Source organism: the organism of the source record quoted next, unplaced genomic scaffold, assembly GCF_019419815.1.
Source record: "Pyrus x bretschneideri cultivar Hongxiangsu unplaced genomic scaffold, Pyrus_bretschneideri_v1 Contig19, whole genome shotgun sequence".
Classification (NCBI taxonomy): Eukaryota; Viridiplantae; Streptophyta; class Magnoliopsida; order Rosales; family Rosaceae; genus Pyrus; species Pyrus x bretschneideri.
Window position 1 is genome coordinate 1,488,827 of NW_025999490.1, and position 72,089 is coordinate 1,560,915.

General features: G+C 36.7%; 4 protein-coding genes and 2 long non-coding RNA genes across 6 annotated transcripts; 4 read left to right on the forward strand and 2 right to left on the reverse strand.

Annotated features, from left to right (window-relative positions):
* Nucleotides 1-979: 979 nt before the first annotated feature.
* Nucleotides 980-1,585, reverse strand: LOC125476359. The gene is made up of 2 exons (XR_007257648.1): nucleotides 1,342-1,585; nucleotides 980-1,263 (listed from the first exon to the last, which is right to left on the reverse strand). It is a non-coding gene; the product is annotated as an uncharacterized LOC125476359 (long non-coding RNA).
* A 2,583-nt stretch (nucleotides 1,586-4,168) lies between these two features.
* LOC103942749 (subtilisin-like protease SBT2.2) lies at nucleotides 4,169-10,519 on the forward strand. Its single transcript, XM_009352956.3, is given in 11 exon segments — nucleotides 4,169-4,820; nucleotides 5,386-5,545; nucleotides 5,745-6,142; nucleotides 6,866-6,961; nucleotides 7,628-7,700; nucleotides 7,865-8,147; nucleotides 8,567-8,755; nucleotides 8,758-8,891; nucleotides 8,975-9,245; nucleotides 9,402-9,683; nucleotides 9,923-10,519. Coding segments are annotated over 11 exon segments (2,538 nt in total). The 5' UTR covers nucleotides 4,169-4,599; the 3' UTR covers nucleotides 10,354-10,519.
* Nucleotides 10,520-13,029: 2,510 nt separating this feature from the next.
* LOC125476439 (protein PELPK1-like) lies at nucleotides 13,030-13,581 on the forward strand. The gene has a single exon (XM_048582614.1). The coding sequence runs from the start codon at nucleotides 13,030-13,032 to the stop codon at nucleotides 13,579-13,581; it is 552 nt and encodes a 183-aa protein (XP_048438571.1).
* Nucleotides 13,582-20,731: 7,150 nt separating this feature from the next.
* LOC125476412 lies at nucleotides 20,732-21,268 on the forward strand. The gene is made up of 2 exons (XR_007257730.1): nucleotides 20,732-20,943; nucleotides 21,039-21,268. It is a non-coding gene; the product is annotated as an uncharacterized LOC125476412 (long non-coding RNA).
* Nucleotides 21,269-46,556: 25,288 nt separating this feature from the next.
* Nucleotides 46,557-46,988, reverse strand: LOC125476440 (uncharacterized mitochondrial protein AtMg00810-like). The gene has a single exon (XM_048582615.1). It carries the CDS (start codon nucleotides 46,986-46,988, stop codon nucleotides 46,557-46,559), a length of 432 nt encoding a protein of 143 aa, XP_048438572.1.
* A 22,226-nt stretch (nucleotides 46,989-69,214) lies between these two features.
* On the forward strand, nucleotides 69,215-71,056 carry LOC125476441. The gene has a single exon (XM_048582616.1). It carries the CDS (start codon nucleotides 69,215-69,217, stop codon nucleotides 71,054-71,056), a length of 1,842 nt encoding a protein of 613 aa, XP_048438573.1.
* The last annotated feature ends 1,033 nt before the right edge of the window (nucleotides 71,057-72,089 follow it).

Here is a 72,089-nt window from a genome sequence, read left to right on the forward strand (position 1 = left end):
GCTGTGCTGTGAGAATAAGCGGCTGTAAAATAAAGCAGCAGAGTGTTTGGTAAACTTTTTTGTAAAAGTGTTTTTGAAAAAAAAAACAGTATTATAGTGTTTGGTAAACTTTTATGTAAAACATATGTGAAAAAAAGCCGATTTTTCAAAGCTGGGTTTTGCAGCTTCTTGCTTTTGGCTTTTTTTCACCCAAAACTGTGAAAAAAAGCTGAAGCTGAATGTTTACCAAACAAAAAAACAGCTCCCAGCTTTTTTCGATACCAGCTTTTTTCAGAATCACCTCAGTACCAAACCAGGTCTTAGTCTCGACTGCACACATTTTCCTACTGAGTGAACGGTTGAGATTTAGTTAAATCTCAGAGACCTTTTTTTTTTTTTTTTTTTTTTTTTTTTTTTTTTCCTTTCATGTGCAGGAGAGCAAAGCCCGGTTGTGTATGTGTTGTCCAAAATTCGGGTTGGTAAGGTTGGTCCAACTCAGGTTTACCCTTGTATTGCATTACGTAGATACTGTTGGAAAAAAATTAGAGTCCACTTACTATATTAAATCACATATAAAATCAAGAAATACTTCATGCAATTATATATCATAATAATACATGTATATAAGTAATCAATGTTAAATGAACATGACATAATGGTAGCACAGTGCTTATGGTTGATCAGCGCATGTCTCCTAATATACAAGGATCACGTCCTTGTAATAGTAGCACTTCAAATCACAAGATTCCATGAACCACAATTATGTTGAAAACTCTCTCATATGGACTCTATGAGACTCTAATATTTAATGCACTCTATGTATAATTGTATAAAGAATGAAAGTTATTTTAATATTTATAGGGGGCTTCCTTATTTATAGAATTTATGATACCTCTTTAGAAAACATGTGATTCTTCATGAAGAATCAAAAGTTGCAACACTTCATTTAAGTAGACATATCTTTCTACCAAAAGGCTCCACTTCTAATTTCCATTCAATTAATAAATTTAATATTATTATATTATTATTAAATTTCAACATATACAAGCACAATATATGTACGTAGAATGGATACAAGTGATATGCGTACGAAGCAATATGCAACGCCACGTTACACTAAAATGGTGTGGTTTGTATACGATGCAGGCTTAATTGCAGAAGCAAAACCGAACCACGATGTAAGTTTGTGATGCAGGCTCTAGCTGTTAAGGCTCCTTCACAGCATTCTTTGGCCGATTATCAACAACAGACGGTACACTTTCGGAAGCAATTACTGTCGTGCATCTATAGTTCATCACAAGTAAGATAACATGTATTCGTTGTTTATGTTACGTAATCAACATTCTCAGAAATGAAACTCACGGAAAGCCATAAGAACGATTTTTTGAAGGGTGGGTATAGGATCTTTGAAACTTAACGTGAACTTGGAAATGATTCTGTGGTCTATGACCCCATCAACTTCATCAAGGCTGTTCGATACTTCACCTGCAATTGAAGTTCACAAAGACATGCAAACTTTGTTAAGCATTATGTAGAAAAGAGAACAGAGAAATTGTAGAAGAAGAAGGAAACAGAGAAAACTTTGAGAGAGAAAGAGAATGATTTTCTCGATAGATTCTCTGATTGCAAAGATATAGTTGCTATATAGATGGATATTCACCTAACTGCCTTATTCAAATCTTACACTAGCAACAATCCTAACTGCCTTATCTGTTTGGCTAATGACATATGTCATGATCCACACCCTCCATATCCCTATACTCTAACAAACATATCTACAAGCGTCGAAGCATGCATTAAAACAAGAAAAGATCGTGTTGTAAGGCCTAGCGAGGGTTAGGAGTGGAGACGTATATATGATATCAAGAACATTATGGCTTTCGTTGGTGACTAGTGGGAAGTCACCCCCATTAGGCACCTGCCAGCCCAAGTGATGGTCTTCTCCATACCTTCAGAAGGGCAGAAGCGAAATATCACTAGGAAAGACAACTGTTTCAGTAATATCAGTTAATTATTTACCAGTCCCTTACGTCTCATGAACGATTTTTAACTGTGAAGTTTTGGTTTCTTATCAAAAAACAAAAAGGTTGTTTACCGAAAGAAACTAGTGACATATGCCTACTGTCTTCTGATGAACGAAATGATAACGTATGAAGATTAACGATAAACAGAATGGCGACTTATTGGTCTGAGGAGAGACCATTTCCTCTCAGGCTAAACCATTGACATATACGTGGGACCTCAGCCCATTTGGTATTGTTGGGCTTTGGGAAAATGAATAATGAGAGTCCAAGATCAGTCCAACGGACTAAACCAAAAGCTCAAGATGAAAAAATAAAGTTAGCTTAGCCTTTTTTAGAAGAAAGACTTATATGAAATGAGTTCACATATTATCATGATATTTTGCTATACTAAAACAATGTTATGTGTAAGTTTCACGACACGAATCAGTCAAAGACCAACTGCAACGGTAGACAATTTCTTTCTTCTTTTGTTTTTTTTGCTTTTCCCTTTGATATTGCCACATGGAGGAGGCCATCAATTTGGACCCAAAAAAGAGTGACCAAATGATTGTAAGAATCAGGTTCCTTTTAGCTCCCAACGACTATTAATTAAATCATACTTCCTAAAGTGCACAATGGATGCATTGCATCGTCATACTATAGTATGGCTACCATATGGGATTTGGATTATAAATATATATGTAAAAGATTCAAAAATTGAACTGGTTACAAATTTTATAATAAAATTGAAAACGAGAGAAACTCATAAATAAAATCCACTAAATTTTCAATGAAAAATAGAACTGACTACAAATACTTCATTGTCGATTTAGTATACCCTCACTGTTACACTCATACAATGTAACACATTTTATTTGTGTTATTAAACTATGACATCACTTTCAATAATGTACCCAAAATATCTAAGTCATCTGATTCCAGACAATAGAAGGTGCACCGAAATTCGCCCTTTTTGTGGTATTCACATGCGCACTCATCAATGGTGTACTCAATACACCACCGTCTCACAAGACCCCCACCCACGAGACAAACAGAACACCCAAAAGGGCCAACAAAACCTTCTTTCTTCTCTCTCTCTCTCTCTCTCTCTCTATTTCTTCTGCAGAGGATACCATGGGTGACCTTAAAAAATTAGAACGTTTGTGAAACTTGGCAATCTCCAAAAGAAAACAAGGGGACCAAGACAAGAAAGAATGTTGATCTGGAGACAATTTTAGTATGCTGAGAACACTAATTCGTAAATTAAGTGTTATAATATAAATGGTTAAATTTTATTTTTCTTTTCAAATATCTAACCACTTGCATTATGACATTTAGTGTATCGATTTGTGTTTCTGACATAGTGAAAAATCTCTCGTTGACTTGAACGAACATCAAACCAACACCATTCCCTTCTTGTTTACAAGGCAATGAACTACTGTAATTACTTTCCCAAGCAGATAGCCAGAAAATGTGGAGCTTGACTCACATTTCCCTTTGGTGGAATGGTTGATTGTGTGCTTGGAAGGAATTGAGTTCCTTGGACGATCACAACTCATTACTCATACTTGTTTTTAGAAAAGCTAATTTTGCAGCTGATGTTCTTGCTAGTTTCAGACGTACACAAAATTTTGATTGTATTTGGTTGTTTGTTAATCACTATCGTGCAAGACATCTATTGCTTGTGGATTATGTTAGCAATGGTTGTCCTAGCCACTTTGTGCTTTAATTAATTTCTTTTCCAAAACAAACAAAAAATTTATATTGTATTGAAAAAAGTTAAAATTTCAGTCTAAATTAATCGGAAAAAGAATGAGCAATCAAAATCATTATAAGCACATGTAATGTTTCTTAATTCATCAATGTACGACTTTGATTTCACATTCTTATACATTTCTTACGTGTGATAAATTTTAAATCTGACGTGTGAACAGTTTTAATTGAATAACAAAAAAAACACATGTGAAAAGTAATAAAGAATAGTATCAACAATGCTAAACTGTTAGAATGTGACTCGGTTAAAAAATGATACAAGAAGAAATTATGTACAAAGTAACCATACAGAACAAACAAAACAAAACGTTCATATTTCTCGGAGTCCAAAGATTCAAAGACCGTAGCTTTTTTTTCCCCTTTGCATAAACAAACGGCCAAATGCACAGAATCCAAGAAAGTGTACACAGATTCTCGGTGCTCCAGCCTCCAGCTATTCATTACTCTCCCTCTCTCTCTCTCTCTCTCTCTCTCTCTGTGTCCGTCTCTTCTCTCGTCTTCTGTGTACTCTCTAATTTCTTGCACACACACAGAGAAGCCAAAGTGTACCAAAAAAGAACCTTTTTCAGCGAAAAGCAGTCAGCTTTCTCGGCCAGATCACTTCTTATCTCTACCCTTCACACCAATTGTCACATTGCAGAAAAAGGGTCTCTGGTTTTCTGCTTCTTCTTCCCTCTGCAGCTCTGCTTCTTTCCACATTCTGCAAATGCTCCATGAAATAAGCTTGCTTTGAGAAATAGAGGACATGGGTTGCTAAGCACTTGCCCAAAAGCCGATTTTGGTCATCTGGGGAAGTGCTTTTTTTCTTCTAGGATTATGCTCTTGTTGCTGCTTTAGGTCTAAAATGGGAAGCTTCCATGGGGTGCTTTTGATGGGGGTGCTTTTTCTGGGGATGCTTATGACTTCTTTTTGTCAAGACGAGGATTCTGATAACTTCGCGGCTGTGTATATCGTTACTCTCAGAGAAGCTCCGGCCGTTCACTATGATGCAGAGTTGAGAAGGAGCAGCAAAAATGGTGTTAGACCTGGCGGTGCTTCTGAGAGGTTGAACATTCACAAACCAAGGTAACCATTTTGACCCTTCATTTACCAAGATTTTCTTACTCTCTAAAACTAGTTTGCTATTTCACCTTGAATTGGCTTTTCAATTGTGATTTAGTACTGCTTAAAGTTGTGAATTTTTGTTTTCTGATGGCTAATTATGCACCTTTGAAATCAAGATGAATGCTCAAATCAAATGTGGAGAAACCAATTTGCTTGGATGTTTTTTGCTCATGGGGTCCTATGTTGTTGTTCCTTTTTCCATATATCATCTGTACGAATTGTTTCCTATAAAGGTGTGGAACTTGCACATACAATGTTGTCCATTTCCCCCTTTATCTTGCTAAAGAATTGAGTAAATTTTCCTGTATGGGGCAGTAATTAAGTTGTTCACCATGTCAAAAAAGTTATTTATTCATTCTTAATGAGTATCCCACATTCCTATGATGTTTTGTGCTTTCTTTTTCTTTCCCCTCCAAACTTATCCCTGATTGTTCCGTTTTATCTTACATTAGTTGATATTTTCTGGTAGCTTGTATTGGTAGGACCTTGAGCATGATTGATGATGATTTTAATGTCTTCCTTTTAGGTTTAGAAATATTTCGAGAAGGGATGGTAGGTATAGCTCTTATATCGCTCGAGCTCATGATTCATTATTGAGGAGGGTGTTGAGAGGGGAGAAATATCTGAAGCTATACAGCTACCACTACTTGATAAACGGATTTGCTGTGTTTGTTACCCAAGATCAGGTATGGATTCTTCATTTTTATATAAAAATCCATACAAGGATGCGAAATATGTTTAGATAATTATATTTGTTAATTTTGATTGTCAAATACATTTGAGTAAATTGGAACATTGTGTGTCCTGTATTGTTGCATCTTGTGTCCTCTTGAAATTATTTATTTGATCAAGTACCTAATGTGGTGGCATTTCTGAATTTTGGAGGTTGATAAGCTTTCAAGGAGGAGAGAAGTAGCAAATGTGGTTTTGGACTTTTCTGTTAGAACTGCAACCACCCATACCCCTCAGTTCTTGGGTTTACCACAAGGAGCATGGGCTCAAGGAGGAGGATATGAATCAGCTGGAGAAGGGGTTGTTATTGGGTTTATCGATACTGGCATTGATCCAACTCACATTAGTTTTGATGACCATGCATCTGAACGTCCATATCCAGTTCCGGCCCATTTCTGTGGCATCTGTGAGGTTACTCCGGATTTCCCATCTGGGTCCTGCAATAGGAAGCTTATTGCAGCCCGCCATTTTGCATCATCCGCTATAACCAGAGGTGTTTTCAATTCATCTCAGGACTATGCTTCTCCATTTGACGGTGATGGTCATGGCACGTGAGTTTCTAACTTGCCCCAGAGAAACTGCTCTATTGTTTCTTTTGCATCTGTGTTATTTTCTCTCAAATTGAAGTTTGTTACATTAGTGCTTTCATATAAAGAGTCAAAGACATAGGGAAAAAAAAAATGCTACATTGGAAAATTTGTAGTCTTGTCTTATATGAGATTCACTTAACCCCGAGCCCATCTCATAGTTTCAAATGTCTGTTTTCTGTTTACCCATCTATGACCATCTATAATCTATGTTAGGGCACTAAGCCATACGATAACTTTTTTTTTTTAAACTCTTCCCTTGTATATTTTTCTCTTTTATTTTTCTTTATGTTATTTGAGGTCCTGCATGCTTTGCACCGATATTCATTTTGGAGGTTATATGTGTGTGTGCAACTGTAATAGCTTTCTGTGTTTTCATTGCAATGAAATATATTTTAGTTCTTAATTAATCATAGTTCACACATGCACCTAAATTACGCAATTTATTTCGACATTAAAGAAATTTTTTAAAAGACTACTAACCCATCTACTTGATGTAAACATGACATGGTCGTATGACCTCTCAAATTGCATTCTGAGAAAATCCTATTTAGCTCTTTCAATGATATTTAAAGCACAATAAAGTATCTTTTTAAATTCTATGAAAAGATGATGTAGTTATGTCTGCTTTCTTGTTCTTAACATCCATTTTAAAAGGCAGTTGAAGGATCTCATTTTAATTTACAGGCACACCGCTTCCATTGCTGCAGGAAACCATGGAATTCCAGTGGTTGTAGCTGGTCATAGTTTTGGAAATGCAAGTGGGATGGCTCCTCATGCACAGTAACAACTCTAGATCCTAGTATCACTTTGTCTATTGATATCGTGCTTAAACTACTGTTATAAAAAGGAGTTCTATTGAACGGCAATTTTCGTTGAACTTGTGACAAACAAAATTAACCTAGATCTGAGAATCTTTTAATCACCAAGTACATTCTTGAACCGTATACAAACTTCACTGTGATGTTACACCAGCTAATGATAGGAATTTAAGAGGGACATTAAACAGCTAATTCCATACTACAATTTGTTGTTTGGGATTTCTTGGGGATAGAAGATTCACTATTTCTCAATAGATTTCATACAGCTCATTTCAGCCGAGATATAAGGCAGATTCTCAGTAGACTCCTTCCTGACATGGTACTCAGATTTCCTATTCTCCTCTAAAACGTCATCTTTTATCTTCAGCGGACCTCTTCCACTGAGACTCGGAAACAACTTTTTATAATTTACAACTAAAACGAAACTCTGTCTATTAATTTGTGCGCTTTGCAGTAACAAACATCCTACATCTTGTTCTTTCCTCATTGAGAACTTAAGAAATCTTTATAAAAAAAGAACCTAAGAAATCAATATTTGATGCCCAAGAGAATTCATTTCTTTCCAGTGCATAAACAATTGGGAATGTTTTATGTTCTTATGTTGTAACTACATGTCTATCCATTCCAGCATCGCTGTTTACAAGGCATTGTACAAAGGTTTTGGAGGCTTTGCGGCTGATGTTGTTGCTGCCATAGATCAGGTACATGCCAATTTAGTCTATTTCTAGGAAGTGAAACTATTTTATGCTGATAAGTCTCCATTGGGGTTTCAAACTTATAAGAAATCAGTTATCTATATTTCTTGTTCTATATAGATTCTTTGCCATTTTAGCATCTATAATTATAATGTATTTATGCATTCCAGGCTGCTCAGGATGGGGTTGACATAATAAGCTTATCAATCACTCCCAACCGGCGTCCTCCCGGAGTTGCAACATTTTTCAATCCGATAGACATGGCATTACTATCAGCTGTAAAGGCTGGTATATTTGTTGTCCAAGCAGCAGGAAATACCGGACCATCACCAAAGAGCATGTCTTCCTTTAGTCCATGGATATTCACTGTTGGCTCTGCCTCTCATGACAGAAACTACAGCAATTCTATAATGCTTGGCAACAATGTCACCATTACTGGAGTTGGACTTGCATGTAAATTTTTCTCCTAAATTTTATTGCTCCTTCGCTTTAATTTTGTCACACAGGATAATCTTAACAACTATTCCTGTCTTGATTCTTTACGCTTTAGGTTAAATATTAACTTTGAAGTTATGCAGTTACAAACTGTATCACCAATTTTTAGTGAAACAAGGAGCACTATAGTTTATAAGCTACCCAAATCCACAATTGATCTTATATGGACTGCTACTTTGATATCCAGTATGGTAGTCCAGTAACCTTCACTAGAGAATTGTGAAAAGAGATCTACACTCATTTGTGATAAAGAGGGATTTTAAAATTTAAAGTTATCTATGTTCACACGGTTTCTACATTGCCCAACCTTGAGTTCCTTTTTCCATTGGTGATACATTTTACATACTTATTTCTGATTACTTATGTTTCTGTTACAGCGGGAACAGATACAATGTACACAATGATCTCTGCCACACATGCTTTGAACAATGGCACAACAGTGTCAGATGATATGTATGTGGGTGAATGCCAAGACCCGAGCAACTTTAATCAGGATTTGATCCGGGGAAACCTCTTGATCTGTAGCTACTCAATTCGATTTGTGCTAGGAATCTTCACCATCAATAAATCTTAGAAACAGCCAAAAACCTAAGTGCAGTTGGTGTTGTGTTCACCATGGATGCTTTTGTAATCGGTTTTCAGCTTAACCCAACTCCAATGAAAATACCTGGCATCATAATTCCGTCCCCAGAAGATTCCAAGGTGTGCAAATTTCTGAATACGGTTCCAGATTCAAAATCTCTCTCTCTCATATTTTAACGAGGACTCTATGATATATTTGGCAGGTTCTAATGAAATACTACAATCTTTCCTTGGAGAGAGATATTGTGACAAAGAGAATTACCAAATTCGGGGCACTTGCAGCCATTTGTGGAGGTTTGGAAGCAAACTACAGTAGTTCTGCGCCAAGGATCATGTATTATTCTGCTAGAGGTCCAGATCCGGAAGACAATTTTCTTGATGATGCAGACATAATGAAACCCAACTTGGTAGCTCCTGGAAATTCTATATGGGCTGCTTGGAGTTCTGTTGGGCAAGACTCGATTGAATTTCAAGGTGAGAACTTTGACATAGTAATATAATTCAAACTATAACTACTTTGTTTACTGAGAAAAAAAAAAAAAAAAAAAACTACTCAAAAGTATTTTGATTGATAGATGACAGTTTTTACTTCAACATTATTATGTAACTACCGTTGTATTGATCCTTCAGGCGAGAACTTCGCAATTATGTCTGGGACAAGCATGGCTGCTCCTCATATTGCTGGGCTTGCTGCACTAGTTAGGCAGAAGTTCCCCAACTTCAGTCCTTCAGCCATTGCATCTGCACTTTCCACAACAGCTTCTCTATATGACAAGAATGGTGGGGCCATAATGGCTCAGCGTGCTTATGCATTTCCAGATCAAAATCAGTCTCCAGCAACGCCCTTTGATATGGGCAGTGGTTTTGTGAATGCCACAGCAGCGCTGAATCCAGGATTGATTTTTGATGCCAGTAAGTTACTCTGTTTCTTCTCGTAAACAACGTTAACTCCCTTCCTGATCCATATGCTTAGAACTTTGCTGTTTTTTTGGAAAATGAAAATCTATATCTCATAATAACAATCATCTTATTGAAACTATGATGTTAATAAAAGCAAAGACTAGCGGGTGTATCATTCCTCAAGTGATTATGTTTGTGTTTGATGTAGTATATTTTGTCTGAAAACCAAAATCCATATCTTCTTGTTGTAGGTTATGACAGTTATATGTCATTTCTTTGTGGCATTAATGGATCGGCTCCTGTGGTCTTGAATTACACCGGTGAGAGCTGTTGGGCTTATAATTCTACCATCAGTGGAGGTGACCTGAACTTGCCATCAATAACAATAGCAAAACTAAACCAGTCTAGGACGGTGCTGAGAACAGTGAGGAACATTGCTGAAAATGAAACTTATACCGTTGGCTGGAGTGCTCCTTTCGGAGTTTCATTAAGGGTGTCTCCACTTAATTTTTCGATTGCCAGTGGGGAGACACAGATCTTAAGTGTATTCGTTAATGCTACGGGTAACAGCACGACTGCTAGCTATGGGAGTGTCGGACTACTTGGAAATCTAGGCCATGTTATCAACATTCCTTTGTCAGTCATTATCAAAATCACATATAATACTACTGCTAACGGTTAAAAATCTACGGTGGTGTGCTGTATCTTATTTGGTTGGTTTTGGTTTCTTGCTTGCAAGATGTGGTTAACCATTCATTCATTATATTGTAAATGAAAGGTCATGTAAGTCTTGTAACATCTCTTGTGCAGATACAGTGAAAAATTCTACGTAAGTGTTACTCCATCTCTCTCTCTCTCTCTTTCTAATATGCAGCATATCAGTTGATAACAAAGGTTTTAGTTGGATTGGGTTGTGATTAATCATTGAAAATTTGATTAGAGCCAATGGAAGTCGTATTTTTTATGAAAGATGATAGAAATGAACTGTAACTGGCGATGGCAGCTGCGGCGTGTGCCGAAAAGCTGACTTAACATGCATGTTCCAAAGGTTTATCTTTATCTCTTTATTCTTCTCTGGAACTCTGCGGATGAGGTTTCTTGGACACTACTGCTCCCCAGCCTCTAATAGTCTCTTTTTCATTCACGAAAGGGCAAGGCCGGCCTTCGGGTAGCCGACCGAAGTAGCGCCCGCCTAAGGCCCCACTTTGGAGGAGCATCAAAATTATATATATAATATATATATATATATACATATATATATGTATTTAAAATTAAAATTCAATAAAAATATCAAAAAATAAAAACATGGTCAATTGAAAAAGAATTGGTTGAGAAATTAGATTATGTAAACTTAATTTGGTACATAAGCTAAAAGCGCGAAAATTATAATATTTAACTAATGTTTGTATATTTTTCTTCTTTTGATATAAATTTTAATAATATTTGATGTAGAAATATACTTTTTCATGTATTTAGTGGTTGTTTTTACACATCAATGTACAAAAGATTGAGGGTCAAAGAAGTCTAATGCCCCACTTCGAACGTTTGCCTAGGGCTCTCAAATTCTTAGGACCGGCCCTGCGAAATGGATAAACTTACCCTCTTTAAGGTGATTTGGTACCTAGATGTTCAAGTATTCGGAAATCAATATCAAATTATTAATATGAGACTTTTTATGTTTTCTGTCTTGATAGATGCATCATATGTTTGGAATAAAAAAGTTGCAATAAATCCTAATTCATAAACGAATTTGAAGAAAGTTGAGGTTTCACTGCAATCAATTACTTATAAGCACATGTAAGGTTCTTTCTTTTTTCGAATTGGGATTGATATTCTCAACATACACCCTAACTTGCGGTAAATTTTCAAGCTTAACACTTGGACAACACAAAATGGATGACAATGAGCATATGTGGTCATTGAGTTTCACATGCAGGACAACCTATTCTGATACCAAGAAGCATGGGCGGATCCACTCTTGGACCCAGGCGGTTTGGGGACCACCTAAACATCCAAAAAAGCGCCTATGAGAACCTTCGAGGACCACTCAACGATTTGGATATTTGGTGACAGAGAGAAACCATCATGGCTCTGATGTTCTTGAACCTTGGTTACAATGAAGAAAAAAGACTTTTCTCTCCATTTCTCACATAACAAACTCTTTTGTTTTTAATTGTTGTCCAATCACGTTGTGTCACCCTAGCATTTTAATTAGCAAAGGAATTGTGTACTATTTTTTTTTGAACAAACAATAGTACCTACAAAAAGGATGGTGTCTTACTCAACTAATATTTTTATACCATATGTTTGACACTGTTATTATTATTTTTAATTTCATATAAATTCATACAACCTTGAAAAGTATATTCGTAAAGTGCTATGAACTCATAGTTGTTTGCACTTTCATCTCATACCATTACATTCACTAAAGTGCTAAAGCAAAAATGTTGATATTTTTGTATGTTATATGTTTAATAATAAACATAATTAAAATAATAAACCTCAAATTCTCAATAAAAATATATTATTTTGTAGGTGTAATTTAAATAGGAACTTACTTGTACAATATAATAAGTTTACTTAAATCCGTCTAGTCCACCTAGGCCTTTGTCTCCAGGTGCATAGGCGCCCCCTAACGTCCCTTAATTAGGACCACCCAAAGTTATAATCCTAGATCTGCCATTGCCAAGAAGAAAGTTGAGATTCACTATAAAATCAATTAGACATGTGGAGAATAGCTCAACTACTTATAAGCACGTGCAATGTTCCCTCATTTTCCAATGTGGATTTGATGCTCTCAACGGAATTAACTTTGTGTAAATCTCAAACGAATTAGATCTGCAACATTCAACACAATCCTTATTAATTAACAAAGAGGTCCTAGTTCCGATCGATATGTATTGTATTCTTGCAATGTGTGCCCATTAATTTACCACTGGAAATCTGATCCTTCGATAGTCTTGAGCAACATCGGAGTTTTAACGGCATTTCTCAAATATGGTCTCGAGTGCTCGACACATGCAGCTGCGCATGCATGAAAACCTTTCTTTTCTTGGCACGTACTTTGTAATTCACAGTGTCCTACCTACGTATAAGTCAAAGTACCATAAATGGCTTTAAGTGTTCGAATGAGATTAGGCAGAAACGGCACTCCTTTCAATCTTCTGCTGGCCGCTGCCGATTACCGAAAAAATCCTGCCCCTTTTTGCCCCCTCTTTCTAATGGTTATTGGTTCAGCTGGTTGCTAGGGCACGACCATCAAGAGCCATGCATGCGCATATAGCTCTGTCTCTCTCTATAAATACCAAAGCTTTGAACTTGAGCTCTTTATATCTCTTCACTCACGCCTTCCCCAACAATGAGTTTCAAGATGGGATTGATTCAGTGTTGCATGTTTCTGAGTCTGATCGTTATGGCAGCCAATCTTGTTGAATCACGCCAGCAGCCAGCAGAGATACCTAAACGGGCTGAGGAGGAGCAAAGTAATGGAAGAACCCTAGGAGGAAGTGGGAATCATCAAAGTGAAGGAAAGGTGACGAAGGCCAAGATTGATGAATTGGGTGAGATGAAGAATTTGCCACCACTTCCAAACATTCCCTTTGCACCCCAACTCCCAATTCCACAGTTCCCACCAAACCAAATTCCTGGCTTTCCAATTCCACAATTCCCATTTCCACCTCAAATTCCTGGTATTCCAATTCCACAATTCCCATTTCCACCTCAAATTCCTGGTGTTCCAATTCCACAATTCCCATTTCCATCCCAAATTCCTGGTGTTCCGATTCCACAATTCCCATTTCCACCCCCATTTCAGATTCCTAATGCCCCTCCATTCTCATCTATTCCCAATTTCCCACTCCCTCCTTTCAATATTCCTAATATCCCCTTCTTTTCACCTCCTCCTGCTTAAGTTAATTAGTAATTTGTGTATGTTGGTTAATTAGTAATTGCTTTGTGTTACTTTGCAAGTTCTATCAACTAATGTGTGTATGTTTTGTTGCAACTAAAGTAGTTGAGTTGGGGTAATTAGCCGGTATATGCTACTTTTTGCATAATGCGAATTTCAAATTTATAGTGAAATGTATTTTCCCTATCCAACTTTAGCCTGCAACATTTGTATTGCTCTAATTGCAATTTTTAAAACATTCAGATTAATTACTACTAAATAGTTAGGCTAGTAATTAATTTATTAATTAAGCCTCAATTTTTACCCTCATCATTCAATGAGTGTAAAAAATTGAAAAACGGATAGCTAAAAAGGAGTCGTATAAATTGTTGCTCAAGATATCATCTGAGCTACATCCCCTTTTACATGTCTTCCCGCTTTGCGAGGGTCGGGAGAACGGTCTCCCCACTTTGCGAGGGTCAGGAAACGTTTATTGAACGTAGTTTTACTCTTGCTTTACAAATAGGTTGTTTTCACAATTTGAACCTGTGACATTAATTTGGTCACAAAAAAGCAACATTTCCATTGTGTTAAGGCTTGACTCACTCAAGAAATCATCCCTTTTAGTAAAATTAAAACAGCTAAACGTCTTTGACTGAGTTGTACAAGAGCTTTGCAAGCCTAAGAAGGTTAGAGAGTACAAATTAATTAGTTTCATGAAATGAAATCTTACTAAACCTTACATAGAGCACTACAAGTACAAACAGACTAATCAATTCCACAACCAAAGTTATAACTACTTAGTTTTGAATCTTTAGAAACAGCGAAAAACCAAAGTGCAAATGTGCAATCATATCATGACAAAGAGAGTAAATACCAAATTTGGGGCACTTGCAACCGTTTGTGGAAGTTTGAAGGCCAATTACGGTACTTCTGCGCCAAAGATGTGCCTCATTAGAAAAAGATGCTTAGGGGACAAGTAAAGATGTGCCTCATTAAAAATTTAGGATCTCCTTAATTAGATGAAGTCATTAGTTAGAAATTTGTCTCGCAACTGGTTGTATATGTATTTTCTTTTGTCAATCTCTCTCTTATCGCATGATTTAATCGACTAAGCTTGACGAACTATAGAACCTTTTTTTTGTCAAATTAAAAATTTTCATTAATTAAAGAAACTATTACATGAAATAGAAACCCCAAAGAGAAAAACAACACAAATGCCCAAAAAAGAGCAAAAACCCACAACAATAAAAACCCTCGATCCTAAAGACTGCTGCCTCCACGAAAGGAGCTACGCTACAATCGCCGATCTATCACGACCACCAAGAGGAAGAACCCATGAACAAGTTGGATGAACGAAAAATGAGGATGAGCAAGCCACCTGCGTAAAAAGTGCTCTCATAATCCTATCAAATAGTGCTAAAAGCATTTTAACAACCATCCAACACCAAAGTACGCTGTCGATGGGAGACACGCAATGGGCCGAGTAGCAAATTAAGGTCGGTAGTGGAGGACTGACGATGTAGAGAAGCAATGGAGGAAGAAAGGAGCATAAGGCCCAGATCTAAGAGAAGCTCAGAAAAGTTGAGATAAGCTCAAGTAAATAACCATCATGTATCTTACTATCAACAGCATTGCATTAGACGTTTATATATGTTACAGTTATTTGTTGAATCAAATTCAATATTAATTACGAGGAATCACTGATAAACATTCAATGCTGCTCTCTGATCTGTGAAGACTCGCCGTATGTTTTATCATTCTTTCAAAAAGAGTTTCCATGTAAAAGTATATTGTGTACTCATACCATGCCATGTAGCTTCTGGTTTATTTGTTAACATTTTATTGTTTGACGTGTGCCATATCATATCAATCTGTTCATCACGTGCAAAGACTCATAAGTAATTGTTGGGGTACTGAGGCAACCCAATGAATTCCCATTTCACTTGCCAGAAGGTTTGAAGGGCTCTAAGGCCAGTCCAACCGAAGGCTAATAAGAGGGTTCGTTTTAGCCCTCTGGTCCTCCAAGATATTAATATTTTAATAAACAGTACATGGCCATATTTGCCTCCATCTCCAACTGAGGGTCATAGGACTTGTTTTAGCCCTGTCACAAAAAACCGTCTCCAACCGAGGGCCAAAAGGCCATAAGGCCAAACATAATTTATTTTTTAAAAACTACAATTTAAATGGTGTAGGAAAGGTGAAAATTTTGTGAGGAATGGTAAATGAATGGTTTAGGTATTTATAGGAAAATATTGGAATTTTTAAGAATTTAAAAAAAAAAATGGCCCCAAAAAAAAATAAAAAATTTGAATCCAACGGTAATTGGCGTCAGCTAGCTGTTGAATTCAAAATTTTCTTTAAGCAATCCTGTCAGATATAATCGATAGGAATTAAATATACTCCTTTCGGTTATATCCGACAGGATTGCTCTGATTTTCTAGCCAGCCCTTTGGCCCTTTCAGATTTTGTGGGGCCCACGAGCCCTCTAGCCTAGCCCTTGGTTGGAGACGGTTTTCGGGCTATTTTCGGCCCTCTGGCCCTTTCGACCCTTCGGTTGGAGATGTCCTAACCGAGGGTTGGCCAGAAAGCTCGTTTTAGCCCACTAGCCCTCCAAGATATTAATATTTTAATGAATAGTACATGGCCATATTTGCCTCCATCTCCAACTGAGGGCCAAAGGGCTTGTTTTAGTAATGTCAAAAAAAAATCGTTTTTAATCGAGAGCCAAACATAGTTTATTATATAAAAACTACAAGTTAAATTCAAATCCAACGGCTAAGTTTTAGTTGTTAAATGTTTTTTTTTTATGTTGTATAATTTTTATGTTGTTTAATGTTATTTAATGTTACTGAAAAAATTGAAGGAAAAATTATAGGAAGAGGTAATGTGAAGAATTATAAGGTGAAGAATTGAAAAAAATTAAGAAAATATAATGTGAAGAATTGAAATAGAATGAAGTGAGATAGTATGGAATGGTGAAAATTATGTGAGAAATGGTGTAGAAATGGCTTAGGTATTTATAGGAAAAAAAAAATTTTAAATTTCATAAAAAAAAAATTTGGCCCAAATTTTTTTTTGAATCCAACAGTAACTAGCCGTTATATTTCAAATTTTGCCCACCATTCATGTCGGTTATATCCAACAGGAATAAGTAACTATTACTGACAGTTATATCCGACAGGAATAACGAAAATTCTAGCCCAACCCGGGGCTGGCTAGATTGAGCCAGCCAGTTGGCCCTTTGGCCTTTTCAGATTCTGTGGGGCCCACGAGCCCTCTGGCCTAGCTCTCTGTTGGAAACAGTTTTCGGGCTATTTTCAAACCTCTAGCCCTCTAGATCCTTCGATTGGAGATGGCTTAAGGATGAACTGATCGAAAATTTGATATTTATATATAGGCTTAATTTATATGTAACGTTCAAAAAACCCTTATAAAATAGAGAGAGGTCCACGTCAAACTAGATATTGTAGTATATATAACTAGCTAGGTTACTTTTTGATCCCGCCACATGATGAACTTGAATACAAATTATGATGGATATATTTCTGTAACAAAACATTTTGCACCATTTATTTAATTTGTCAATTTTCTGCAGTTTTTATTCATTAAAACAAGCAACCGGCCTGCCCAGAAAGCAAACTGAGCAGGACAAACAAAACCCAGGAAGTACAAATTAATTAGCGAGGAAAGGGAAACAAACTAATACAGAGACACAATACTGTAAAAACAAGAGTGTATAGCTCAAGCAAATTACTTTTCTTCAACATTTTTCCTTTCGTTTTCACTCTTTCTCAAATCTCTGCTTCCGTAGCTCTCAACCTCGTTCTGGCTATCACAATTTCTTCACTAGATCCTCTCAGCATAAAATTAGTTTTCATTATTGTCCTTAAACCCTAATCTCTCTCCTCTGTCTCTAAAATCCATCTGAAAAAAGGTATAATGGGTATTGTTTCTGTCTGCAGGTTTGTACTGTGGAGGTGATTTGACACGAATTTCAAGCTCGGCTACAGAGATTTGATTCACATGGGGGATCTGGATAAGAAATAAGAAACCCTAATATTTTCGTTTGGTTTTAAGAGAGCTATCATAAAATCCCTTTGAGGTGCTTGTGATTCCAAATCTATTCCACTTTTCTTAAACTCATCCCTTTCCTATGTAGCAAATCACATGTCTAAAATATGATAAGCTTTTTAGAGAGTACTACTTGGATTTGAAGTTTCCTGGGTTTGGATTCTTGGCGTATTCTCTATTGTTCACTGCTAAACAACTGGCTTCCGTTTGCTATTTCGCATGGTGTTTACGACTTACTGCAAAACTGAGTTTTCTTGATTTTGTTCTTGTTTTAAAATCCATTACTTACTGCAACTAAATCTTTTCCTTGGTTAATGTTTTAGAATTCATAATATACTACAAAGCTTTATTGTTTTCAATGGTTTCATGTGTTGTATTATGTCTAACTTTATCCTGTTTTTTTTTTTTTTTTTTTTTTTTTCTCGCTTTGTGTGCAGTTCGATCTGACCGTATGAGCACCCAAATTGTTACCCGCATCTTGGTTAACTTCCGTATTAAATCTTGTTTCTTTGAAATCTTTCTTTTAGTTTTACCTTTTTAATGCAGAATATTGGTGAAAATAAGAAGTGTGTTTAATGTGCACAATTGTTATATTGATGTGCAGGCATTGATGGCAATGCCCTCTCTTGATTTCAGCCTTCTTTTCTGAACTCCCGAAAGAGTGGTATACTTCTCTCATTCGCTTCCTTCTTCTTTCAAAATACATACTTGGTTACAATTTCATTATTTTCATTCAAATGAGTGATGGAGATTTCAAATAGGTTGTGCACTCTGTAAAGTATTCTGTAGTTTATAATTCCCCTCCTCATTTGAATTTTCCTTATCATAATTATTTATGATCTCATTTTTCGTTGCGCACTCTGTGTGTGAAGTGTTGTTTGTAATAGCATTTTATCTCATTTTATGTCTTAAGATAAGGAGGGGAATTTTGAATCCAGTTTTCAATTCAAATTGTATGTGAAGTGTTATTTGTTGTTGTTTTTTTTTTTTTTTCCTTTTTCATGCAATTATCATCATTTGGTCACAGCTACTCAAGTTTGGTTTGTGTCCAACTTTCCGATTGTATTTTTTGTCGACAATGATCTCATTGTTTCTAATGTAGGACAAGGTTTGAAGTTCAAGAGGGCAAGAACTGGGCACCCTCCGCAGAATACTACTACTCTTGCTGAGGTCTATTTCAGTTCCTCTCTACTTTGTCAATTTTCATAACATGCTTTTATCTATCTATCTATCTATCTTTCTTTCTTTCTTCACATTTATCTATTAGAAAAGACTAACCATTTACTAATTGATTACAGGGCTTTTTCCTTTAGCATTTATTTGTGCGAATGATCCATGTGGTTTCACCAATGAACTTGCATCCTCGGATGACAAGAGGACTCGATGGCTTAATGGAGATCAGTATACAACTCAAAATCCAGTAGGATCTTGGTTGTATACTACTTGAAATCAGTTAAAATCTTAGGATTAAAACACTTATGGAATTACCGTCTATGATTTCATATTATTGAAATCCAGCGAAGATTGTCGATGCTCATTGATTCTCTCCTCCGTACACACGCTCCTCTTTCTTTATTCTTACCATTTTTTTCTCTTTAATTTGTAATAGTTTTTATTTGTCTTTTATAAATGCTTTCAACTTGGAATTTTGGTTTGTGTGATTGAATAACAAGGAGAACGTGACCCGAATTGGCTCCAATCGATTCTTCCAAGTGACAAGAAGGATTTGATTATTGGGATTTCTTAGCAGGTAATAATGTTTTAATCTTAATTTATGATTGCATTGAAGTAAAAGATTGGATTTTATTAATGGGTTTTGGATTTGATTTTGACCCAATTTACATATTGATATGTAAAATCCAGCTGGATGAGGTTATATGCTTTGATTGCACTTTTTAATGGATACATTTGTTTTGGTTTTACAATTGCAGCTTTATGTTCGTAGATCACAATTGTTTTCGTTTTACAGCAGTCTTATATCTTCTACACTCTTGAGCAATAATATCAGATTGTATATATATATATCTATCCAATTATTCAAGTTTAGATTTTAATTTCACATTTATTGGTATTATTTCAGTAGTTCTACGGGTGATACGATTACGGAGATAGTATAGAAACAAGATTTCATGCAAACTATTAAGGTTGGACTCTCTGTCTCTCCCTCTCTCATACTTTTCTTAAATGTTGATCGGGTTTTATGTATTGTTACGTAATTATTTTATTTTGGTCTTTTTCTCCAACATTCTCACTGAAAAATTCAGTTTATATTCATCAATAAACAAAAATAATTTAATGCCAATGAGGTGTCTTTCTGTCTGCACGTTATCTCACTTAATTTGGGGTTAACTAATAATTAAGACTCATAAGAAATTTATATCCACTCATGGGAAAAGTTTTTACCGTACTAATCACTAATATATTTTCAACATCTAATTAGCCGGGTAATCATTCAAAAATTCAGAACAGAAACTCGTTGTGACCTCTCTCTCTCCTTTATCTCTCTCTCCATTTGGTTTTTCCCATGTTTCTCTTTCTGTTGATCTAATTTGGGGTGAATTTGTTGAATTTTGGTTGAATTGGAATGTGAGTTTAATTGTGTTTAGTTTTTATTAAAATTTGTAGAGTTGGTGGATTCAAAATTAAGAAATAGTAGTTGGTTGTAGTTAATCATTCAAAAGATTGTGTATGATTTTCGTGTTGTATGTGAGATGTTAAAATACAATAATTTTAATCTTAGTCTTGCTGTTATAAGTTTTTTCATTGGTGTATTTACGTCCGTTTTTGTTGTGGATCAGTGGGTCCAGCTCAAGATATAGATAATAATACAAGATTTTAAGAAAAAGGAATAATTTATTAACCCTTTTAGCCTTGCCTTTAAATGATACAAGAGTCACAGACCATCTGTTTTCCTTGCTTCAGTATGACTATAGAAATTGTTTGCCAAGTTAGGAATAAGTAACCCTTTCCTTGGGGTTTTCAGTGATGTTTTTAATAGAAATACATATTTGAGTAATGAGTTTTTTCAATGATGTTAATTTTTTAACAATTTATGATACTATTTGTAAAATTTAGTCAATTTTTTTTTAGTAATTATTGTATCGTTTGATTCCAATTCGTAGTTACTTCTTTTGTTAAATTTAAGCTTGATTATTTTAGTAAATCTTTATGCCTTATGTCTAAATACATATACATAATACATATGCAATACTGTATACGTATAGTTTTTATAATGTTGCTGAGCATTTTGAGTGTGTAGGGTGTGACAAAGGCAAAACAGGGAACAACTACTTTATATAGGAAGAAGAGGTTAGTTTAATTGTAATTGTTTTTGTATTTTTTTTTAATTTGGTTGAATTCAAAGTTGGTTGGCTTGCGTCTAATTCGGTCGTTTGCTTGCACAGGTTGAAGTCACTGGTTTTATTGATGATGGTGTTCGAAATCAACCCAAGTTAATGTTAAAACGTTATCAAACTTTTCGTTATGGTGAGAATTGAGAACTTAGAACCCTTCTCTTATATGGTTCCTATTTTTGAAATAAAAAATTGAATTACTTTTCTATACCTTTTTGTAATCATTCTCTGCGAATTTGTTAATTGTTTTAATATATGAGGTAGGATTTCTACTTTCGACATTCATTTCTCATCTTTAGAGATTGATGGATTTCATATTGTTGAATAGTTTATGAATTTTCATATTAAATCCACCAATATGTTGTTGCAGTAATTCAATTAGATATGATATAAGTTCATGTGTTTATACCTTGAAAACATAATATTTCACACAATTTCTAATCCCGCAATAACGCGCTGGCATAACTTTCTAGTTTGAAACTAAATATGAAATCTATTAATAATCTCATAGCAAATTCATAAACTCGACTGCATGCCAAAAGCCCACGTACGTACCTGGCATCCTCATGACAAGACGAACGACTCTCAACAACTTACTACACTACATGACCGACGACCGACGACTCATCAACTTACACAACTATACTATTGTGCTTTGGCCCATTCGTTAATGCGGAAATGAGATTCAAATTACCTCACCAATATACAGATCCACAGTTAAACATAATAAAATACAAGAAATAAAGATACCGAGAAATTTACGGGGTTCAGTAAAAACTTGTCTACGTTTCCGGAGAAATATTGTTCTTCACTATAAGAATAACAGTACAAGTTACATATGAGTTAAATTGACATAACCCAATCCCAAATCCCTTGTACACACACTCACAGAATTTTCCCAAGAGCATCAATCTACCCCCAAGAATTCTTTCACTAGAATACTTTTCACTCTAGCTCTCTTGATTTTCTCTAAACCCATGTTCAACCTTTCCCATGGGAGAGCCGGATGCTCTCCCCCTTGGATGTTTCTATGATGCTTACCTTCCCACTTTCCAAGCATACTAAATGCACAAATATTGCATCTAGTTATAGGCATACACTAGCAACTATGCTAACATCCAAGACCAAGAAGTCTTAAGTTCACATGACATAATCATCACCTAGCCTACCTAGCATGCACCAAAGTCTATACCTAGCCTATAGAGTACAACTTTTTCTCCATTTGCCATTTAATGCATAGAAGAGAAAGCATGCACAATTGCATGCAAGCAAACACAAAGTCACGGTTGCTGCCATTTCCTTGTAGCATTCACATGGTCTTCAATTGTTGTCAACACATGACTCGTAATTACTCACAAATGTATGAGCCAAACACAAAATAGACTTTCAACATAATATAAAACACTCCACTCTAGCACTACTACCACCATAACCTGAACAAGCTTCACTCATAACTAATTAACAAATCAACAACACGGACATCAATCCCATCCCTCAATCCTCAATAACATTAATCCCGACCCCCCTCGACTGGTCGTCAATCCCTCCAAAGCTTGTGTAATCCAATTCCTCATCTGCGCCTTCATAATTCCTTTTACACACACAAAGGTATTCCCTCTCCAACGCCAATGCTCACTTCCTAAATGCATTCCTAGCTCAATGTGCGTCAAAGTAAGGTTCGAATTCTCTAGCCCCGGTATATATTCTCCTCTTTCAGCACGTCTGCTGTTCCTCAGCTGACTGCATCCTCCTCCTCACCAACACCTTGACTTGCTCCTTTCTTAGCACAACCACACTTTCATTTTTCGTAATCACTAGGAGATTCTACCTGAGCTGGGTCAAAGCATTGTTATATTGGTTTTGAGATCGGGTCGGGTTCGAAATGCAATTAGTGTTTCTAAGTATTGCATCTTCTCTCGGAGAGAATTTTGGCTAGCTGTGCCTCCTTATGAGACTTGCTTGCAAAAGTTCTGCATCTATGGGGAGCCATTTTTGCCACAAAGCTAACAACAGCTTTGAAAATGGATTTGAACATTGTGGTGGGTGGAGGGTGGCAGCTCTGTGGCAAAAATGGCTCCCCATAGATGCAAAGTTTTTGCAAACAAGTCTCATAGAAAGGCACAGCTAGCCAAAACTCTCTCCGAGAGCAGATGAAATACTCAGAAACATTAATTGCATTTCGAACCCTACCCGATCCCAAAACCAATATAACAACACTTTGACCCAGCTCAGGCAGAATCTCCTGGCGATTACGAAAAATGAAAGTATGATTGTGCTGAGAAAGGAGCAAGTCAAGGTGTTGGTGAGGAGGAGGATATCTGCATCGAAGATGCAGACAGTTAAGGATTACTGCAGGCATGTTGAAAGAGGGGAATATATACCGGAGTTGGAGAATTCAAACCTTACTTTGACGCACATCAAGCTGGGAATGCATTTAGGAAGTGAGCATGGGTGTTGGAGAGGGAGTACCTTTATGCGTGCAAAAGGAATCACGAAGGCGCAGGTGAGAAATTGGATTACACAAGCTTTGGAGGGGATTGACGACCAGTCGAGGGGGGTCGGGATTAATGGTGGTAGGTGGAGGGTGGTAAAAAGAAACTAAGCTGTTGCTAGAGGAAGTCTGAGTTGTGTTGGGTGAATACTCTCCTGTGAAGCTTATTTTATAGGCAGAGTAGGAGGATGAGGAGGAGAGGTTCATGAATGGCTTATTTTATTTTAATTTTTAATTATAAAAAAAAGGAATGCGTGGCTTTGTCCGACTCAGAGCCATTATTAACATTTTCGATTTTGCTCCCTTTCGTTTTTGGCTTCAGATTGCGAACCAGTACGTACTAATGCCTTAAAGCCATTTTTCTTTATATTTTTTCATTTTTTTAATTAAAAAAATAGTTGAGTTCTTCACTTTATGGGAAAAAAAAAAGTAATGAACTTACACTTGTAAAAACATGAGTGGATGACATGAGTTTTAGGCTATGAACGTTTAATAACGGATGAAAACCTGTGCCTAAATTAATTTCGCCACTTTCATGTTTTCATAAGTCTCACAATTAAGAATTATATATCATGATCAACTTATATGCAACTAATTCTAGCATTCTTTCATGCAAAATAGATGTAAACGGTTTTCACGGGATTTTAAAAGAGAGCGATTAATTGCTCATCACTTTTCACCGTATGTTTACTCTTGTTAATTAATTAAGGTCTTTGATTCTTCTTTAACTTGTTTACAGTTTAATCCAATTGCTCTAACTATATACAATTGAAAGTTCATGTGGTATTAGCGCATATGCTTTTTAAGTTTAGATGGTACTTGCGCAAAGTTCCGAACTAAAAATGAAAATATATGATAGAAAATTTTGCCATAAATATAAATATACCATATGTAACATTTCTAACAATATATGAATATATTTAGAAATAAAAAATATTTTATTATTGAAATAATTAATGATGTTTATTAAAACCTAGGGACCTTTATCAAAAATTGAAAAGTAATAAGGTTTTAATCAATGGAGTAACAAAAAGACGGATGAGAACCTAATCCCTCTAAAAAAAACATCAACCATATGTCCTATCGTTCTTTTTTGGGTCAAAGTTTTGAGAGATTATTGGTTCTAAATGAGTAACAGAAGGGATGCAAATTTTGGACTTGTGCTCTCCCAGTAACCTAAACCAACAATCAAATACCATGTAGTCCACCTCATATCATTAGCATTTACATGATTAATGAGAGTCTTGAAAGATGGAGGCGTGGGGAGAAGGAATAATGAGGGAAGACATGTTGGATGTATGTTGAGAGTGTGGGGTGTATGTAGAAAATGTGGAATATTTGAGGATAGTATAGGAAAGTATGTGATATGTATTAAGAAGAATTTTGATTCAAAAAGTAAATGCAAAGTATATTGAACACAATGTGAGGTGTGAATAAAACATTCTCCTAAATAATTACTTCCCCACCATCAGAAACATTATTAACATTTTCAATTTTGCTCCCTTTCGTTTTCGGCTTCAGAATGCGACCATATATATATATATATATATGTTGGAGGTGCATGCTTCAAATGGTCAAGGGACGGCCAAAATACCCACGAGTATGGTTAATCACGGTTATCGGTTATTTGCTAGTATATACTTGAGGATTACGGTTATGAGTAACTATTTCAACCTGAGGATTACGGTTATTTGCCAAGTTTCCCCTTAAATAATAAATGCACGATTATGGTGTAATGAAATCTCCAGTAGTTCAGTCTAGCAAACCTTTTGCATCTCAATATAGGGTCAACCGGCGAGAGGTTGAGGGATTGCTCTTGCAAAGCTTAGACAATCTGAAGAGAATCGCTTTTGAGAATAAGGTCTCTTATTAGAAGCTTAATGCTCTACAATGACTTCTCTATACATTGTTCTAGGCAGAAAACATTTTTTCATGTACAATATAATATTGTGTATAGAATTTTGAGAAGATATTTAGTTACCATTATTTGTGAGAGAACTACACCAATACTTCAATTATCAGAGAGTCGGAAATTTACCTTACTTCTTTTCCCTTGTTGCACTGCACAGAGAAGAAAATCAAGCTAACCTTACCCCCCTTCTGAAATTGAAAAGAAAGGAGACAGAGAAGAAAACTTCAGAGGTATAAAACAACATATTAGGTTAAGTATAGCATGTATGGATGAATTGCTATGACCAAAGCTAGTTGACATGGTAGAGATTTTTTCTCTTTTAACACATGAACCACTTCATACATCATAAGAACTCAGACCGAGTTAAAAACAATTCCTACCAATGGGTAAAATAACAATCCAAAGTGAACATTTCATCCAGTTATAATGAATGAAAGCCTCATCCAAGAGTTTCCTTAAGGGATGATCATACACGGGACACTAGGAAGAGAACTTCATCACGAGGGCCCACAAAGATTTTCACGCACAGTCTAACATCTTTAGAGGCTATAGCAGCAGACTATGACATTACCCAACTCCCTTGCTCATGACAAGTAAGAAAAGTCAAAAGCATTACAAATAGAATTAATTATCAAATTGTTTCTTTTAAGATAGGTTATTTACACTAACATCCCTTGAGATTTATCGTTTTTTCACAAAACTCCATCAAGTTTGAAACATTACACTCACACTCCTTGACGTTTTAATTCATTTTCACATCCACCTTTTAAGGACAAAATTACCCTTGTAGTTAAATTAGTTTAAAATAAATGGCTCCCATTTAAACGTATATATTCCACATTTTCTGCACTTACCCAGGGTATCATTAAAGGTAATGCATATATATATTCTACATTTTCTGCACTTTTCGTTTCAATGTGGTATCCATTTAAACTTATGTCTTTAAAACTCAACAAATTTCGAGTAGATCGAGTAGCGTACAACGCATTTTGTATGGACAATATTGTTTCATTTGGTAATATGATCTGGGCTTTTCCTAAGCCTTCAGTTACATCTGATTGGCTTGATATTGTTGTTACCTTTACTTTTGCAAGTATCAAGCTTGAGAAATATTTTCGATCTCAAAGTATTGTATGCGTGGTTACGCTGTCTGCAAGACAAATATCTCTGCCATTGTTATTGTTTTGAGAATAACTATACTTTTTCTCTATGCTCCCTGAGTAAGGGAATCATAGTTAAAAGCAATTTATTCATAACAAAAGGAAATTGAAATGCCACTTTTATTAATTGAAATGCAATTTTTAAACTACAAGTTCAAATAATAAGAGTACATCAAACAAAAATGATTCAATCGGACCAATGCACTTCATTCCCTCTTTCCACAATGAAATATGAGAAATCCAAGTGGGTTGTGTTCAATTGCCCTGATAAAACAAACACTGGATCATGTATATTCATTGGTTTAGCTTAGTCGAGGAATTTGGTTTCGACACCATTCTCCTTAAGAAAGGCTCCACCAGATGTTTTCGGGTATAACAGGTACGCGTCCAGTGCCCATTGCCACCACATATATGGCAAACTCCTTCAGGATTTCTAGGAGTGTTATTCATATAAGCTTTTCCTTTATGACAATTTGCATTTTTGAAGCTTAGGCTTGAATTATGCCTTGGACCTTGGTTGTAAAACTGGACATCATGATTCTTGCCTTTCCCATTCCACCGACCTCGCATGTGTCCACGTCCTCGTTTATTGTCACGAAAGGATGTGGTGTTCACTTCAAGGGAAACAACATTTATTTCTGGGAATGGTGCCGATCCACTAGGTTGGGACTGATGATTTTTCCTCAGAAGCTCATTGTTTTGTTCAGCCACAAGGAGCACTGATATCAACTAATTATAATCAAAGTTATACTCAACAACCAACTTGAAATCATGGATCCTCAGGTGTATCCACTCATAACGAGCCCTTGGAAGAATCACCGTGTTCTGGTGATTGTATCTATTTCTCAATGCCTTCTAAATGGCTGATGAATCTTCAACCGTTAGGTACTCGTCTTTTAGTCCTTCGTCAAGGTGGCGACGGATAAAGATCATGGCCTTCACTCAATCTTGAGAGGATGCACTGCTTCCCTCCTTAATGATTTCTCCAAGATTCCCTACCTTCAGATGGATCTTGGTATACACTACCCAGGTAAGGTAGTACTTCCTAGTAATATCCAGGGCAACAAAATCAAATTTTGCCAAGTTTGCCATTTTCTTTTCTGAAAGTAAAATGAGATGTGTAAGAACTTGCAATAATATGTATTCTGAAGGAATATAGTGTTATAGCTTTTGGTTCTTACAAATTTTTCATTTTGATATTCAGGCCAAAATGATAAGCACTCGAAACTTCAGGCTCGAGATGTACATGATTAATGAGGGGGGCGATTGTACCGCACCACTCTCATTGAAACCATATAGCATAGGATGGGCGATTATATCGCACCACTCAAGCAGCAGGAAAATTTAAATATGCAGAGCAGAGTGGGCAATTATACCGCACCACCTAAAATTGCATTAAAATTAAATCTGTAGTTCAAGATGAGCGATAATACCGCACAAGATGGGCGATGATACCGCACCATCTTTGATCGCAATAAAATTAACATAAATAAACAATGGGTTAGTAATCAAAAGCTACACCAAACAAGAAATCAAAAATATAAGTAATTGTTATATTGAGAAATGGGAGCAGACATGGTGCTAGCAGATCTTCAAAAGGGTACATCAAACAGGTGAGGCAGATAAGGAAGAAAAATAGTAAAATCCTTGGAGGAAATTTTTTTTTATTTTTTTTTGGGCGAATGGAAATGAGAACTGGTTAGGGTTAGAGAGTCGTGTTGATAACAGTGTTATAAATAGGTAAAAGTTAGAGAGATAATGTTTGCTAGGGACATGAGCGAAGCGAGTGCAAAGTATCACACTGTTTAACTTCGTAACTATAACACAAAAGGATTGCAGGTAAAGAGCAAAAGGATTGCAGGTAAAGAGAGGAAGGGAGGGATACTGATATTATTTCTTTCACTTCTTTTCTTTTATGTGTATTGTGATCACACAGAGTGCTGTTAATATAAAGCCACATCCGTGAAGGTTTACAAAGTGAAATCATTGCCTTTTCGAAAAGTTCATACAACAACAATAATACAACTATTTCTAAGTCTTTCTTACTATTAGCTAAAACATGTGGGAATCCTACTATTAGCATGTGAGCATACATTCCCACAATTTACAACTGAGAGGTCGATAACCAAAAAGTGCTTTTAACCCAACGATCTCCTTACCAAACCCATGGGCCGGGAAAAACTTTGGGTTTCATCAAATATTCGGCCCCAATTACCCACGGCTTTTAGTCAGGACACCAATTGGTGGAGCCCAACCCAAGTAGTCCAGATCCGCATGAAACCCAGCAGGCCATTTTGTAAAAGAACTTTTAAATTAAATGAAGGCTTGAACACTTGGTATTAAATATGAATTTGCTTTTAATTAAGGTGTTCGGCTTTCCAAAATAATTTAGGTCAGCGTGATACATATATTAGGCATTCTGAAGTTTAATTTTATAATACTATTGTTACACTAGTGTGAGTTCATTATTTCAATATATTTGTACTTTGGTAGCAAATTTCCTTTGTCTTCAGCCTTGACGAAATTCTACTTACGAAACAAAATAACACATTTGATCAAGGCCGAAGCCTTAAAGGCATGGAGGAGAGAGGGGGGGGGGGGGGTTGGGTTCGGCTAATGGATCTCTAATGTTTAAGTTAGTTTCTCTAAAAATCGAGAGTTTTAGGTTTTAAGAGTACAAGAAATTGGTGGGGATAGATTATTTATAGGGAGGTGACCGTCCATAAGTGTCGGTTTTATCCTACACGTGACGGCACCCCATTGGCCAAGATGAATCATCCGTATGATGAATAGGAAAGAATAATACTAAAGATATTAATAGTTAAATAATATCTTGGGATTATCTTGGAAATATTTTTTTATTGGTCAATCTCGATTAATTAGCTAAACAATAAGGGATCGAGATCTATTTCAATGATGCAACAAGTCCATGCACCTACGCTAATGTACTAGAAGAGAAAATGACATTAAGATTTGTCCGCTATGTGCTATAGCTGTTCCTTGATATCTGGTTTGGGCTTGGCCCTTGTTCATTACTCGTACTGAAATATCTTTGTTCATTACTCTTACTGAAATATCTTGACTAACGAAAAAAAGAAGAGCATGTGCCTCTGTGGCTCTGAGCATGCACGCAGGTGTCAACAACTTCCCACGCAACTCTTTGATTTTCCTTCGATCCGTATATGGAAACTTCAGTTTGTCCAACACTTCAAAGGATTTTTGCCACTTTCGACAGAATCTTCCCACAGCTATTCTCCCTAATTATAACAAGCAAGGATTTGATTCATCCATCTTCTACCATCAGTATATATTAATAGTTAGAGTAATTGAATTAACCAAATTAAAGGAGAATCAAAGACCATAATTAATTAACAAGAGTAAACATAAGGTGAAAAGTGGTGAGCAATTAATTGCTCACTTTTAAATTCCCATGGAAGCGGTTTACATCAATTTGTATGGGAAAATGCTAGAATAAGTCGCTTATGAGTTGATCATAACCATCCTTAATTTTGAGGCCTGTTAAAATGTATAAGTAGAGAAATTAACTCAAGTACGCACTTTTATCCATTATTAGTTTATTGATTGCATAAGTTAATATCATAAAAAACTCATGGCATCACTTGTGTTTTTTACACATGTAAGCTCATTACGTTTTACCCATAGAGTGAAGAATGAACGAACTTTCTTTCCTTTTCCCTTTCACGTCCTATGTCTGCGTTGGATAAAGGAGCCGATGTTTCCGTTGCATCTGTAGTATATCTATGTCACATGCTCTGTTTGTAGTTTATTTTTATTTTTAAATATGCTTACATAGTCTTCTTGCATATCCATATTTTGACTGCACCGGCCAGTAAATAATGACTTGCACTTTCTTGTGCATATCTCGGTGCGATAAGTATTAACCTTTAATTTCATGACAGTAAGCAAGAACAGCAATGCTACAACGACTGCTTCCAGTAAGTAAAAGCTTCCTCGGGAAACTTCTGGTTTCCACAATATATACAAGTTGAAATTCAGCTCATTAGCTCTTTTTAGTATTAATGGATTTTATTAGTTTAATTTATGTATGGAAAAAAAATTCCAACTCATCTAAACTGCATCTGAATGATGATATTAACCTATTAGGATGGTGACGGGCTGTAGTTGCCTATATTAGTAACTATGAGTATGACCCCTCTCTCTCTCTCTCGTTGTATTTGCATGGTGGAATCACAATCTTATTTGCATCGTGACGGGAACGTATGCTATGTTCCATATATAACAAATAAGATTGAGAATCACTAAAATAAACTTACGCAGTTTTAGGAGGCCATGCTAAACAAGCTTTTGGGTCTTCGAGGAATGTATGTTATGTTCCATAAGAAGCTTTTGGGTTCTCTAAGTACTCGTTTGGATATGCTTTTAAAATGACTAAAAGTGCTTCTAGATAAAATATTTTTGGATTTCAAAAGCACTTCAGTCATTTCAAAAGCACGTCCAAACGAGCTCATATGCATGGTGATCAATTAACGTTTATAAACTTTGAGTTTGAATATAATTTGGCTCGTTAATATTTCCTTGTGTATATTCATCAATATATAGAGTTTACAGGGAAGAGTTTGAAATTGAATCAAACTCATCTTAAACAAACTGATAATACAAGATAATTACATAAAACTAAATTTACAAAATTCAAACATAGAAACCCTAAGGCTGCACAGAATCTTTGAACGAGTCGGGCTTTGGAGAAGTATCTACGTTCAACTGTTTGGATAAGGAAATATTTGAAAACTCAATTGGCGGGCTTTACTTATCAAACGTACCTGTGGAGTGACGCTTTGGTAACCGACGATATCATGAATTTGCTTTTCTGAATACAACTGTGACACTTAATCGAGCATTGTCTCATTCATCAGCATGAAATTTAACGTATTCAAAAATTCAGAGACAAGTCGATCGATCCTGTATATTTGCTCTTGTGATGAAGAATTAGTAAACACACACATTCTGCTTAGTGCTTTAAACAAATAATTAATTGTTGCATAAATATTAAGTGGCTGATGAGATTTGTGAAGAAATTTCGGGCTGTTGATAAGTCTTAAATTTCAGGTAGATGGGCCGAGGGTTCACTCCAACAACACCGATATTGTCCCCACTTGGCCACCTGCTCAATCCATCAGGTGTGGGGTTTTTATCACAAAAGGCATCGGTTTTAGTTAGAGTGGGGTAATTCTATATAAAGGGCTTGTTCTCAAGCCTTGTGGCCGATGTGGGACAGAGGAATTCCAACACTCCCCTGCACGTGAGACCCCATTTTTATGGGTCACACGTGAAGTTCCACAAATCGGCAACCACATGGAGCCAAGTTGGGGCTCACCCATTCACGCGGGGCCAATGGGGACCCATCTACTCACATGACATCTCTTGGCCTATGTGGAGCCAAGCCGAGGCTCACCCGTTCGCGTGAGGCCAAAGGGGACCCATCCGTTCACGTGGCAGTACAGACTTAGTCCCCTGACTCTGATACCATCTTAAATTTTAGGTAGACGGGCCGAGGGCCCACTCCAACAACACCAATACTATCCCCACTTGGTCACTTGCTCAATCCGTCAGGTGTGGGGTTTTTATCACAAAAGACCTCGGTGTTAGTTAGAGTGAGGTAATTCTATATAAAGGGCTTGTTCTTAAGCCTTGTGGCCGATGTGGGACAGAAGAATTTCAACACTCTCCTGCACGTGAGACCTCATTTTTATGGGTCACACGTGAAATTCCACACATCAGCAACCACGTGGAGCCAAGTTGGGGATCACCCGTTCACACGGGGCCAATAGGGACCCACCCATTCACGTGACATCTCTTGGCCTACGTGGAGCCAAGCCCAGGCTCACCCGTTCGCACGAGGCCAAAGGGGACCCATCCGTTCACGTGGCAGGTACGGGCCCGTCCCCTGGCTCTAATACTACCTTAAATTTCAAGCAGACGGGCCGAGGGCCCACTCCAACAACACTGATACTATCCCCACTTGGCCACCAGCTCAATCCGTCAGGTGTGGGGTTTTTTTCACAAAAGGCCTCGGTTTTAGTTAGAGTGGGGTAATTCTATATAAAGGGTTTATTCTCAAGCCTTGTGGCCGATGTGGGACAGAGGAATTCCAACAATAAGAAGCTGCAATTTTGACTATTAAGCATATTATATATTTGATAATCTTCAATTGTTAAAAATTGAAATCGTGGATTTGGGTTTTTAATTTAGATATCGTTTTAATTTGTGCATGAAGTTTAACAAAGCATTATATTTTTTCTTTCTAAAAAAAAAGGGATTGGTTGGTGGCTCACTCCATCCTTTCGAAGGACCCAAAAAACTCACATAGACATTATAATTGAGTTGGTACAATGTGCACTAATTATCTACACGGTAAAGGATGGAGACCTATTTCAATGGTGCAATAAGTCCATGCACCTACACTCATGTATTGAACGAGAAAATGACATTAAGATTTGTCTACGCTATACGCTATAGCTGTTCCTCGTTACCTGGTCTGAGCTTGGCCCTTGTTCATTACTCTTTACCGAAATATCTTAACCAACAAAAAAAAAAAAAATGTATGAGCCTCTGAGCCTCTAAGCATGCACGCAGGTGTCAACCACTTCTCATGCAACACTTCGATTTTCCTTCGATCCGTTTAAGGAAACTTCAGTTAATTTGTCCACCACTTTAAAAGATTTTTGCCATTTTCTACCATCAGTAGTATATATTAATAGTAAACCAGCAAAGATTTGATTCATCCATCTTCTACCATCAGTAGTATATATTAATAGTTAGAGCAATTAGATAAAACAAATTAAAGAAAATCAAATACCATAATTAATTAACAAGAGTAAACATAAGGTGAAAAGTGGTGAGCAATTAATCGCTCCCTTTTAAATTTATATGCAAGCGGTTTACATCTATTAGTATGCTAGAATCAGTCACACATGAGCTAATCATGATCATTCTTAATTATGAGACCTAAGAAAACATGAAAGTGGCGAGATTAACTCGGGCACGTGCTTTCATCTACCATTAATTTATTGGTTGCATATGCTTATATTTTAAAATTCATATCATCCACTCGTACTTTTACATGTGTAAGCTCGTTACGTTTTTTCCTATAAAGTGAAAAACGTACTCATTTTAACTTAAAATCTGCAAATTAAAGTTCGCAGCTAGGATGAGGTGCGAGGTGCGAGGTGCATCGAAATTTGTGGAGGACCAAATCAAAAAAAGAACCAAGACATACAACTGAGAATCTGAGATTGTCTATTTGCTCCAAAAGTGATTTGATCACCAATTTAGCATTTATATTTCATCCAAGCGGCTTTATGAATTATAATGTGTGAATCCCACCAAACCTATACTTACACGTATATTTTGGCTATTTACTTTATTTGAATTCAGATCTTAACCTTATAGTACATTTGTACATGTTTATTAACGAGAGATGACAAGAGTTTGACGGCTACATATCCACAATGGGTTGTCTCTATATGGCACTAATTAATAACGTGATTTTTGGTAAGTAATTAGTAGTTTATGCTCTCCTAAATCAAAACTCAAATCATCCACTGGCCGAAGGGCCAAAGCTCATGCTCCCCAAAAGCGCCTTAGTTTTTCATTAGCTACAAGTCGTACCAGAGCCGGCCCTATGGATAAGTCGGAGTAGGTGCCCGCCTAGGCCTCGACTTCGAAAGGACCTCCAATTTTTAAACGGAACTAGGCAAGTCCAGACGGGGATGGGGGAGCTATGCGGGCTTATATGTAAACACCGGAATCTGGAAATCTTTTGTTGCAGGGTCGGCCTCACACGAGGAAGAAAACAACCTTATTCCCAACATCATTTTAATTGCACGATTTTACTTAAGATAATCCCACTAACTTTTTTTATAACTGCACGTCTTCTCCCTTTCAAATAGTCCCCACCATCTTATTTTTACTTTTTTGCTGCTCTCTTAAATATCACCTTTATATTTATTTTTAGGGATAATCTCAGTTTACTACCCTCAAATTTTGTGGTTTTCAACATTTAGTACATGAAGTTTTTTTCATCCCAGAGTCATACCTGAAGTATTAATTTTAGGACAGTCTCATACATCTGTTAAGTTTTCCGTTAGAATTTCTGTTAACTGATAACGTGGCGCCCACGTGGATAATTACTAGGCGCCAGGTGTCAATATGGGCCCACTTCAATATTAAAAAATTTAAAAAAACACAAAAAAAAAAAAAAAAACATGTATCCGTACTCACCTTCTTCCCCACACCCTCTCCCAAAATGTTGACCCTATTTTAAGATCACACCACATATATATATATATATATTTATTATGTACTTAAAAGGCTAAAACTCACATTTTTTTAAAATGACATTATTTAATGTTCAAATTAATTAGTTTATATAATATATAATAAACTATTTAAATCCGTCTCGTCCGCCTAAGTGCGTATACGAAAATTACTATCATCTTCCCTAGCTATAGGATGTTGTTTCTGTAATTCAACCATTCATTCGTTTATTGAATGTAATAAGTAACATTGTAACAATAGAAAAATGATTGGAATTTGGCGTACTGGGTATGGACTTCTCTTTCGGTTTGAATTGGTTGAAAAATTAGATTATGTAAACCTAATAAGTGCATTTGCATCTAAAAATGCGAGAAGAGTAATATTTGAGTAATGTTTGTATATCTTTCTTTTTTCAATATTAATTTTTAAAGATATTTGATGTAGAAATAGACTTTTTATGTATTTAGTAAAAAAAATTTACACATGTCGATGTACAAAGGGTCAGGAGTCAGAGAACTCTAGGGCCTCACTTTTAAAGATATTTGATGTAGAAATAGACTTTTTATGTATTTAGTAAAAAAAATTACACATGTCGATGTACAAAGGGTCTGGAGTCAGAGAACTCTAGGGCCTCACTTTGAAGACCCGTCTAAAGCCCCCAAATTCTCAGGACCGGCCCTGAGTCGTATGTGTGTGTATATAGTGTTTTCATTTCTTATCACATGACAGATCAAGTATATACAGAAGATTTTATTTGACACATGCGCGCGCGCGCATATATAGTAGTTGCATTTGCATCATATACATACGTTCACCACATCTCCAGTAATTCTTAGTGGGACAAAGCCACGCATTAATTAAAAAAAAATGGAAAAAATTAAAAAGAAAACTGGTTTTAAGGCATTAGTACTTACTGGTCTGCAATCTGAAGCCGAAAACGATGGGGAGCAAAATCGAAAATGTTATGATGATTCTGAGTCGGACAAAGCCATGCATTTCTTTTTTTCATTAAAAAAATGAAAAAATTATAAAGAAAACTGGTTTTAAGGCATTAGTATACGTACGTGGTCTGCAATCTGAAGCCGAAAACGAAAGGGTTTTCCAGCATAGTTTTATTGCACTGGTTTTCCAGCAATCTGAAGCCGAAGCCGAAAACTGGTTTTTTCATCGAAAATGTTAATAATGATTCTGATGGATTTCCAGCATAGTTTGATTGCACTTTGCTTGTTGCAGCTAGCATCTGGATTTTTTCTTTATATGCATATCAACTTAATCACTAAACATTCACTACCACTTCCTCTCTTGGCAAAAGAATCATTACTTCTATCTATCAACTTTTTTGCAGCTAGCTAGCTAGTTTCAAACTTTGAAATTAACGCAGGCTTTCTTTGCTTCCAAATACAGTTGTATATAGTTAGAGCAATTTGATTAAACAAATTAAAGGAGAATCAAAGACAATAATTAATTAATAAGAGTAAACAGAAGGTGAAAAGTGGTGAGTAATTAATCGCTCTCTTTTAAAATCCCATGAAAACAGTTTATATCTATTTGTGTGGAAAAATGCTAGAATTAGTCGTACATGAGTTAATTGATCCTGACCATTCTTAATTGTGAGACCTACAAAAACATGAAAATGACGAAATTAACTTAGGCATGCGCTCTCATCCATTATTAGTTTATTGGAGCTGCAAACGTTCATAGCCTAGAACTCATATCATCCACTCGTCTTTTTACACGTGTAAGTTCATTACTTTTTCCCCCATAAAGTGAAGAACTCACTTATTTTCTTTCCTTTCCCCTTTCATGACCTATGTCTGCGTTGGATAAGACCATCTCCAACCGAAGGGTCCAGAGAGTCAGAGGGTCGAAAATAACCCGAAATCCGTCTCCAACTGAGGGCTAAGCCAGAGGGCTCATGGGCCCCACGAAATCTGAAAGGACCAAAAGGCTGGCTGCATGGTTGGCCAGAAAACAGAGCAATCCTGTCGGATATAAACCATTCATTAAATTTAAGTTCTAATTTTTTTTGGTTTTTTGGGCTAGTTACCGTTGTAGTTTTTAAATTTAAGTTGTTGCTAGATTTGAATTTAAGTTGTTGTAGTTTTTAAATTTAAATAATAAATTATGTTTGGCCCTATGGCCCTTTGGCCCTCAGTTGGAGATGAAGACAAATATAGCCATGTACTGTTCATTAAAATATTAATATCTTAGAGGGCCAGAGGGCTAAAACGAGCTATCTGGCCAGCCCTCAGTTAGAGATGGCCTAAAGAGACCGATGTTTTCGTTGCATCTGTACGTAGTATCTACGTCACATGCTCCGTTTGTAGGTTTCTTTTTTTTTTTTTTTTGGTAAATATGGTTGCATAGTCTTCTTGTATATCCATATTTTGACTGTTCCCAATAAGTAAAATTGACTTGGTGCTTTCTTGTCTAAACAGGCATATCTTGGTGCGATAAGTATTAAACCTTTAAGTTCATGACAGTATGCAAGCAGAGCAATGCTACTACGACTACTGCTCCCACCCAGTAAGTAAAGGTTTCCTCGGGAAACTTCTCGTTTCCACAATATGTACAAGTCCAAATTCTGCTTATTATTAATGCATATAATTTCTAAATTTATATTAGTATATTAAGGGTTTTATTATTTTACTTTATGTATGGAAGTACATTTCAGCTAGATCTAAACTGCATCTGAATGATGATATTAGGATGGTGATAGGCTGTAGTTGCCTATATATATTAGTAACTATGATCTCTCTCTCTCTCTCTCTCTCTCTCTCTCTCTCTCTCTCGTTGTATGTGGTGCAATGTATGTTATGTTTCATATAACGAATAAGATTGTGAATCACTAAAATAAACTTACGCAGTTTAACGAGGCCATGGTAAAGAAGCTTTTGAGTCCTCTCGTTTTGTTCTTGGTGGAATGTAGAAGTAGCGTAATTAACTCAGGCACGCGCTTTCAATCATTATTAGCTTATTGGCTGCATATTTTAATAGTCTAAAATCCATGTCATTCATTCGTATTTTTACATGTGTATGTTCCTTACTTTTTCCCCCTAAAGTGAAAAACTCATTTATTTTAACTTAACGTCTCACAAGTTCGCAGCTAGCTAGGATCGATGAGGTGATAGGTGCATCGAAAATTTTAGATGCCCAAATCAAACAAGAAGCAAGACATACAACTGAGATTAATTGTCTATTTGCTCCAAAAGTGATTTGATCACCAATTTAGCGTTGAAATTTCATCCAAGCGACTTGATAAGTTTAATGTGTGAATCCCACCAAACCTATTTACAAATATATTTTGGCTACATTTACTTGATTTGAATTGAGATGTTAACCCTATAGTACATTTGTTACATATTTATTCACTAGATGATAAAGTTTGACGGCTACATATCCACAAAGGTTGTCTCCATTTGGCACTAATTAATAACGTGATTTTTGGCAAGTAATTAGTAGTTTATGCTCCCCTAAATCAAAACTTAAATCATCCACGATTCCACTGCCCAAAGGGCCAAAGCTCATGCACCCCAAAAGCGCCTTTAGTTTCCCGTTAGCTACACTTGTGTGTATGTATATAGTGTTTTCATTTCTTGCCACATAACAGACTAGTATATCTATACAGACGAAGATATGTTATTTGAAGCATGCACCTCCAACACACACACATATATAGTAGTTGCATCGTATACATATATTCACCACATCTCCAGTCAAATTCTTGTGGGGACAAAAGCCACGCATTTTTTTTTTAATTAAAAAAAAAAGAAAAAAAATTATAAAGAAAACTGGTTTGAAGGCATTAGTCTGCAATCTGAAGCCGAAAACGAAAGGGAGCAAAATCGAAAATGTTAATAATGGCCCTGAGTCGGACAAAGCCACGCATTCCTTTTTTGTATTAAAAATAAAAATAAAAATAAAATAAGCCATTCATGAACCTCTCCTCCTCTCTTCCTCATCCTCCTACTCTGCCTATAAAATAAGCTTCACAGGAGAGTATTCTCCCAACACAACTCAAACTTCCCTCTCTTCCCTCTAGCAACAGCTTAGTTTCTTTTTAACACCCTCCACCCACCACCATGTTCAAAACCATTTTCAAGGCTGTTGCCAGCTCGATGGCAAAAGTGGCTCCCCACAGACTCAAAGCCTTTGCAAGCAAGTCAACCAGGGATGCGGATCGAGCCAGAGAGCTCTCTCCGAGAGCAGAGGCAATCCTTAGCAATAAAAGATGCCTATCAAACCCTACCCGGTCCTACAACCAACACCAAAACGCTTTGACCCAGCTCAAACAGAATCTCCGGACGATTACGAAACTTGAACGTGTTGTTGTGCTGAACAAGGAACAAGTGGAAGTGTTGGTAAGGATGAGGATGTCCGCATCCGAGATGAAGAGTGCTGAGGCGAGGCTTGGGGATTACCGCATCCGAGCTGAGCGAGGGGAAGATGTACCAGAGCTGGAACACTTTACTATGATGGACCTCGAGCTGGGGCTGCATCTAGGAACTGAGGAGTGGCGCTGGAAAGGGAGTACCTTCATATGTGCGGAAGGAATTAAGAAGACCCAGGTGAAGAAGTGGATAGTAGCAGCTACGACGGGGATAAAAGAACCGTCGAGGTGGGACGGAATTGATGTTTTTGAGGTTTGAGGGATGGGATTGATGTCCTTGTTGTTGGTTGTTCATTAGTTATGAGTGAAGCTTGTTCACGTTATGGTGGCAGTAGAGAGTGGAGTGTTTTAGATTATGTTGAGAGTCTAGTTGTGTAAGTTGATGAGTCCTCGGTCGGTGGTCATGTAGTGTAGTAAGTTGTTGAGAGTCGTTCGTCTTACCATTAGCCTGCCAGGTACCTGGCTTTGGCATGCAGTCGAGTTTATGTATTTGCTAAAAGATTATTAATAGATTTCGTATTTAATTTCAATGTTTGCTTGGGCTATGCACTCTTTGTTTTTTGTAGTATTATTTCACTGTATTAGTTTGCTTCCCTTCCCTCGCTAGTTAATTTGTGCCTGCTGGGTTTTGTTTGTCCTGCTCAGTTTGCTTTCTGGGCGGGCCATTTGCTTGTTTTAATGAATAAAAACTAGAGAAATTTGACAAATTAAATAAATGATGCAAAATATTTTGTTACAGTATCCATCATAATTTGTATTCAGGATCATCATGTGGCGGGATCAAAAAGTAACCTAGCTAGTTATTTCCCTATATATAATTCTAGGAAAAATTAGTATCCAGTCCTTAGTTTTTAATGTTCATTGATCAAGATTTTATTAGTTTTTAGATTTTGATCAAAGTCCCTATCATTAATATATTAATGAATTACATGTAAGTTACATAATTTTTATAATAAAACTTAGTAATTGATTTAGAGTTTTAATACTCACACCCATATTAAACTCCTAATTAATTTTCAAACATTTTCAAATCTAAAAAAAAAATTAGAATAAGTTTGTACCCATTAAATTTTTATAAAAAAAAATTGATATGTACCCATTCTTTATATACCAATTTGTTATATGAAAAATGTACCCTTTTTTTTTAACATAAAATGTACCCATTTTTTTTTATATATAATTCATTTTTAATTTATATGGGTACATTCTATTTCGTTGATTTGAGAATGTATCTATGTCAAGTTTAATAGAAGAAATTTAATAATGTTATTAAGCCTAATATCTTCTTCTTCTTTTTTTTTTTTTTTTTTTTTTTTTTTGTGTTTTTGAAAAATGTGACATCCCGTCCCGAAATTATCAAAACGTACATGTGAAATGACTACTTTGCCCCTAGTTCGTTTTCATTATGTTTATTGGTTGTTTTGTGTGGTGTGGCATGTGCTAGGCCACACACACACACTGTCACTCTCCCAGATCCCCTGTCCCTTTCCCTGTCTCTCTCCCGTGCTCCCATTCCTTCCTTTTCCTTCGAACGTACGGACACACACTCAAACTCATCAAACCTTTGCAGATCGAGGGAACCAAGTACACCTTCAAGCTCGTGAGGCTCGTGGGAGTCCAGTCGTACCATTTTCAGGTGAGAACTTCGTCGTTTTCACGTCGATTCGACGATGTCCGATTTGGGTACTATTCATGCAAATGTAATTTCTTGCGTTTTAGGGAAAACGAAGCTCGTAGGTGACTTGGTGAGGTCCCAAGGAGTCTCGGAGTACTTCGTTTGAAGAATTTTGATGTCGGAATCACTGTGTTTGGAGTTGACCGGAGTTGGGTGGTTTGGACAGGTAAGATCTCGTAGTTTTTGGCTCTTGAAAGTTGTATATTTATGTTCTCCTAGTCTTAGGCTTCGTTTTGGTACAAAAATCGTGAAAAATGGTTGAAAAACGAGAAAGAAATCGAAGGTTGAAGTTTTTCCAGTTTTCCGGCATCGGAGGTTCGCCGGAGAAGGAGACGGAATATTCCGTCAAGTCTGACGGAATATTCCTGACGCCGTTAACGGAATCCGTTAGAACTAACGGAATATTCCTTACGGCGTCAGTTGACGCCGTCAGCGTGCCAGGCACGTGCCTGCGCGTGGCCGGCGCGTGTGGCCGTGCCTTGACCAGCGCGTGGGGGCGCGTGTGGCGGTGAAAATTTTTTCTAAAAATTTGGGTGTGATCTTGAGGTTGTGTAGAGCACGTTGGTATATTCATTTGTCCAATTCGAGCAATGTATGAGAAGTTATTTCGAGAAGTTGATTATGTGCTTTAAAATTGACGTTTTTATAGTTGTTTCGCATATAGGTGATACGTATCCCAAGGACGACCGTGTCACTCGAGGCAGGGGGGCTACGACCCTTCCACATACCAGTGAGTGGGCTTTTGGTTTTCCGTATATACCTATATACTATATTTTTCCCAGAAATTGATTAAATGGTTATTAGTTATATGCCATGCGTTATATTATCGTTGGTTGTGCATTGTTAGTACATTAGTAGTTGCATATATATATACATATGCATATTGGGTGCTGTGGACGCACAGGTAAGTGCCAGGTAAGTGTTATTCATGTTTATATTTCAGTAGTGGTTTGAGATGCTTAGAGAGCTCATAACCTGCACCCCCGGTGTTAGTGCTCCCGCCCAGAGTAGGGCACAGTCCTTCACGTGATGTTCACCTCCCGCACCACACGCTCAGCTTGGATCCAAGTTAGGTGCACAGTCCTGTCGTACAGACCACATTAGGTGGTTCCGACTCGTAGGTGACCCGCGATTATTCGCACAGCCTTCACGTGATCGTAGCACTAGAGCGTATATATGTATTACACCCAGGCCTATCGTACAGACCACTTTAGGTGGTTCCGACTCGTGGGCAGGTTCAGTTATTGAGTTTGAGATTTGAGCTCTATATGCAGCCGTACAGTTCACGTTAGGTGACTCCGGCTGCCAGATTATATGTTGTTGACATGATTTTTACCTGAGCACTCGCACTTCATTATGAGAGTTTGTTATGGCATATTCTTGAGCATGATTGTCATATATACTATACGTATATTTATTTTCTGGGAAGTATACAGGTTTTACGGCGAGGGGTTAGAGTGTATTTTCTAAATGGTTTTCGAAAAGCTTTGTTTTTGCCCACTCACGCTTTTGTTTTGCGCCCCTCCAGGTTCTAGTTGCTTAGCAGGTTCGGTGGTTTCCCAGAGGGCTTTCCCGGCATTTCTGACAGACGCTCACCAGCGTAGGGTGACCTTCGGGTGTACTATTGTCGAATCATTTTTCTTTGGACTGCTGTAGATTTTATGCTCTGAACTTAGCGTCTCACCTACGCTAGCACTTGTTTCTACTACTTTGTATGCTAGTTTCTAATTATTCGTACTTTTTATATTACTATTTTATTAGCTTCCGCACGTGCACATGGTTACGTCACCTCCGTGTGACGGCCAGCACGCCCTGATCTCGGTCGGGGTGTGTCAAAAAATGTACCATGTTTTGGTACAATAATTTTTTAGTTAGTTTTTTTATGAATGTACCCATGTATACACACACAAATATATTGGAGAGTATAATTTATCTTTAATATCTTTAATCCCATAAATTATGGGTTTTATTTTAAATCTCATTAATATAAATAACTACAAATTTCATTTTTAAGTTAAACATATAATAACATACATAAAAATACATTATTACATTAATGTCAGGGACTTCAATCAAAAACTAAAAATCACAAAAGTAATCAAAGAACATTGGTAGTTAGGGAACACATCTAAAATGTCTCATAATTCTAATATTTCACTTGACGTGGACCTCTCTCTATTTCTTATATTATATAATATATATTTAGTGGTTTTTGTGAACGTTACATATATAATTAAACCTATATATAAATATCACATTTTCGGGTCTCGATCAGTCCTTGGCCTAAAACCTAAAATTTTTAATCCAGAAAATTTAGGTTTTAACCCAGAAATAGCTTTTCTACTCCAACCTTTATGACCTAAATTTTTTAGCCCGAAATTATTAAAGAATAAATTTAGGCTAATTTTTTCTTTTAAGTAACTTTAAAAAAAATGAAAATTATGTACACTATCATAATTTAATTTTATGAACATTTTAACCTAAAAATATTTAGATTCCGATAAATATTGAAAAATCACTAAATTTGGGTGAATTTTGAGTTAAATAATTTTTTTAATCATTTTAGCTTTTAGATTTAAATTTGGGCCGTATATCTTTTTTTTGTCGTTCCATTTGATTATATTCGATCTCAGCCGTTGGATTCTATAAATCCGGGAGGACATGCCCATTTGGATGGGTCCTGTTGAGGGTGCCCACACCATTTTCTAGGCTAAATCATGGGATATTTCTGACCTTGTTTTAAGTTTTAGGTTTTAGGTTTTAGGTTCAATTTTCTACGTGAATTGGGTTGGATTTGAGGGAGAATAGAAGGGGAAAATAGGTTATAGGCCAGGGTTGGAGATGGTTAGAGCCCTTCAAACCTTCTAGCAAGTGAGATGGGAATTCATTGGGTTGCCTGAGTACCCCAACAATTACTTATCAGTTTTTGTACGTGATGAACAAGATTGATATGATATGGCACGCGTCAAACAATAAAATGTTAAAAATAAACCAGAAGCTACATGACATGACATAATATACTTGTACATGGAAACTCTTTTTGAAAGAATGATAAAAACATACGGCTGACCAATAAAAAAATAAAAAGATTCTCAGATCAGAGAGCAGCATTAAATGTTCCTTGAACCAATACTTATTTATCAGTGATTCCTTGTAGGGAGCATTTTTATTTATCATCATAAATTATGAATTATCATATCATTTTACTTAGTTTTAATTAATTTTATTTTCAATTAAAAATGTAGCATTTGATGTGAAATTTAATTAGAGTTAGATGAAATGACATATGAAAGATAATTAAGTGTAGGTGAGCATACACCATAATTATGGTAGTGAGCAAAAATGCTCCCTTCCTTGTATGCTAATGTTGAATTTGATTCAAACAAATAATTGTAATATAAAGGGAGCATTTTTGCTCACCACTCTAAACATTGGTGTATACTCACTATACACTTAATATTTGTCATGTATGTCACATCCCGGCCCGGGATCCACCACATCATGGTCCCGCTCCATCACCGTAGCACGATATTATCCGTTCTGGGCCCCGACCACGCCCTCACGGTTTTGTTTCTGGGAACTCACACGAGACGTTTTCTATTTTGCACCCCTCCAGGTTTTAGGTAGCAAGGACGTGGGTGACGGAAGAGGCATCGAGGCATTTCTGACAAGCACACTCCATGTAGGACTTTCTAGATATCACTTGTGTAGTGTTTGTTTATTCTAGACTGCACCTAGGATACTCAAACTTCTACTTTGCATTTTCCTTCCATGTTTTTCACTAGCACTCACTGATCTTTTTATTGTAAATTATTTTGTTGACTTTATTTTTCTCATATTTTCACTCTTTTGATTTTGCATTGTGCACTTGGCTACGTCACCCTCACGGGACGGCCAACACGCTCCAGTTTTTTTATCAGCGTGTGTCAACGTATCATTTCACTTAAGTTTGGTTAATTTTTTTTCAAAATTGAAAAAGTAACCATTTATGTGAAAGTTAACTAGAGTTAAGTGAAAAAACACATGACAAATGATTAGGTGTATGATGAGTATACACCATAATTATGGTAGTGAGCAAAAATGCACCCAAATATAAACGTCTAATGCAGTGGTATTGATAGTAAGACACATGATGGTTAGTTCCATAGTATCAAATATAGTTTAGTTAGGTTGTCATTAATTAGCAGTTAATATAATTAATCAAATCGGTGTTTAATAACTGACGCTCAAGTATTAAACAATGAAGAGTACAACGCTAATCACACTCATTTTTACATCTTTTGTTAATTTTTGTTCTTTGACCTTTTTGAACTCATCCGATTCGAATTAATTCCATAATTAAGAATGATGCATAAAAATGCTATATAGATAGTAGAAGATGGATCAAATCTTTGCTTGTTATTAGGGATTATATATTATTTGTGGGCCTGTTTTTACTAGATGTCGAAATATATATATTTTTTAATAAAAATGTAAGAGAGATTAAATTTTTAAGGGTAATGTTAGGAAGTTAAATAACACAGAAGTTAATGATTGGATTATTACTTAAGTGTTGATTAACGTGCTTATTTTTTATTGGTTACATATCATGTTGTTTGCAAATTTAGTCTACCAAGCATTACTCAAATTTTAAACCAATTTACAAATAGAATGATGTGTCACAATAAAAAATAATTACGTTAATCTACGTTAAGTAATAATCTAATTATCATTCGCAATATTATTTGATTTACAAATTTAATTTAATTATTTTTTAGCATTATTTTTTTCAAATTAAACAGCGAGCAAATTGGAGCTCTTTCTAAGGGATCCATGGAATATGGAAGACAGAAAGCTCTAAAAAAACCCTAGCTACTTTGTGAGGGAGAGCGGTCCCCACATATTAAAAGCAAGATAGTTTTTTCTTGATTACATAGGAACTTGATTATAATTAATTAATGATTCAAGAAGTTGGTGTGGCGTGCCGTGTGCTTGAATATGGGAGCATAGGAAGTCTTTGTGTTTCAAAGTTCGAAAACAGTTGATTGACGTAATGATATTTTTGCCAAGAGCAGAAATGGCAATGAATGTTTTGTGATTAAGTTCAACACGTGTTAATGTAGAGAGAGATTGAGAGAAATGCTTTGGGTTTCAAAAACTAGAGAGAAAGAGTTAGAGAGATGAATTGTAAAATCTATTGTATTGATTTCTTATTGAAGAAGCTATTACAATGATGTATATATATAGAGAGAGCAAAGTATCTAACTAACTAACTAAAGTTTACAATCATATGACAAGTGGCATGATCCTAATCACTATCTATATCCTTACATGCCCCCTCAAACTCATGCGTGGGAGAGCCAAGTGTGAGGTTGAAACAGTGAGATCGAAATAGTGGAGCACTGAGACCCTTAGTTAATATGTCTGCAAACTGTTCGCAAGAGGAGACAAACTGAAGAAAGAGTTTCTTCTTAGCAATTCTTTCAGGCACAAAGTGCACATCAATCTCAATATGCTTCATTCGTTGATGTTGGATAGGATTAAAGGATAAAGCAATGCAAATAGATTGTCACAAAAGAGAACAAGAGCAACAACAAGTTGGACATGCATAAACTGCAACAATTGTTGAATCCAGTCAAGCTCAGCGGAGGTAGTGGACATAGTTCAACATTCTGCCTCGGTGGAAGAACGAGAAATGGTGTTTTGTTTCTTGGAAGACCACGAAATTGGATTGTTACCCAAAAAGACAACCATCCCAGTAGTTGAACGCCTATCATTAGGATCTCTTGCCCAATCTGCATCACTAAAGGCCTTTAATGTCAAATCTCCCCGAGTATAAGAAATACCAATAGACAATGTACCCTTCAGATACCTCAAAATTCTTTTAATTGCTGTGAAATGGGACACCATTGGAGACTGCATAAACTGACAAACCTGATGAACCGAGAAGGCAATATCAGGTCGAGTGAAGGTAAGATACTGCAATGCCCCAACTATACTTTTATACATTGTTGGATTGTTATAAGGAGTACCATCATCTTTAAGTAACCTATTGTAAGGTAAGCAAGGAGTTTCGCAAGGCTTACAATCCACCATTTCAACTTTCTGCAATAAATCCTAAATATATTTTGATTGAGACAAGAATAAACCTTAAGCAGTCTTGGTTATTTGAATACCCAGAAAATAATGAAGCTCTCCCAAGTTCTTGATGTCAAACTCAGTAGTTAAAGACTGAATCACTTGTTGAATAGCTGAGGCAGCACTTCTAGTGATGACAATATCATCCACATAGAGTAAAAGGATGACAATGTCACTGCCACTAGTCTTGACAAACAAGGAAGAGTTATAATATGTAGACTGAAACCCAAGAGAAGGAAGAAAGCTTGTAAACCTTTCATTCCAGGCTTTAGGGGCCTGTTTTAATCCATTTAGTGACTTGTGAAGTTTACAAACTAATTCAGGATGTGAAGGATCCCCAAAACCAGAAGGTTGAGCCATATATACTTCTTCATTTAACAACTCATGCAAGAAAGCATTCTTAACATCTAATTGCCCGAGGGACCAACTGAAGTGAGCTATCAAAGCTAGAACTAATCTCACAGTGGTTGGTTTAACCACTAGACTAAATTTCTCACCATAATCCACTTATCCAAGCCAGGCTCTTGACTAAACCTCTTAGCAACAAGTCTAGCTTTATGTCGAGCTACTGAACCATCTGAGTTCTTTTTTATTTTGAAAACCCATTTGCAACCAACCAAAATCTTGTTAGATGGCAAATGTACTAAGCTCCAAGTTTGTTGCTTATGCAGTGCATCAATCTCTTCTTGCATAGCTTTAAACCAAACAAGTACTTTCAAGGCATGCTTATAGGTTGCATGTTCCACCAGAGTTAAATCAACACCACTAGAATCATTCACTTGACTGAGAAACACCTTCTTTTTTATTATGCCATCTTTACTTCTAGTTTGTATAGGATGCATATTAAGTGGAGCAATAGGTAATACCACTTGAAGAAGATCATGACTAAACTTAGGATCCATAGGGAGTGGATGAGAAGAACTTGCAGTAGTAATAATGGACTAAGATGTTGTACTCTCTGGTGATAACAGTGGGATTGAGGGTGAAGTTATATTTTCAGTAGGTAGTGGGACTGATGGTATTGATCTAGCAGGGCTATGTGATGTGGATGGAGATGATGGTGGGTCAAACTATGGTTGAACTAATATATTTTCCATATTAGGAACAGGAAATGATGGCAATGACTGAGAACGATAGGATGTCACAGATTAGTGTTTAGGTACAGAAGACAAATGAGTATAGGGAAATCTAGACTCATCAAAGACTACATGTCTAGATATATAGAACCTACCCTGTAACACATCAAAACAAATAAAACCTTTGTACTTTGATGCATACCCAAGAAAAACACACTTTGTTGTCTTAGTTTTGATGTAAGGTCTCCACAATGGAAAACAAGAGCACCCAAAAACTTTAAGATGTGTTAAAATGGGAAGAGTCTCAAAAACAACTTCCAATGGTGAACAGTTGTTCAACATTGGTGAAGGCAAACAAAACTTATACATTAGTATTACGATGTGCGAACAATTAAGCTGCAGGTATGTGTATCTTTTATCTTATATAGAAAGCCAATGGAAAAGTGCACAATGCAACACAGTTTTTTTATGGTCAGATGACTAATTTACCCTTGCATAATTTGAAATATGATTTTGGGCAGGTTTGGAATTTTTTTGGTTGTGGGGCATTTTGGTCCACTTCTTTTTGTCGAAGCTGGTGACACCAAAATTTTTGTCTTATGTGTAAAGAATAAAAAAATGAAAGGGAAGAGAGAAAATAATAAGCAAATGACAAAGTTCATGGTGTCCACGTGATATAAAAAAGGTATTTCACACGCGGATAATAATGTAATTAAATAAGTTGTCAAATGATTGTTTTTTTTTTTTATGTAACAAACAATATTATCTACACTAAGGGATGAGGTGGGCTTAGTCTCACAATGGATTAGCAATAATGTGATTCGATCAGTTGTTTATTAAATATCATTTTCTCTATTTTTAAACACGTTTAAAACATCGTAAGAAGCGTGTAATATCGATTATAAAAAAGGTCTTTCGCACGCGGATAATAATGTGATTAAATTAATTGTCAAATGATTTTTTTTTTAATAAACGATATTATTTACACTAAGGGGAAGTGGTGGGCTTAACCTCACAATGAGCTAGCAATAATTTGATCCGATCAGTTGTTTATTAAATATTATTTTCTCTATTTTTAAACACGTTCAAAACATCCTAAGAAGCGTGTAATGCCGGTTATAAAAAAGGTCTTTCGCATGTGAATAGTAATGTGATTAAATTAATTGTCAAATTATTGTTTTTTTTTATTTAAAAAAAAAACGATATTATCTATACTGAAGGGGAGGAGGTGAGCTTGATCTCACAATGACTAGCAATAATGTGATTCAATCAATTATTTATTAAATATTATTTTTTCTATTCTTAATGTAAATTCTATAGAGACCGATTTTATTATGTGAATTCAGCTGCTTTAATTGGTTTATGAAAGGTTACTTCTAGCATGATCTAAAATGATTCATTTATTTCAAATATTTGACTTTCCTTTTATTAATTTACGCATATAAATACATTTAAAACATGTAAGTCGCGCGTAACACGCCGTAATTCAAAAAATGCCTTCTAGTAATTGAAAAATGATCATATACCCTTGACTCGTGTCCTTTTTCTAGTAAGACCCGGCCACTTTTCAATTGTACATCTTATATACAAGCTATGATAGCAAAATTTCACCACTTATTTGACATAATTGTACTTACAAAACAAATTAAATACATTTGGGTAAGGCTAGCCATGTGCCCAATAGGGTAGGGGAGGTTGGTCAATGAACCTTCGATGCCTAAGTAAGTAATTAAGCCAGTTTTTGTGAAAAGAAAATGAGATTTAGGGTTGAGTTGTGTTGTGTTGTACTTAAAATCAAACGTACCAATATAATTAAATGTATCCATAATCAAACATACCAATATAATTGAGCATATCTCTAATATCATTGTAGTAGAAAATATTTAATAAAATTATCAAAAGAACAGATGTTAATCAACAAAATAAAATCCCGGGACACTTATATCAAAACATCCGAAGTAAAAAACTTGAGAATCCTCAAAAGTGATATAGGAGAGCAGTTCTGTTTTGAGCGCAATTGATACTCGACTCGTATGCACCGCCAAATGTTCGGGCCTCGAGTTAATTTAAAAGTTTATTGAAAAATGGTCCGCTGGGTTTCACGTGGATTTGGGCAGTAGTTGGGTTGAGAGCTCCACCAATTGGAGTCTGGGCTAAAAGCCATGCAAAATTGGGGCCGATTATTCGATAAAAGGGTGGGCAATAATTACGGATATGGACAACTGTGATTATTCATCTATTTAAAATTCATTTAAATAAATAAACAGTTATAATGTAATTATTTACGTGTGAAATTTAAATAGATGATGATGGGTGTAACCATTTATTCGTTTCATGATGAAACCCAAAATTTTGGTTTTAACATCTCCATTAGAGAATGTATTATTATGTTCTATTTCTTTTGTTTTTATGAATGCAAAGAAAGAATTAATTTTGTATTTTTATCCCTAATAACCAGATATTGTGCTTGGAATATCTTGCATAAAAGTGTTATTCTTATCATATTTTTTATATTACATTTGTACTACATCTTTGATAGAGGTAAGAATCACACTTGCTTATGAATTTCTCTTAAGGCAAACCCAAAGCACAGCTAGATATTTTGGTATCACCAGAAGAGATAAAAAATAAAAAAATTAAAAATAAAATCCCCAAAGGGACAGTCAATTTAAAATTTTAAATATAAATCACATTTTTTAACGACTGCAAAAAGTTTTTCAAAACCAAATGCTCCTATCTCTCGGTAAAAATTGTGTGAATGTACAATTATGCTTTGGATGCTTCGGCATAAAAGAGATTGACCCTGGTTCCCGTTTTTTTTCCGTGCACGCGCTTTATATCTCCAACACATAAGGAAGGATGCGTTGGGAAGGATGTAGCCCCAGCCTTTATCTGGCCAATCATTCCGCTGCCATCTTTCTTTTTTCAAATAACAAAAAACGTTGTTAATAAAAAGGGTAAATTACACTTTACCCCCTTAAGTTTGAGGTTTATTGCAATCTCATACAACTCTTTAAAACATTTCACTCTCATACATTACATATTATTTTATTTCAAGATAATACCTCTGTTAAATTCTCTATTCATTGGTCCGTTAAAGGCTGACGTAGTCAGTCATGGACCCATACCACGTCAACCAACTCCCTCCAAAACTTGCACATGTATATATCCATTTACCACGTCATGCCAACTCAGCAAAAAGTGCCACGTGGGCAAAAATTCAAATTCCCACTGAAATATGATTTTTTTTCACAATTTTATTTTTTTTTTAAAAAGTTTCCCGCCCTTTTTTTTTCTTTTTGGTAAATTCCTATTTATTTATAGGTTTTGGCAGCTAATTATGAAAAAAATGCGCAGAAATGCATTCCAATCCGCAGAAATGCATATTCCCACAAAATTCAACCTGCTAATCAATGAATAGGCACAAATGCATTCCAATATCCAAATAGGAAACCAAATTAGCATTATATCATAAGAGTTCAATTGCAAATAACAAGCATGTTCCATATATTGACAACCAAAGCTAACATCTAGGACTTCAACTGGAAATAATAGTTCCTAACAAGGTAGCATGTTCCCAAAAACATATCCAGCCACTAGCTAAGCATCCCTAAATATCAGTTCCTAAGCAAAATATCGAGCCACTATCGAATTCTAGCTACTGCCAATATCACAAAAAATTCCAGCCACTAGGTGAGCAAAATAACAGTTCCTAGCTACTGCCAACATTCACAAAAAAAAAGTCCAACCACTACCTATGCAAAATAACAGTTCCTAGTGGCTGCCAACATTCACAAAAAATCCAATTTCTTCTTGTATGCCAACACTTTTCACTTTTTTGGTTGCCTTGTTTTTATTTTCTTCGTTCCTTCATTTGTTGGAACCTTTGAATTACCTCTTGCAGTTGTGCTTAATGGCTACCAATGTTCAGTACAACAATATCCACATCAGCAACAACAACAAAAACAACATGCAATGTTCAACATACAAAAGAATCCCTAAGTCATCACGCTATAGGCCACAAGTTCATTTACAAACCCTAACTCAATAAAACAAGTGGAACATTTCTTACCTTGGGTTTCCTTCCCCTCTTTCCTTGGTTCACCACTTGGATTACTGGATGTAGCTCCATGTGCAAAACTTGATGCCTAAAACAAATTAAAGGATTTCAAGATTTACAAAGTGTTAAATCAACTTAGAAATCATATAACATTGTAAAGGGTTATATGTCACCTCTTGACTTGTAGGAAGATGCCTGTGATGAGTCCTGGTATTGTGGCCCTCTTTTTTACATATCCAACATTTGAGGGTCCCTTGGCCTTTTCTTAAGAGCTGATGTGTCTATGGAATATCTCCACTTCTGTTAGTGGCATCAATTCGTCTTGGACCAGCTTCTTTCTCCCTTTCTGCAACCTCTTTGTTTCTCTTCTTGTTAGGTCTTTTAGGTTGTCTAGTATATAGAGGAGGTTGGATCGGTGGATTCTCAGTAACCTCCCAATAAACATCTCATTCATTGGCTAGATCAAGTAAGAATATATTTCCAAGTACATGGCCTTGAAATAACAAACATCCACATAGGCATCAAGCTTCTTCATCTTGTAATTAATGGTAGCAATGGCATGGTTGCATGGTATGCATGTGAGGTCATATTTTCGACATGAACATGTACGTTCAGTCAAATCAACAACATATTGGTCACCTCCTCCAGCATCCACTTGGAATTTAGTCCTACCAGACCATTGAGCAAAGAACCGACCACTCTCATTCTTTGTGACATGCCTGACCTTGATATCCTCAAAACACCAGGGTAGGCATGTGCTGGCTGACACCCGATGTTGACAATGTGGAAACGTGTAAACTTAACTATAATGTAAAAATATGAAGAAAGAATGAACTTAAAATAAAACACATAAACTTAACTATAATGAATATGCAAATGTGGAAACATGTTCAGAGCATTGATAGGTGCATTATTTATCATATTTTCATGTTAATTATCCCTAAGTTTTGTTAAGGAATTGATTGTAAAAGAGCCTTATTACTTTCCTTTTCTCAGTTTCAGCCACTCTGCACACTTAGAATGTTATTTTGTGATAATTCGACTTTTCGAAGGAGTTTTGATGCAAGGCTAATTGGAGAAGTAAGCTAGGAGGTTGTAAGATTGTTGTCAAGGACTAAGCTAGTGTAGGCCTAAGGGACGGATGCCCCAACTCATTAAAAAAAAGTATGGTTGCGTTCCAATTCTCAATAACTAGTCCTAAACTAGTTTACCGTTTTGGATCCCAAATGTCCTACCTGATGACAATTTAATTGTGCCTCCCTATTTTTCTAACCCTAGGTCATTAATCCACACAAAACTCATCCCACCATGTACGGCAAAGCAATTACAGTCCTCAACTTCTCCAGATTTTTCCTCGCCTTTCATTCAACCAAAACTCAATTGAATTTGGAGTGTTATAGACAGTTGGAGTTCAAGTAATCAATTATCAAAATTCAACACAAGAATTTTACTCCACAAGGTATTTTATACGACTTTACTTCATTAATTTGTTTTTGGCATTTCAATTTAGAATTTAGCTTTCTAATTTAGAGATCAATGGATGAATGATAACATGATTATTTTTATATAAAGATATATTTAATGGTATTGATAATGATATTGTTATGCAAAGCTTTCAAAACATGAAAACGATTCGAGGAATATTGTAATATGTTGTATGAAAAACTTGATGGATTAATAAATTAGTGTTTTGTTCAATAAATTCTTGAGATTTTTAATTGTGACTTTGTTGTTTGAGGATGCCCCCATTCATACAAATCTCTAGCTTCGTCCCTGATTGTTGTATCCAAATTTCATAATTTTTCATGAAGCCAAATGTTCCAGTTTTCAAAGTTAATCATGCATAAGTTATTTTTCCGTCAGAATTGTGCAACTGTGGGAGAATGATGATTTGAAGGCTTTCCTGATTTTTCCTAGTTGATGCGAGATTTATACGCGCATAAATTAAACCCTCTTTTTATCAATTGTAGTATGTATGTAAGTAGGGATCGTTCTGGACCGGGGATTAGGAGGGATTGTTAACCACTTGGATTTGACTCAAAAACGTAAAATAACAATATAAAACACTATACTAGACTCAAAGAATGCAAAACTAAACTTTAAAACACTAAGACAAACCAAAGACTCAAAACAACACAAACACACTCAAATCTGCCTAAAAACCACTTTCTGGGCAGATTTGAGCACAAACACAAATTTGGACGAAATTAAGTAATAACTTGACTCAAGAACGTAAAAACACAATATAAAACACTAAACTAACTCAAAGAATGTAAAACTAAACACTTAAAACATTAAAACAAACCAAAAGACTCAAACATCACCCAAAACACTCAAAACTGCCTTAAAAACACTTTCTGGGCAGTTTTGAGCACTTTGGTGAATTTGGACGAATTTATGTAATAAATTGAATCACAACACTTATAAACACAAACTAAAACACTTTCTAACTAAATTGGACATTAAAGTAAAGGGGGAATTAGATTTGACGAAAATTGAAATAATGAAACAAATTAATAAACTAGACAGAATGTAAAGATGAATGTGATAGAATTGAATGGATGGGAACCTAGCTAAGGGGTTCATCTCCACACATGTTACACTTGCATAATAAAATGATTTCCAATTACATTTCAATAAACCATGAATGCTCAACACCCCAAGTTAACCGTGATGCACTAATTAACCTTCAAATCTTCCTAACGTTATTGAATTGGATGGGTTAGCGCATACACAATTCAAAACATTCCCCACAAGTCCTCAACATGAATGCATAGAAGAGGTACAAGCAAGAATCATTACGCTCTATGAAAATTATAAGTGTTGACGAGGCATTCGTTACTATGGATTGCATGAAACTTATGCCAAGAATTCGTTTAACGCGATTGTTTATAAGCAACCTCCACTACTTGTGAATATAAGTTCGTAACTATTAGGTGAAACTCACTTATATTCTAGCGTCATATTCATGCATGAAAATTAAGCGTGCACTCTCAATAAACATACATAAATAAGTTATCAATCAAACGGTTAAACAAATTGAATCCACAACTTATGAAACGCAATTAGAAGTAATCAAATCAAAATGCAAGCATAAACATATATTTTGAATCACCCCCTAACAAAGGGGGGTTTAGTTCCTCATAACTTTGAAATCAAAGAAACACCTAAACATTCCAACAACTCAAACTTGAATTGTATGAACGTTTAGGCACTCTTCTCTTCCATTCCTCATACGTACAAAACAAAGAGAATTGAATTTAAACATTGAAATCAAAGAAACACCTAAACATTCCAACAACTCAAACTTGAATTGTATGAACGTTTAGGCACTCTTCTCTTCCTCGTTGTTGTAGCACAAGGTCTAAGGTGAGGTTTGGTGGTGTGAATGATTTGGGGAGTGGTGTTTGGATTAATAGGGAAGGCACGGCAACAAGGGGATGTTGTTGGTGTGTATGGATGAATTTCTGAATATGGAAGAATGGATGGGAATGTATGGAATGGGTGAATTTTTGGCACAAAGGCCTTATTTCTGTGGTGAATGGATCCCCCCCATTGTGGCTGCAATGAAGGTTTATTTATAGGTGAAATGGGGGGAACATGACAGCTAGGAACTTGGTGGAAATCTGGAATGGTGATGGGAGATGCATGTGGCTGATTTATGCATGTGATTAAAGGGTGGAAATGCATGTGCTTTGAATAAGTGGCTGCATGTGCAAGGGGACAATCTGGAAATGAAGGTGAATGTGCTGATTTGTGGTGCAATGATGAAAGGCAAAGTGCATGTGGGTGAATGTGTGGCTGAAATGATGAAGTGGGAAGTGCATGTGGCTGCAATGGTAAAGGATGGGAGTGCATGTGCAATGTTTTAATGAATTGGGAAAGCATGTGCAAAAGGGGAATGCATGTGGCTGCAAGGTGTGAATGATTATGAGTATGATAAGTGATAAGTGTATGGTTATGATAAGTGATAAGTGGTTATGATAAGTGATATGATATGCGGTGATGATAAGTGTATGATATGTGGTTATGATAAGTGATAAGTGTATGGTTATGATGAGTGATAAGTGATAAGTGTATGATAAGTGATAAGTGATAAATGTATGATATGTGGTGATGATAAGTAATGGGAAAGCATGTGGATTAGGTTGTGAAAGCATGTGAATGCATGTGTTGATGAATGGGATTGTGGAGATGCACGGCATAAGGGAATTGGAAAGGTTTAAATGTCCTAAAACTAAAGGGAACAAGGTTCCAACACTTTGGTCTTCAATTAGGTCTTCAATTTGGTCCAACACTTTGGCTCCAAGCATAAGCTATCCATCCTTAGCCCAAAAGTGCTCCAAAAGTCTCCAAAATGCATCTTTTTGCTCCTTTAGCCCTTTGGACCTACAAACACACGAAAATAGCTTAAAGTACTAAAATAACTAAAGAAACATAACGTAAATGCACGAGAACAAGCCATTTAAGTCGCATGAATATGCTCCTATCACTAGTGGCATGCGATATATTCTTGAAAGATAATAGATAAAGCTACGTTTCCCATATTTTTACAGAATTTTCCAGAAGGGAAATCGATCTCAAATTTGGAGTGCAAGTTAGATGATGTGTTTTCCAAGCCAAGAAGGATTATTTCCTAGTTTCTCTTATTGATTATATTAAGAAGTTGTTTTCTTTTAGGAGAGTTTTATCAAACTTTTTAGGGGTTTATTAGAATAAATAAAGGGCCCTTGGCCATCTCAAGGGGGGAAGGAAATGCACAAAATTCGTCCAAAGCACATGAAGGAAGCCTAGCGTGTTTTACTATTCTTTTCCGGGTTTTATCTTCTTCCATGACTTCTTTTGTGATTTTTATTATGACTATGTGTAGCTAAACTACCTTTCTAAGGTTTATGATGAAACCATGACAATATTATTCCCGAAGTATCTTGTTGATTATTGTTCAATTACATGCCATGTTTAATTCTTAATCTTTGTGTTTAATTTATTCTAGTTTCGAATGTTCTTGTGACTGGCCATCATTGTGAACTTGTTTCTAGATATTTAGATAAATCTAAGAGGATGACCAATCAATTAGATTTATTGGAACTAAGATTAGGAGGACTAGACAAACTAGTGAGGATGACCAATATCAAACTAGCCCTACTTGGTTGACAAAATTCTTCAGTGCTTAATGAGTTTTTATGTGTTTAACCGTATGCCTAACCAATAGGATGTAGTTGTCACGTAGAGATACAAGAGTTGATGCATGACCACGGATTAATTCATATCTTAGAAAAAACAACCTTAAACATTGGCATGGTAATTGGATAGTAATCGACCTGAAGAAAATGGAATAGGGTTGTTATTGATGGATTCATGACCTTAGGGTTTTATCATATTAATTTGTTTAAACCTTCATTTGTTGTGTGTTTCCGTTATTCATATTCTTGGTTTGATTATAAGTTGGAATTTTAATTATTTTTTGTAAGCAATTAATCAATCCTTTGTTTCATAATTAAGTTAAGTTTCGCATAATCAGCTGGTTGAGTTGGTATTAAACGTAATCCATGTGGGATCGACCTCGTATTTGCATATATTTCTACAATTGATTCGTGCGCTTGCGAGTTTAATTTGGTTTAATTAATCTGTTATTTAGGTTAGTTTAAATATACATCAAGCATACAACTAATCAAGAATATTGTAGAAGGAATATAATGAAAAGGTACAAACAAGGGAATGGATCCTACAACGAGATGACTAGAAGATATCGATGCGGGAATGCCCTGATGCTGGGATTATACGCCTCGATTCTAAGTCCTGAAGGGGGCACAAAACAAAACATGAGTGGACCAAGTTTATATATAAGTAATACTAAAACAATTACTCTTCAAATGTACTAACTCCCAAGTTTTAGAAAAACTCATATAGTATAATAAGTAATAGGTTTTCCGAAAACCCTAACATGCCATAAAACCTTCGTAAAACATATATCATATATAGTATGCTTAGCGTCAAGAGGCACACGCGCTACTCGGTCATGCTACATCAGCATGCAAATAAACATTTAATAAAACATCACCATAGAATTCAAAATTTATCGATGTCATCGAAAAGTGTAAGAACAAAGATCAGGTGAGACAATACTTCTATTGTCAGAAACTTCGTTCACCTTCAACATCTCAAAGAAAATTGACTTGTTTCTTAGCCAAAAAGGAAATAGGGCTATTCTCAAAGAATCATTAAGAACTACCAATAGAAATTGACAAGACCAAAAATATTTCGTATTTCACAACACCTTGTGAGGATTTTTAATTTTTCAACAGTTGCAACCTTTTTGGAAATTGATAAGAATAATGTTTGCTACAATAGAGTCTCCCAAGAAAAGTATCTAATCTAAACAAAATCAACGTTTGAAGAATTTGGTGTAAAGCTGACTGTCGATGTTTAGTGAACTTGACATCGTTGTTGGAGTAGACAAGAAGGTTATTGATAAGATAATAAAGAATCCGTTGGAATATGGGTGGAATAACTGATCGGTTAGGTTCATGAACATCGCTAGAGCATTTGTCCACTTGTTAGGAAATGCAATCATCGAGAAATCTTCTGAGGGTCTAAAAGAATTCATTCAGTGGAAACAACAAGCTCAAGGACATTGATTCGGTCTTACCAAATTAACACTTGCTAAACTTCGCATACAACTGGTGCTTACTCACTTTCTCCACACGAACTTCAGATGGTTCCAGCAATCTCAATCTAGATACGACTCTGCCTGCCATTCCTAGGGAACGCAAGTTGTAGAGTATCATCTTCATTTCAGATCTTCAGTTAGTCTTAACCAGACTTCCTCACACTGAATTTTTTTTTACTATTTCACTTCATTTCAATGTAAATCCCGCCAGTCCTAGGGAATGCATGTCGCAGAGTATTAGCCCGTTGTTGAAAGTCGTCCATCATTCCATTTCATCACTGATGAGGCATAATCCCGACAAAAAATTTTGTACTTTAAATAGGATGTGACAATTCAAACAAAACAAGGTTTGCACAACTGCGCCGAAGGCACCAAATACAGAAGCCGTGACATCCAATGATATTAAGGCTGACACACTATTAGAGTAAAAGAAGATCCTAAGTATACTCTGAATAAACTTTCCTCTGATACCAAATTGACATACCCAACCCTGTTATCCTCCGAACACCAAGGTAGGCACATGCTGGCTGACACCCCAGGGTGACGAAGCCATATTAACATGCAAGTAAAAATATGAAGAAAGAACGAACGTAAAATAAAACATGTAAACTTAAATATAATGAATATGCAAATGTGGGACCGTGTTCAAAGCATACAACTAATCAAGAATATTATAGAAGGAATATTATGAAAAGGTGCGAACAAAGGAATGGGTCCTACACTGAGAATACTAGAAGATAATGATGCGTGAGTGCCCTGACACCAAGATTATACACCTTGATTCTGTTGGAAATGTGCCCTAAAACCAATCATATGATGATACTTTATGGACATTTCACATGTTAAACTAATCTAGTTTAATGTAAAGGGCAAAGATTATTGTTTGAGCCGTCTCATATAAATGTTATATGCTTAAACGATAAGTCCAAGGAATATGTGATTGGAAGAATGCGATCTAAAGAAGTTAGATTCATGAGACCATTCTTTCGTTGACACATCCTAAACGTTCCTGATCATAGGATTGTCAATTGGGCATTGACAGTCCGTTAAGATCAGTACGTGCTATGTCTTCTCTCAGGGAGAGTGACTAGTCTCGAGTCATTGGTGTGTGTGACATCAAGACAAGTACGTAGGTGCTCAATAGAGAATGAGTTCACTGAACACGATCAACGAAGAGTTCTCATATTCATGTCACATGAGAACTCATGGTTGGGATAATGCAAATTAGTCTTTTGACCTGAGGCATCACAGTTGTCTTGTGGTTAGGTCCTTAATCTTTGATTATGTCAAAGTCACTCCATCAGGAGGGTGTCCACGGCATCGTTGGGGTTAAGCCACTTAGCCATGGAGGCAAGTGAATGCGCAACAAGGGATCTCTAACCTTCAAACTGTTTGAGGGAGAATACTCTATGATATGATTTAGAATCTCTGGCCAGAGTATGAATGAGATTTAGGAATGTGTTCCAAATCACATTCAAGGTAATCATATAAGCACAAGACTCACATTGGATAGTAGACATGAATAAACTATCAAACCAAACAATGTGGTCAAGAGTATTGTATTAGAGAAAGACCGTATTGCATTTGTAATCCTAAAACTGAATAGGTTCTCCACCTCTTCTGATTAGCTTGGGTAACCATGACATGCTGCTAGGCGTCAACCATGGTTTGTGGAAGCCCTAAAAGTGTATTATCACTAACGGGAGAATTGAAAGTAAGTTTCAATTCACAATCGATTAGAAAGAGTTTTAATCGCCCGCTGCCTCGCTAAAAGGAACCTAATGGATCGTTCACCGAGTAAGGTAGAGTTTGAAGAAACAACGGAGATGAGTAATTGAAGAAACAACGGAGATGAGTAAGAATAATTAAATGGTTTAATTATTTATCTAAGGCTAGGATTAATTAATATGTTAATTAATCAAACGAATAAGTTCGTTAAAGACCTCGGGTTAGTTTTGGGCCGCAAGGCCCAATGGGATTTGAATGTCAAGCCCATTAACTCAAGTTGTATGACAACTTGAATAAACAAAGGGCTTGAAAGCCCAATAAACCCTATAGGCTTGCCATGTTAGAAGAATAGGGCTTTTGGTCCATTAGGTCACTTATTTGAAGGGACTATATAAAGGACTTTATAGCCTAAAATTCATTAAGGGTTATTTTTGGGGAAAGGATGAGAACACAATCTCTCCTTTCTCTCTAAAATTTCGGCCACCTTGGAGGGATCATCTAGCAATCAAACTCCTCCAAGGTCACTCATTTCTTCTTCATTATGCCTTGGTGATGACTCATTAGAGGTTCTCAATTTTGGGAACTTGGAGAAACCTTTTCATCCGTTCAAATCCATGGATCTAAGATGCAAGGATGAAGGCCCTCTCTTTGGGTGATTAGCCTTTGCTTATGCAAAGAGGAATCTACAAAGGTATTGATTCTCAACTCACTTGTTTGAGTTGAGTCTTGGTTCACCTATCTACTAGGCTTTGAAGTTCATGGGTTAAGTTTTGTTTTTGAGTGCATATAAACATGATTCCGCCTTTTAATTGTTAATTGCATGTTTTTGTTGTTGCTCAAATGAACTTGTTTTTCACAAATATTCCTTCAGATTCTAAGTCCTGGAGGGGACGCAAAACAAAACATGAGTGGACCAAGTTTATATACAAGTAATACTAAAACAATTACTCTTCAAATGTACTAACCCCCAGGTTTTAGAAAAACTCATATAGTATAATAAGTAATAGGTTTTCCAAAAACCCTAGCATGCCATAAAACCTTCGTAAAACATATATCGTATATACTGTGCTTAGTAGTGGTATCATAATCACCTAAAGGCCCTACATCGCCAACCCGAAGGCATAGATAAATCTTCCGCCCAAAGGCCCTAAATCATTCGCTTGAAGGCATATATAAATCTTCCGTATAAAGGCCCTACATCGCCTGCCCAAAGGCATATATAAATGAATATCCACTAAGTAAGCACATCAAATTATAAACAAAATCTTTCCAAAATATATCTCATTGGAGCTCAAAAGCTTAAACATTGTATCATAAATTCATGTTCATAAATATTTTAGTATACGTAAATTCGATAAAGCATGATATTTCATTAAGCGTAAATCCGATAAATCAATAAACGTTTCACTAAACGTAATCATAAAATCATGCTTTTCTTGTAATCATTTCTAGTAATAAAATCATGCATTTTAGAAGGGATCCACTCACAGATACTCCGTTACCGAAGAGCCACTCAAACTAGAGAGGATGGGGTGGTCACTAACAAACACACCTAAGTACATAAAATGACCAATTAGTAAAACTCTATTAAAATGATTGAATTTCGAAAAACAGAGTGTGGATTTGGAATCAAGGCGTCGAAATACCTTAAGAGGGGTCCCGAGCAAAAAGTCAACCAGAATATTTCAGGGAATATTTCGAAGAATATGCCAAATAATATTCCCTGACGGAATATGCCAAATAATATTCCCTAATGAAATATTTCGAAGAATATTCCATTGGGTCTGGGTCGGGCCAACGGTCAGGTGAACAAGGCCGTCAAAAAATCGACCGGAAACTGGGTTTCTGGCTGGAAATTTGGGCAATTTTCAAAGCATCGTAACTTATTCGTTTCTTAACCAAATTCAACCCATAATATATTAAAACGAAACTAGGAAATTTTAGAACAAGATTATACCAATTAGAAGCCCAAGAGTTGTCAGAGATGGCCGGAAAATAGCCTGAAAAGAGAATGGTCCGTGGGAAAATTGGGGAAACTCGCCGGAAACTGAGTAAACTTTAAACATTCATAACTTCTTCAATACTCAATGAAATCGAGTGATTCAAAAACGAAAATCATAATTCTCGATGAGACAAAGAGAATGATATATTTCTAAAAGGCTAATTCATAGTGATTCGGCCGGAAAATGGCTTGAAAGTGGCGATCCTCGCAGGAAAACTAGGGAAGCTTTCCCCATGAGCCTCCTACGTCCAAACATCACCAAAACTTCTCAAAACTACTCCCAAACATACACCAAGACACGATATATAACTTTTGGACAAGGTTTAAGGCTTACCTTTGCTACAGAAGGTGGAAACTTGTGATAACTTGTCCCTCATTTTACCTTTTTATTAATTTTAAAAAGCATGAATTTACGAAAATGCCCTAGAGGCAAGGACTTTGACTTCTGTTGACCATCGTCTAGAGAAACGTATGACTTATTATTTTAGTATATTTCAGTAGTACTCGTTGGTACGAACGCATAGGCGAAAGCCGTTTGCGAGTCCGGATTATAACAGTATAGTTACGGACATTTGAAGTTGTTTTACTAAACTATAGTTTGTAAATTGTTAAACTCCCACCTTGTGGGAAAACTGACCAATCAGAGAAAGAAGTGGGCTGCTGCCCAATCAGAAATTTGAGAAGAGGAGAGAGCGCCAATGAGGAGAGGAGAGAGAGAGAAGCCCTCAACTCCCCAAAGCCGCGACCTCCCATTTTTCGATGCCGATTCCAGCCAACTCTGCTGGCATTTTTTGACACCACCACCACCATCTTGAAGCTGTCACTCCCCTCTACAAAACCCAACCAATAACCACCTTTATAAACCACCACATGTGGCGAGGCGAAGCCACGAAATCCGACGAGTCAAAATCATGTCCGGCCATTCTTTTCATTTTTTCGGCAAATCGGCAAAGCGATGGCCGACGCCACCACTTAGGCTTTGTATCCCATCATCCCAGGAGCAAATCCTGACCAGCCTTGACCCCGTTGGATCATCGTAGGCGACGAATCGACGTTGGGAAGCTTTAGGCATCCACCAACTGTGTGGGAAAAATTGACCATATTTCATCCACTTTTGGACTTTGTCGGCAGGTATAAAAATTATTCATCTTATTGAGCTCTATCTTCCTGTAAAATTGGTAGAATTTGGAGTTAGTCAAAAGAATGGGTTTTCAGTTGCCGAAAACCACCACGCCCGGCGACGCGTGGGGAAAAGTTAAAGTTTATGTATTTTGGACAGCAAGATGTTCTCGATGTCCTGAGCCCATATCCAAAGTTCAATTGATGAAATCTCATCGTTGAGCCTAGTTTTGATAGAGACCGCCACTTGATCCTTATATGAATCGATGATCTGACAGTTGGATCGTTACCAAATCTCCATACATTATAGTACATAATATTTAAGGATATTAGGAACTGACAGATTGGAAATCTAACATACGGATCTTCCCAAATTGGATTTGTAAGTTCGTAAAAGAAAACGTCGGCCGCCACTTAATTTTAGTAATTAGCGGAGATCCGACCGTTGAATCGTTCCAAAACTTTAAGATGTTATTCTAAAAGCATAATGTGAATCTCTAGAAGTTACGGATCGGAAATCCGAGGAGCGGATCTTCTGGATCGAGTTACGTAAGGTCGTGGACCTTATCGTCAACCTTTGACTGACGGTTGACTTTTGGTCAATGGGTTTCAAATCATTCTAGAACGTCCTTAAGGGATGTATTTTATGTAAGTAACGTGTTCTATCGATAAGAATTTTAAGTTGTAATTTGATAATTGTTCTAGGCGCCGATCGTTTGAGATGCCTCGATATTTGTGCTAGGGAGTTGTAGTGCAAACCTCAAGTGAGTGGGTCTTTTCCTTTTTATAGTATATAAATGATTGATAGTTTTCGTAAATGATTTTAAATTGGTTTTATGCATTTTTTTATGCCATGAGTTATTTATTTTAAAAATGATATATTTTGAGTTTTTACGTATCATCATGGCATATTCATATGCATTTTACCTGCTTCTAATTGTTGTGAATGAATTGGAATGCTAAGGTAATCGCGGGACACACAGGTAAGTTCAGATAAGGTTATGTGGTGAATTGAAATGGTTGAATCATATGGGCATGCATATATTCATTTAGAGCTCATCATTGCTGCACCCCAGTGTTATAACATTTTCAAAAGGTGAGCGGTTATAACATTTTCAAAAGGTTTTTATTAAAACTTTGTTTTCAGGCCCATCAACCTTGTTTTTCGCCTCTCCAAGTTTTAGTAGCTGAACTTTCTTATCGACGAGGATTCTTGGAAAATCTTGGTGTAAACGGTTACCATTGATGGTATAATTCTCACCTTATTTTACTGTACTGTACTGTACTTATGCTTTGACATCACGTGCGAAATGGGTTCATTTCCGCCCACCGCGCACTTTTGTATCTAGGCACTTTTAGGTTTAAATTTATTCACATCTTCCACATCACTACACTTTATGGCTTCGTCACCTTCCAAGTTTCGGCCAGCACAGCTCGATTTGGAGTCCTAGTGAACATTCCAGGTCGAGGTGTGTCAAAACTCGTCGGAGAGCTTCCATGAACAATGAATGACGAGAGAAATAGATGGGTTTGGAGGGTTTTTTGGGTTCGTGGGTTTTTCCGGAGTGTAAGGGAGGTGCTGGTGGTTGTCGTTGCTGCTATTGTTGTTGTTCGTTGCTTGTGCATGGTGCCCTCAATGAGGGTAGTTCCAGAGAGAGATAGGTGTAAAGAGATGAGAGAAGAGAGTGTTTTGAGATAGAGATAGAGAGAGAGATAGTTGGCAGAAAATAGAAAAGAAAGGGGAGAGGGGGGATGCACGGGACAAAGGGGAAAAACAAGGGGACAATGATAATTTATGGGTACCATTGGCTCACAAATTAAAGCCACTAAAGACGAAACATGAAATATCCAAAAAACGTTCGATAATACAAAATACGGAAAATTAAAGACATGGTTTTACACTTTGCATCCTCCAACTTCTTCTTAATCTTAGGGAACTAATCTCCATGTTGTCTCCTCATAATTTCTCTCCTCATCTGAATTCTTTTCATCAACATTGTATGAATGATTATAAGCATGGTTATAATTGGCTTGGACTTTGCCTTCACTATCACAACATTGAAACTTTCACACAAGTTGTTGAGTAGCATTTCACACTTGGTAAATGTTTGAAAGTGATACCTATTCCAGTGAATGGCAGGCCTCTTCATGAGCCAATCAAATACATCCTTGTTCAAAAATCTAAGCTCATTCATGGCTCTTCTAAGGTGTGGAATTTTGGTTGTCTTGGCAGCAACCCATAAAGTATCATTCAACGTCTTGCCCTTAAATAAATCTCTATAGTTTGTATACTGATGTCGGACACAAAACCGATGGTGACAGTCAAGAATGCTGGAATTAAACATTTTTGCTTGGCACTAATAAAGGTCCAAACATGTTGATTGACAATCCCAATGTCTTCAACAAAAATCTACAAAAACCAGATCCATGAATCCTTATTCTCCATCTCAACAACCGCATAAGCTATCACCTAAGTCTCATCATTAGGATCTATCCCCACAACAATTAACAACTGACCCCATGCTGAGACTTCAAATGACAACCATCTAAACCAATCAAGGGTCTACACCCAACCTTGAACCCTTCTTTGCATGCAGCCAAACACACATACATCCTTTCAAACTTCCCTTCATTCAGCTTAATTTTCACAGTGCTTCCTAGACTAGTCTTCTTGATTTCCTCAACGAAATCCCATAATCTAGTGTACTACTCATCATGTTTACCGTCAATAATCTTGAAAGCAGCAGTCATTGCCTTATAGGTTTTCATCTTCGGGCAGCCATGTTTCCATTCATCTTCAATTATGTTCACAAAAGATTCAACATGCCATGTTGGATTGAGTTGGGTCATTTCCAAGTACATTTCAATGAGCCAAGCATGTTTCATATTCCTATTTACCCACAATCTGCCACATGTGTGAAAGTCCAACAATTTCTTGATCTGCATGTTGTTTGAATTACTCATTTTGCCAAACTTTACAAACCAATGACATCCTTCTCTGCAAGCTGCATCAACCTTGACCTTTTCATTTCGTGGAAAATGCACATGCACGTACCCATTAATCATAGGGTGTATTACTATTGCTTTTCTTAAATGTGCAGCATCCCTAAATATCAACCCTATTGACAGATGTGGGTTCTTCATGTCAGTCTTCTCGTTAAACTCTTGATATCGGTCACTGTTGTTCTCATAATTGTCTTCATCTTCATGCACACTCTAAAGGTCATCTGAGTTGTAGTCTGGCTCACCAACATGGTCTACATCAATATGTTGCTCAAATCCTTGCTCAAATCTCTCCCCTTGTTACTGATTATTTTGTGCCCTAATGTCAGCCAACACTACATATTCCTGTGCATCTACATTATCATCTACAAACTTCACAAAATTTGTGTGATCTTCATCTCTAGGAAATTCTTCTTCCACAAAGTCACTGTCATCTTCATCTTCATCTGCATCTTCAACTTCATCGACATTAACATTAAACTCTCCAACGACATCTACATTTGTCCCACTTATAGAAGCCATTCCTTCATTTGGCTCACTTTGAGAATGCATCCTTTGATTCACTGATTAGGAAGGCACACTACAATCATCAACAAGCCCACTTACTGGATATTCAAAGGCTAACTTGCCATTTCCTTTACTAATTTGCACTGGCCTTCTTTGGTCATCCTCATCACCGTCAATTTCTTGAATAACCACATTAGTCTGAGTAATTGGTTCGAATGACTTGATAAACTTCAACTCTTGAGAGACATATTCTTCAGGTGTTATCTTCTCAATGTACACATCAATCATCATGTGCTCCAGCATAAATTTGCACATATTGATAACATCGGAATCTGTCCTCAGTGGCTTCAACCCATTTCAAATCTCTATCCCTAGGAATAAATAGTGGAAGCTCATGAAGACATTTTCATACCCTAGATCCTTAACCATATTATCAACCTTTAGCAATGACATGAAGTCTTTGTCACAAAAATCAAAGAAATCAACCTTGCCTCTAACATAGAAGTCATCAGTAAGTTCCCCGCTGTGATACATTTTGATTGTGAATAGTTTGTTATCCCCTGAAATTCCAACATAAAAAAACCCTAATTTAAATCGAAGAAAACCCAAATTTTAGTACCACAAGGGACAAATTTCAATTCCCCAAATTTCAGGACTACACAACACATATAAGGTATATGTCTCAGGACCACTCAAGACCACTAAGCACCTGAAGGCCAAATTTATACAAATTTCAGTGTGTATATATATATAATAAAATTAAAAATTAAAAATTAAAAACAAAGAAACAAACAAAAACCCAAATTTATACTGATGAAAACCCAAATTTCAGGACCACACAACACATAAAAGGCAGAGACCAACATAAAAAAAAACATATTTAGGACTACAAAGCACAAATTTTAGCATTAAAAAAAAGATGTGTTTTCTAACTTATCCATCACAAGGCACCAAAAACAAACATAACTCACAAGCTTTTTTTCGACATGATTAAACAAAGACAAAACCCCACCATTAACTGACAGTACAGTATCAAACAAACACCAAACCCCAACATTTTCGAACCATCCAAGCCATTTAAAAATACAAAATAAAGAACTGAAAAACCACTTACCGTATGTTGGGAATGGATCTAACGGATCCTCTGTTCTTTCCCAAGTCATTTTGAACCTAAAAATCCTTCACTTCGAACCATGAGATAATCGTTGTAATCGGGGGTTGGTTGTGAGTTCTGGGTTACGAGTAACGGGTTATGGATTGTTTAAGGTAGTGGCTACGACGACAAAAGGGTATAGACGGCGCTAGGGTTTCGGCGACGGCACTAAGGTCTCGACGTCAACGCTAGGGTTTCACGGGTTTCAAGCTTCTGGATTTTGGGTTTAGGAATGGTGTGCTCGATGACAGTGGGAGGTGTGTTTGTTTACGGGATGGACAATGGGTTATAGAATCAATGAAGTTTTTTAATTTTAAATTTGCCATGTTGTTAGTCCACGTGGGCTATTAAATTCTACGTGTTCAAGTTTTGGCAGTAGAACTGGGCCACGTGGTAGGGTCCACAATTGCCACGTCAGTTTTTAACGGACCAATGGATGGAAAATCTAATGGAGGTACTATGTTGAAATAAAATAGTACTTAATGTATGGAAGTGAAATGTTTTGAAGATGTTGTATGAGATTAAAATAAATTTTAAATCTGAGAGAGTAAAGTATAATTTAGCCTAATAAAAAAGATAAAACAAATAAAAATGAAGTTGTTAGCAATTATTTTTTAATTATTTTTTAATTATATCTGAGAGAGTAAAGTAAATGACGAATACTGAAAATAGGAAAGTACAGCTATGCAGTACCTAATTATATATATTTGGCAGAAAATCTAAGCAAAGCCATAAGATTGGTTTGGTAGGAGTCTAGGGTTTGGAGTCCTTGGTGCCCAAGGAAAAGTAAAATAAAAAGGCCAACAAGCTAGCGAGGCCTGCAAATCCAGTCCAAAACGAAACAAAACAAAAAGAGAGAGAGAAAGATGCAGAGAGCAGTAGTGCAAGTGAATAGCATCTCGGCTTTGAAAGTATGCCCAAACCATGCCGGAAAAATCACACAACTCACAAGAAAACTCATTCCTCCTCTTCCTCCCACAACTTCTTCACCACAATTGCCAAACCCCTGCGTTGATCTCTACTTCCGAAGCCCCGTGGAGGAACCATACTTTGACTCCCGGTCGATTTCCGAATACCAGCAAACGTTGGTGCAGAAACTGTTGCCGCAGGCCTGGTCCTATGATCCCCTAACTACCCTCAAGCTCATTTTTCACCACCCAGACGAACCCTTCTACGCGGCCGCTGTTTGGCTCCACCACAACCACCCCAAGACCCTTGCCTGCAACCTCCTGCCTATTGCAGACAACGGGGGAATTGCCAGTGTCTTCGAAATTCTTTCCCGGCTAGACGCAGGCCACTCAGTTGATGACTACCCTTGGACTTGGACGAGGATGCTGTACAACATCAGCCGCCAGCAGAATTTCTGTGCTAATCCCTTTGTGTTCCGTAGTAGTCGGGTAGAGACAACCAAGAAGAAAGCCAGCGCCTTGTTGAAGAGAAGGAAGACCATCGCCATGGCTAACAAGGTCGCTGAGAGGTATGATCGCGATCCGCATTATCGGTTCTTGCACGACCGGGTTTCGGACCTTATTGCCGAGTGCTTGAAGTATGATATTCAGGAACTGAACAAGCTTAAGCACAAGCAGCAGCAGCAGCAGCAGCAGCAGGGCGAGGAGGGGCAGGAGGTGTTGGAGTTGAAGATAACTTGTGCCGCTTCATATTGCCCTTCCAGACCCAACTCCTCCAAGGCCCCACGCCCCACGGGTCTGCTGTATGAAAGCATTGCGAGAAAATTTCCGCTGGGGATACGGCTGAGAAAGGAGGTTTTGGTGCCGTTGAGACAAGCCATGGCGTCAAGGAAGTCAGTCCAAGATGATGCCAACCCGTGGGGTTATGATTATCATCCATTCCCTCGCACTGAGTGTCCCATTTTCAAGTATATGCTGGAGCTGAACGAAGCCATTGCCGCCAAGTCCAAGTCTGTGCCCGAGTTGATTGAGACTGGTGCTGTGCTTCCACACCAAATCCTAAGATATGCTTGGAAATTCGAGCAAGCCGCCGAGCTTCTGTGGGAGAGAATGGTGGAGGACTTGCACCAGAAGCAGGGGAAGCTCAACAACTGCTTGGTTGTGTGTAATGTGGACAAATCCTCCTGGTTCTGCAGCGAGGCTGGGCCTCTGGGGCTGTTGGTGTCTCAGCTGAATAGCCAGGATCCATGGAAAGGAAAGGTGGTGAGTTACACTCGAAACCCTCGGATGCATTTGATACCACCGGCCAAAGATCTTAGGTCCAAGTGCAAATTTATGGGGAGTTGGGAGGAGGACGACTGGTGGGACAAGGACTGGGAGAAGGAGGTTGATGTGGTGAAGGTGGTGTTTGATTTGATTCTGGAAGTCGCCGTGAAAGAGAATGTGAAGCCAGAGCAGATGATCAACAAGGTGTTTATGTTTAAAGAGAAATACGGACATAAAGACCTTACTTGGAGTGGAATTAGGAGCTCAATATTTTGTGATTACAAAGAAATACAGAGGAGGTTTGAGGCCAAGGGGTATAAAGTGCCACACTTGATGATTTGGAGTAGGAACGATCGCATGAATTCATTGGGGCTGCCTGAGTGTAGCGCAGAACAAGGGGTGACGTTGTTGCGTGGCTTCTCCGACAACCTGGTCAAGTCCTTCTTGGACAACGATGGGGAAGTCGGTCCAGAAGAGATCATGGAAGCAGCCATCTCCAACGAAAAGTATCAAGCTCTGGCCGTAGTCGACTGAGTGGGTAAACCCCTATAATTATCTATCTATTTAAGTCATGGTAGTTATTAGTTTGGTTACTGATCTGATCGTGTGAGTTGCTTAGTTTATGGAACATCCAGATTCCAAACAAGTAGTTATAACTTTGGTTGTGGAACTGATTAGTCTGTTTGCACTGGTAGTGATTTATTATGTGAGGTGAGATTTGCAATTGCAACTACGTTACACGATGCCACTCTGCAGGCTTTATTTGTATTCTGCTCGACAAACTAAGCGGAATCGAATGTTCCTTTGGTAGAGCAGCATCCCAGGTTCTGCTTTGGTTGTAAAGGATATAGAAAGAAAGCAGTTATCGAGATCATCAAACAATAGACTATACTAGTAAAAGATAACAATGTTACGAAGAGATCCATTCTTGCCCTTTCGAAGCTTGTTACCATGCTTCCTTCGCTTTCCCACAACCCTTGGCAATCCTTAACCCAGTAGCTACAACAGAAAACAAAGTTTAATCCAAAATCCTCATCAATCATTGTAATGATTTGGCGTGTTGGATGGTCAACTCACCTAACCTAACTTTCACAATTCTGATTTGGGTTGAGTTCGGACTCATGCGGGTTTGGTTGGACTCGGGTTTTAATTGGGTTTAAAGTCTTATTCTTGTTGGATTTGGCTTCGTCCAATTTTATTGAGATCAATCTTATAATACCTTGTATATTTCTAATTTTGAACTAAACAACATCAATATTAGTTAAAATTCTATTTACTCATCATCATCCGGAGAAAAATTAAAGCATACAACTTCCAGAAATATATCAAACAACCACCTTTATTCTTCATTTACGTCTTATCTACTTTGAAAGATATGTGAATTTGCCGACCTTTTTGAATCTTGACCAGGTTATTTGTTGGAAGCAGACGGTGGTGAGAAAATTAAGAATATTAAAGCCAAAATTCTTATATTGTAATTCATATAAACAAGGAAAATCAACATAGAAAAGTTTCAAAGAAACCCTGAAATAAGTAAAATCCGCTGAGAAAATCGACACTATTTATA

Coding starts and splice junctions, on each gene's coding strand:
- LOC125476439 (XM_048582614.1), top strand. CDS start 13,030: ATGAGTTTCAAGATGGGATTGATTCAGTGTTGCATGTTTCTGAGTCTG.
- LOC125476440 (XM_048582615.1), bottom strand. CDS start 46,988: ATGGTGGATTGTAAGCCTTGCGAAACTCCTTGCTTACCTTACAATAGG.
- LOC125476441 (XM_048582616.1), top strand. CDS start 69,215: ATGCAGAGAGCAGTAGTGCAAGTGAATAGCATCTCGGCTTTGAAAGTA.